This window comes from Spodoptera frugiperda, chromosome 27, assembly GCF_023101765.2.
Source record: "Spodoptera frugiperda isolate SF20-4 chromosome 27, AGI-APGP_CSIRO_Sfru_2.0, whole genome shotgun sequence".
In the NCBI taxonomy this organism is placed as follows: Eukaryota; Metazoa; Arthropoda; class Insecta; order Lepidoptera; family Noctuidae; genus Spodoptera; species Spodoptera frugiperda.
This window is the reverse complement of record NC_064238.1, coordinates 9070183-9142271: the sequence shown is the minus strand read 5'-3', so window position 1 is coordinate 9142271 and position 72089 is coordinate 9070183. Positions and strand designations below refer to the sequence as shown.

The 72089-nt window shown below is 33.6% G+C and overlaps 7 protein-coding genes across 7 annotated transcripts; all 7 read left to right on the top strand.

The window, feature by feature from the left end:
• Nucleotides 1–1482: 1482 nt before the first annotated feature.
• Nucleotides 1483–4290, top strand: LOC118263906 (lipopolysaccharide-induced tumor necrosis factor-alpha factor homolog). Its single transcript, XM_035576137.2, has 3 exons — nucleotides 1483–1650; nucleotides 2970–3198; nucleotides 3580–4290. Exons 1-3 carry the CDS (start codon nucleotides 1629–1631, stop codon nucleotides 3680–3682), a joined length of 354 nt encoding a protein of 117 aa, XP_035432030.1. The 5' UTR covers nucleotides 1483–1628; the 3' UTR covers nucleotides 3683–4290.
• A 2332-nt stretch (nucleotides 4291–6622) lies between these two features.
• On the top strand, nucleotides 6623–9461 carry LOC118263905 (lipopolysaccharide-induced tumor necrosis factor-alpha factor homolog). The gene is made up of 2 exons (XM_050705506.1): nucleotides 6623–7086; nucleotides 9097–9461. The coding sequence occupies exons 1-2, from the start codon at nucleotides 7062–7064 to the stop codon at nucleotides 9444–9446; spliced, it is 375 nt and encodes a 124-aa protein (XP_050561463.1). The 5' UTR covers nucleotides 6623–7061; the 3' UTR covers nucleotides 9447–9461.
• A 2293-nt stretch (nucleotides 9462–11754) lies between these two features.
• On the top strand, nucleotides 11755–15494 carry LOC118263904 (lipopolysaccharide-induced tumor necrosis factor-alpha factor homolog). Its single transcript, XM_035576134.2, has 3 exons — nucleotides 11755–11919; nucleotides 13505–13775; nucleotides 14316–15494. The coding sequence occupies exons 1-3, from the start codon at nucleotides 11889–11891 to the stop codon at nucleotides 14416–14418; spliced, it is 405 nt and encodes a 134-aa protein (XP_035432027.1). The 5' UTR covers nucleotides 11755–11888; the 3' UTR covers nucleotides 14419–15494.
• A 4382-nt stretch (nucleotides 15495–19876) lies between these two features.
• Nucleotides 19877–21531, top strand: LOC126912607 (lipopolysaccharide-induced tumor necrosis factor-alpha factor homolog). Its single transcript, XM_050705507.1, has 2 exons — nucleotides 19877–20104; nucleotides 20455–21531. The coding sequence occupies exons 1-2, from the start codon at nucleotides 19878–19880 to the stop codon at nucleotides 20552–20554; spliced, it is 327 nt and encodes a 108-aa protein (XP_050561464.1). The 5' UTR covers nucleotide 19877; the 3' UTR covers nucleotides 20555–21531.
• Nucleotides 21532–24478: 2947 nt separating this feature from the next.
• On the top strand, nucleotides 24479–28736 carry LOC118263907 (lipopolysaccharide-induced tumor necrosis factor-alpha factor homolog). The gene is made up of 3 exons (XM_035576138.2): nucleotides 24479–24648; nucleotides 25306–25558; nucleotides 27273–28736. The coding sequence occupies exons 2-3, from the start codon at nucleotides 25311–25313 to the stop codon at nucleotides 27373–27375; spliced, it is 351 nt and encodes a 116-aa protein (XP_035432031.1). The 5' UTR covers nucleotides 24479–24648; nucleotides 25306–25310; the 3' UTR covers nucleotides 27376–28736.
• Nucleotides 28737–30882: 2146 nt separating this feature from the next.
• LOC118263908 (lipopolysaccharide-induced tumor necrosis factor-alpha factor homolog) lies at nucleotides 30883–34912 on the top strand. Its single transcript, XM_035576141.2, has 3 exons — nucleotides 30883–31036; nucleotides 32974–33114; nucleotides 33796–34912. Exons 2-3 carry the CDS (start codon nucleotides 32981–32983, stop codon nucleotides 33902–33904), a joined length of 243 nt encoding a protein of 80 aa, XP_035432034.1. The 5' UTR covers nucleotides 30883–31036; nucleotides 32974–32980; the 3' UTR covers nucleotides 33905–34912.
• Nucleotides 34913–41552: 6640 nt separating this feature from the next.
• Nucleotides 41553–57354, top strand: LOC118263909 (lipopolysaccharide-induced tumor necrosis factor-alpha factor homolog). Its single transcript, XM_035576143.2, has 3 exons — nucleotides 41553–41718; nucleotides 49798–49940; nucleotides 56275–57354. The coding sequence occupies exons 2-3, from the start codon at nucleotides 49807–49809 to the stop codon at nucleotides 56375–56377; spliced, it is 237 nt and encodes a 78-aa protein (XP_035432036.1). The 5' UTR covers nucleotides 41553–41718; nucleotides 49798–49806; the 3' UTR covers nucleotides 56378–57354.
• The last annotated feature ends 14735 nt before the right edge of the window (nucleotides 57355–72089 follow it).

Below are 72089 nucleotides of genomic sequence, written 5' to 3'. Positions count from 1 at the left end.
GCACGTGTTTTTTCAACAAGTTTGTTATCTAACGCGTAATGTAAACTACATGAAGAGATATGAAGGATGGTCAGTCAATATTTACAGCGGTACTTTACCTTATGTAAATACTTGTATTTTACATATTTTATTAAGTTTTGGAAATACACTTGGCAGCAAATTCAGACCAAATATTATAACTGAGTATTAACTACGTATAAATGTTAACGTAACACCTTTGAAGTCTATGCGGACGAATTTTTTGATGCTTTGTAAATAGTAATTACAACAAAACGTCACGCCTTTTTATTCCCGAAGTGGTAGCATTACGGCACGTAATGCCGGTATACAATGTACACCCAGTTTTCACCATTTCTGTTATAAGTCCCATGTAATGGGAGTGAGCCTATTGCCATATACTGGGCACAATTCCAGATTCCGTGCTACTACTGAGAAATTTTCGAAAAACCGAAAAAAAGCTGTAATACTTTGCCCGACCCGGAAATCGAAACTGAGACCCCTTGTCCGACAGTCGCACTTGCACAGTAAATAAGTTTTAGATTTGTTGTTTTTTTTCTAAGTTTTCTATTTTTGTTGTAAAATATAATAATATTAAGTACTATAATATATTTAATGTTCAATAAAATAAATGACAATCGTAAAAAAAACCCGTATAAAACTTAATCTGTCCCGGCCATTGAACTTAATATATTTTCCTTAACTTCCGAATCACGTGTCTATACCTGTTGCAATTAAAATATCAATTACGAGTATTTATAAAAACTAGTGGTCGCCTAGTGGTCGAAATTCGACCATATACGATTTAATTTACAATACCACTTAACATACGTTCAAGGATAATTTGTATTTAACGAATTGCTATTAGTTTTGTAAAATTCAAATTAATATATTCCGGCGCATCATGAATAACCAAACCTCCTTCAATTAGAAACCTCTTTTCATATGAGACGTGAGAATATCATCGCAATGTCTGTCAATTTTGACGTTTTGTCAAATACGATACTATGTATGGTAGTGTGTGTAATGTTTTATTTATTAATTTAATGTATTTTATAAGCATTATTTTTGAAAAATATTAGCGTTCTAGACTTCTCCTACACATATACTATAAGTGTACCAAATTTTATGCTCCTACGTCCGCGCAATTTTCGTAAAAAGTGTTACAAAGTTTTTGCTTCACGTATTAATATATAGATATAATCATTCACAGATTAGTGCTTATCAATAAAATAAAACTGATAAATGGACCCACAAAGTGAGATTTGCAAAGAAGATATTTTTTGACCTTAATTATTTAAGTTTTCCTTTTACAAATTTTGTTTTTTGAAGGCTTTCCCCAAAACGGAAAATAATGATAAATTAGATAAGTAATAAACATTTTACGTGTCCTAGCTATGAATCATAATATCATATATGTATGTTGTACGTTCGTATCAAAACTATCCAGCTTAAAATTGATAAAACACCTTATCTGAACCCGGTATCAGAATTCGCTGTTTATTTTATCTATAAATCGACGCTTTGCCGATCGTAGTTCAGTACAAGCAAACCCCTTGGATACTAACCTAGTCTAAGGAGTTAATTTGTGTTTAAAAAAGTAAAATAATAATAATAAATAAAGTGCTATTATGAGCTCTGACGGAATCCCACGTAAGTGATTTATTTTATTTAACTACAACATTTTTTTGTATTTTGTGTCTATCTGAAAGTAAATCCCAGGTCACGTGGATTTTCTAATAACCGATTGACATTTGAACTTATAGAACGAACGAGTATAATATTTATGGTAATTCCAATAAGCTTGATTTGGATATTCCTATTTTCGTACTATAGACAGACGCGTTTGATGAAAAGGTATATTAAAAACAAATCCAGAATTGAGCCAATTAGAGTAATTCCTAATTAAAACCAATGTCTAATTAATATTGATTCGTTCACCAAGGTGTGTACCAGTAAACGCGCCCAATTTTTATGAGTTATGTCACTAGTTCTAATCTTGAAAGGGCGTGTCTATCGTTAAAACTTCTATTGATAATGGACAAATATTTTCTTTTATCTGAAACTAAATTGGTTTTTGAAAATACACTTTATTTTAAGGTATACGAATAAGATTTATTATTAGTCAATAATCGATGTCATCATAGTCCATAGTCAATCATTAACAAATTAATAGTCAATCAGAAAGTTAAATATTCTTTTCTTTTCTATACCTTTTAATAATCTTTTCATATTAATTATTATACCTATATGAAAAAGTAAATGAAACAAACAAAAGAGTGAAGTACCATTGAATATAGAAAACTTCCATATTTAATAAAGAGTTTGTCAATTTAGTAACAGTATGTTAGTACATATTTACAAGTACGAGAGATAACACTATCTTTAATATCTAGCCTTCAGTTAAGTGATTCACATGTCCTCATTCAGAAACTAACTTTTAAAGAGGTGCACTTAAAAATAACCTCATTTACAGGTATAATTAATTATGTAAAATTTGTGGATCCCGCGAATTATGTTTCGCCTTAAAAATATTTTTCTACGCGCCTTTGTTGATTTTTTCTCACATAAGAATCTTTTACTAACAAACGAACGCCAAAAAAAAGAATTAGCGAAATCGGTTCAGCTATTCTCGAAATTTGTGCTTAGCAACACATTCTCCGATTCATTTTTATATTAAAGATAGAGATAGTAAACGATTCACTACATATTGTTTAATACACTCCTTTATATCAATACATTATTTTCGAATTTATCAAAAATGGAATTAGATGGAAATCTGTCATCTAAAGTTTTAGCGAACATAGTAATATTTTACCACGTGGACAAAACGTATGCAACAAAAATTTGTTTCTAATCTGTACATCACTTTAAAGGTTTAACTGAGACAGAAAGCATTTGGCATTAATCCCATCAATGTGCAACTTAATTTAAAATAATTGAAGTTAAAATATCTCATTGTTTGCTCACAGAAAAAGGCCAGCCCCCACCATACGACAGCGGTGCTGAAGCGTCAAGCGGAGTCAGATACCAAAGCGGTCCAGCTCAACCACAAATGGTGGTCCCAGTAGTCATGGCCCACCCCATGGGGCCCAAACCTACCCCATTCACCTGCCCATCATGCAACCAACAGGTTGTCACCAGGGTAGAGCACAAGTCCACAACTAAGACACATTTGTTCGCACTCCTGCTTTGTCTAATGTAAGTATTATGGTTTTATTCACAGCTATGATTCTTGACAGTTCATTGCTGCATTATGGGTCTCCTTTAAATGGGACATCTTGCCACACATAGTTATCGGGTTGAAAATCAGACTTTTGTTTTACTCGTTATTAGATCAAACGACATCAAACTTAGCTTTAACTTTATTTTATTCTAGCTTTTGTTCGCGTTCCCGTGGGATAAAAATCCCATCACCCAAGTCAGCTCATACCCGTATACCAAATTTAATTAAAATGCGTTCAGTAGTTTCAAACTTAAGTGTGGACAAACATCCAAACAAACTTTCACATTTATAATATTAGTATGATTTGATATGAAACTTTTAGCAGCATTTTTGTAACATATATTTTGTATTTACAGATGTTGTCCCTGTGTCTGCGTGCCTTACTGTGTGGACAGTTGTCAGAATGCTGACCACTACTGTCCGAACTGCAGCGCATACATCGGCAGCTACAACCATTAATTCAAACGAAGAGTGCTATAGGTTTCTAACAAACAACTTAATGTCGAAGACAATGCGATAAGCGTTAACAATAACGTAATCTTATCTCGCTAGTTCTATTTTGCCAACATGACCTCATGTTCTAACAATTCATCGATTACTTTTCAATGGAAAACTACGATGAATTAATAATACTTTTCAGCAGTTTCCTTCCAAATTTCCTGTTTAAAGTTAACGATAAAATATTCTATAGATATGATAAAAAAATGATAACATTTTTTCCTGTCGAGTTGATATCATATCAACGCTATTTTCTCTATTACCGAGAAAATGGTTAAAGACTTTTCAAATACACATGACAATACTATTGTATGTGAACTAAAATGTATTATTTATTATGAAATTATGCATGACATAATTTATGCGGGTAAGTTAAGTATATACCCGCATAAATAAAGGTCCTCGGCTTCATGGGTGGAAGTCCCCATAGTAATTTTATAGGCCTACAAAAGTCTATATGCTTTAATTACCTGTGGATTAGTATATAATGTGTGTTTGTAATGTTAATATTTTGTGTTGTTATTGTAATAAAACTATCTACATTTTAATACAAATAAGATAACTGTAAAGTTTGTTTTATTTTGTTGACCCTTAATATAATGAAAGTGAATAGTAAAAAACGAAATTAAAAAACAAAGAGAACTTAGCCATTTCTATTTACAATTTAACTTACATATATTTATTTAATATCCTCTGAAATTACATTTTAAATACTACTTACAAAATACAAAATAAAATAATATTTAAAAATATAAAAATAGGAGCCGACTAGTAGCGGGAGCATGGTCCAAGCTACCGGTGTTTAGGTCTCCAGAGACAGAAATCTCCTCATAATACGTGCCGTTTCGAGGAGTACTGCCTTTTGCATCAGGCCCTTGATCCATCCGTCCAACCCCAGCCTCCTAAGGTGGTTGTCGAGACTGTTGGGTACAATTACAATTAATTCAGATAGAGATGATTCAGACCACCACAGACGGGCCCTAGTAGGGCTGACGCCTGATCCAGAGCTGCGGACTACCTAGCGGGTTTATCGGGGCTTCCCGGTACATATACGTAGTTTTATATTTTACCTTTATCAAAGAAGATGTAAAAAGTTAGAATTCAGACTAATGTAAATGATAAGATTAAGAAATACTAAGTAAGTTTATAATCGCAGATTATTTTAAGATAGTGTGTTAATTCTAATGGTAATATTATGTTTCTTTTATTGATTTAAATGTGTTGAATTATTTGTTACTTAATTTAACTAGTCAAACAACCATCAAATTAGAAAAATATATTTATTTTCTATCTGATCTTATAAATTAACTCTTGGTGGCATAAAATACGATGTCTGTATATAATTTAATCTGTAGCACAGGTAACTATTACGGTGCACTATACTGATGAAATATTACAAAACTTTTTAATAATATTTATGTTTAAACATCAAATATTACAAACATAGATAAGTTTAAGTACATTACAATTTAGTTTTAACATGTATTAAAATACATTGAACGGGCTGGTAGCACACGTTAGACGTCAGGTAGATCGGGGGGCAGTTTGGGATCATAGTCAAGGAAAACGCAAATAGTAGTCAAGCCCACCTATGCGAAGCGTTTAAAGGACAAACTAAAATAAAATTACATTGTAATTATAACAACTGAGTCATGCGTTCTGTGAGGTCAAAGTATCAAGGAATTAAATTAACTGTACAGTGCTAGCTCGTACATACACACTGACTTACTATCTATTTATACCTACATATAATCTATTTGATGACAGTCAAAATCTCCTCACTTTTTTCATAACTTAATGATAAATAGATACTGAGAAATGCGCTGTTTTGTTCTTGTGTAATTTAGATCATATACTGATGTTTGTTTATTAATTTTGTTGTACAAGTATGGAGCTAAAAATGCAAAGAATCTATGTGTAAACAAATACTTTGATTCAGAGCTAGAAGTACAAACAATATCTTTCCGTCTTTTGATGTTAGTTATGTTGGCGTTATATCTAAGTGCGTATGCCGTTAATAGGTTAATGAGCATAACATTAAATTGATGACGTTTTAGGATTTTTAATTTTCATTATCTACGGATGATGACAGGGTATAAAATTAAAAAAACCATTTAGTCCGTCAGATAGGTATAAATGAAAAAATATTAGACACGAATCAAAGTTTAGGAGTGGGGTGAAATACTTCATTTCTACATAGAAAATGTACCTAGAAGCGACGTCACGCGATATTTCGTAAAGTATTTGTTTCAGTAAGAAAATATAAAATACGTATCTAATCTTTTAAAATAATCTATAAGACGGACATTAACATAAAATTTTTAATTTTTTTTTTGTTTAAATTTTCTTTCGACTTTTAAGAGGGGTCGTTGAGCTCGTTAAACGTACCTTTATAGTTATTTTTCTATATATCAAAATCTCGAACTTCTCTGAAATATATGTTTCGTAAACTGTTGAACCGAATCTGCCAAATTGCTCATCGGTGAATGATCAATTCGGTCAATTCTTGGGAGCGGCAAAGTGTTATTGAGTAGTTTCTGGTTTCATAGAAATGTGCTATTTATATAGGTAAATCATGTACAGCTCATGTCTTATTTCATGGGACTTATAACATAATTGGTGAAAAGTGGACGGTGGAGTGAAGTCTTTATCCACCACCTCTGTCTACCCCTTCTGTAGTTAAAATGTTTAATTACGTCATATAGTTAAATAAAATAGTGAGAAGAATGTAAAGAAATGTCCTGAAATCTAAAATTCGATTGCTTATCTCAGACATCAGCTAACACATATAAGCCTCGCAGTATTTACTTTTTACGCGTACACATGTACCGGAGCGAGGTCAATTTGCATAATGATAAATTTATAATTATTTTAGAAAATGGTTGGCAACATTGAAGAGCATAATGGCATTAGTCAGCGCACGCCACTCGCTACGAGCTGTAGTTTTTAATGTTAATAATAGTAAACGACACTAGCGTAATAAAAATCATTTAAAAATACAACTACACACTTGGCTATAAAGTTGAAAATGCAATACAATAAAATATATAAATAAGTAATAAAAAATTAAGTGTTAATAAAATCGTTATATTATCGCAAGTTATTTTATTAAATAAATAATAAATGCAAAAAAGCAATAGTTATTAGTGTTGTGCTTGACGTCGAGAACATCTGAACAACTTCAGATAGATCTAGGTATTTAGTATCGTTATCTGTTTTCGGCGCTATTTTTAACGTGAATCAACTCATCGTATGAGAGACTCAGTTGAGTTACGTACTTCGTTCGGAGAACAGTGAAATAGTGTTGTAAGAATATAATATCAAAACAAGTGCAATAAAAATGAACACCGGACAATATAATGACCGTAAGTATTTGTTTATTTATTTTTCTAAGCATAATAATTATGTTTTAGTATTGACACGCCTGAGTCCCGACCATACTTACCTTTGTAGTATACGGAAAATGTATTTTCTATAGTATTATTCGCCAAATATTTCAAAGACAGTCATTATAATGATACCAATACATATATTTTACGAAATACAAGTTGCCTTATAAAACCAATACTAGAATTTATTCGCGGAAGCAACGCCAATGTCAATGCCATACATTTTGATGAGCGGTGACGAAATAAAAAGCCGCGTCTAGACCTTCCAGGCGTAACGATTGTGAACAAAAAATCAGTCTACCGGCGTCCATAGACGCTTAATAATTATGTTGTGTTGTATTTTTTTTTGAGGGGGTTTATCATCCAATGACTTCTCCCGCCTTGGGTTAGGCGGGAGGGAGTGTCGGACTCTTACTGTTGACGTTGTCCGCAACTCCCGATCGGGCATCAGCCCTACTGGGCCCCATCTGTGGTGGTCTGGCTCTTTGAGGCGCGCGCGGAATGCGACATGTTTTGTTGTATATTGATATGTTTTTCCTTGTATACTTAGATAGAAGCTATATTATATCTGTATAGATAGGTATATAACAAATGTTGATTAGATAAATTTCAATCTTCGAACACGTGATGTGTCTGTCTCTGTAATCTGATTGTTTTTTTTTTAAGATTCTTGCATTGGATCACGTTTCTTGTATTATCATTGATGAACAGAAAAAATGTACGACACGTATTGTTTTTTAGTTTACTTTATTAGTTCCACTATTAATTGTGCTGCATCGTTTGTGTTATTTATTTTATTATGGTCGAATTTTTTTTTAAGTAAACCGGCGTTTAGCCATTATCTTGCCTATATTGGAGCACGCCTGCTCAATAGTAATTCACTAGGGCCTGTAAGACATCGATATACCCATACCCTTCGAGAATCACAAATAACAGAGCAGGTGATCTCGGGTTCGATTCCCGGCAAATTATCTGGAGTGTAATATATTTTGTGCCTAGTATCAACTCCAACTAGATAGGATTGACACCATAAATGAATAAATTTGCGTATTAAAAGACGTGTTCTATAGGTTAGACACTTATTATACCTAATTTATTTTACCTATTGGTTCCATATCCAATTATGTAACTATTGTTTAATTTGTTCAAATGGCAAGTTCGCTTCATTGTTATACGAGTGACGTAGACAAATAAATTAATGAGGCGCGTCCATTATACTGGCCAAATTCCAGACATTACCAGACATCTAAAATACTATGGTGATTCCTATGGTATTATAAGTATACGTAAGTATGCCGGACCTGTAGGTAGTTGTTACTCTTTTACCCAACAACTACTTACCTACAGATCCGGCATGAATGAAATTTTTGCCTATAGAGATTGTTTATAATCTGGACAAACTCATAACGTGGATGTTTTTTACTCTAGGAATGCCGACGAAACCGTAAACAGAGGCCAGTTTAGTCTTAGTCATAGTGAATTTAGGATTTTTTTGTACAAAACAAGTCATTAGCATTCTACTCTTGTGTACATTGTTAAAACTCTGTTAGTTGAAGTAGCGAAAATGGTATCGAGTTATCTATATAGCAAACTGTATATTATAAAAAGGTTTATATGAATTAACCACCTCTTCTTTTACATAATTGACCACATCCAGAACTTAACTGAAAAAATCATTTTAAACACTCAATTTGTGCAATCATTCATAAGCTAGTCGGCGCGTCGCGTTCCGTGCCTCAAAGAACCATCATAGATGGAGTACCCAGTAGGGCAGATGCCTGATCCGGAACTGCGGACTACCTACCGGGCTTACCGGGGCTCCAGCTCGAAAAGCAGGAGTAAGAACGGGGTGGTTTTTAGTCAGTTAGAGTCTGACACTCCCTCTCGCCTCGCCCAAGGCGGGCGAAGTCATTGGATGATTTACCTCCTTAAAAAGCCATATTTAAGTCTCATTTTTATTAACTTTCATTTTTTTTTAATTTCCAGCCAAGGGGCAGGGCATGCCACCGCCGTACACAGACTTACCGCAGGCTCCCCCCACCGCTCCTCTGTACCCCCCTCTGCAACCTGGAGGTATAGAACTACAGCAACAGCAACACCAGCAACAGCCCACAGTGATCCCAGTTCTAGTGGGGACACGGCCAATGGGTCCCAAACCAAGTACATTGACCTGTCCATCGTGCAATGCTGAGATCACCACAAGAGTGCAGTACATGAGTTCTACCAAAACCCACCTGTTTGCTCTTGGGCTTTGTTTATTGTGCGTATTTATTTCTGTTATCTTTTTTTACATCATTATAATTAAATTTTCTTTATTTTCTTTATGTAAGATGTAACTAACACATCAAGGTGAGATGAATTACAAAAGGCTGTGGTATTCAGCAAACTTGGTAATAAAGGTTTATGTTTATTCCTTCTCCATGATGAAAGAGGCCTTTTTCTAGTCGTAGGACATTTTAGGCTGGATGGCTATTACAATTGTTTTCTTAAATATTGAAGTGGAGGAAGTGGAGGTCTTCTCAAGACTCAATAATCATGGCAAGATTCAAAAAGCGAATTAATTAATTCGTATTTTTTCTGCATCTAGATGTGATCCCATAGTAGACCCATCGGATATAAAATAACTCACTTTTTCTTCGCTCTTTGCTTCTAATTTTCTGCAATTAATAATAATGTTTAACCTTTTATAATAAAATATCTTGACTTGGCTCACGAGGTTGTCGACATGTGGAATGTGGATTCGGCTATCGTTGTGCCGATAGTCGTGGCGGCCAACGGATTAATACCCAACAGCCTCGACAACCACCTTAGGAGGCTGGGGTTGGGCGGATGGATCAAGGGCCTGATGCAGAAGGCAGTACTTCTCGAAACAGCACGTATTGTGAGGAGGTTTCTGTCTCTGGAGCCCTAAATACACCGGTATTTAGGGCGCATGGGAGCATGGTCCAAGCTACCGGGCTTGGACCATGCTCCCGCTACTAGTCGTCTCCTATGTTTATATTTTTAAATATTATTTTATTTTGTCGTTTTGTATATATTATATTATAATTATAATAGGTATATTATATAAGCTCGAATAATAATGATAGCACGTGTTTGTATATCCTCAATAAATATTTTAATTAATTGGTTTGAATTATTGACCTTTTTGTCAAACAAGATATATAAAAATTACTGAGCATTAGAAACTTTACTTATGATAATATTCCAACGAAATACAAAGTATTATTATATGTTTTTTTTTTAAATAATAAATGTTGTTAAATGTCTATTGTACAAAATTATTATTATAAAATTATATTTATAGAACTGTAATAAAATGAATTGTCGAAAATATGTTTTTTTATTTCTGCATTGTTCCTTATTGTAGTAGTTTGAGGATAGTCGTGTGTTCTTCAGAACCCTCTAAATAACTACTGGGTCGGAAAGACTAGGGGCAAAGTTTTCAATACTCATTCTACAGAATTCTACACTATAATGTCCACCTGCATTTTTTGTTTATTATCATCAATAGCATAAAAGTGGCCACTGCTGACCAAAGGCCTATTCACGCACGGAGAAGGTTTGAGCATTAATCACTGCGCTTGCTCAATGCGGCTTGGCGATTTAGGATTTATAATTATAACTTCTACCAGGTTACCTAAACTACCAGGTTTCATCACGAGGTTTTTCTTGTCCGTGTGTGGTGTGTGGTGGCTAAATAAATCTGAGAATCTTTAGTTTATAATCATAGGAGAGAGAATGTAAATGTTAATTAATATTAATTTGAATTTTTCTTTTATTTTCGTGATGCTCTTGGCGTCGTGGTCACGTTTATGTGGCAGTATTGTTATTGGAGACGAATACTGGTTTCCTCACAATCTTTTTTTTTTTATGTAATCGAGCAGACGTATTACCTGAAGGTAAGCAATCGCCGCCGCCCATGGACACTTGAAACACCAGAGGCTTTACAAGTGCGTTACCGGCTTTTTGGGAGTTAGGAATTTAAGGGTTGTGGTTCGGGAATGGGGATGGGGAAGATTGGGAAGGGAGGAATTAGGCCTCCGGTAACCTCACTCACACAACGAAACACAACGCAAGCGTTGTTTCACGTCGGTTTTCTGTGAGGCCGTGGTATCACTCCGGTCGAGCCGGCCCATTCGTGCCGAAGCATGGCTCTCCCACACTTAAAAACCATTCTCAAGCCATCTTCCTATATTTGTGGACTATCTGACGCAATATGAGACAGAGTTTCCTCTTGCAGATTTCATTTGATCAATCCAGCACAGCACAGAGGTGATCTACCTCATGATTTTTTTAAATTACTTTTTAGTATAAAACATAAGATAACATCTTACGAGAATCATACAAGTTGCATAATTCTAGTTATGACATGTAGTCTAGAAGAGTCTACAATTAGAAGTAAGTATTACTCACCGCCAATGCATTTATATTAAAGAGATACGGCATTATATACTACGTAATGTAACGTAACATAACAATCCCTTGGGAAATGCCAAAAGTTAAGGTTATAATATACAAAATTAATAAATGTTTATGGGTAAATACATATATAATATGTTTATGGGTAAATAAATAATTTATTAACGTGTGAGTCATTGCAATCGTTATATAGCACAGATAAGGCTGCCTACCAACTTATCAAGACTTCTTATCAATATTTCGACGATATTTTTTATCTATAAATCGACATTTCGTTATAGAATATTCAGTTTGCTTATATCCCTCGAAAGAGTGCCAGTAAAAAAGTGTAATTAGAAAAAAAAAACTATTAAAAAATGAATACCAACAGCGGAGAATTCAATGACCGTAAGTGACCTATATTTTTATTATTACATTTAATTATAAAAATAACTTTATTATTATTAATTACATAATTTGTTGAAATCTCGAACCTACCATTAATATCTTAAGTTCGATTCCAACGTCAAACAAAGAAGTTTTGTATTTACAGGTCAAACTGTAATATTAGTATTGTAAATTGTAATAGGCTAGCCGCACACACTCAATAATATTGTCAATGCAAGATTGTCAATATCTTCATCAATAAAATGATCCCCGCACACTACACAATATTATTGTCAATTTTTCATGGTACAATTTGACTCAGTCGATCCGCAGCTAGATTCATGTGCGCACGTTGAACATAATGGAAAGAAAGAAAAAAGTCGTTGCATTGAGTATTGCATTAATTTTACTAACTAAAAAAAGGCAATCAAACAACATCAAACAGCAATTCATAATACGTCCAGGCAGACGGGACGTAAACCTCATCGGTACCCTTTCCCGATGATTTCGATTTGTGAATCTTCTTTAATTCTTTCCGAAAATTTGTTCGTAGGGAATTAATTTTTTTCTTTACGTCTTCTCTTGTACTATTTGGTTTGAATTTTTTTTATAAATCTCAAGCAACTTATCAAGCGTATCAATTATTTTTCAACTGTATCACGATATGCTTTGCAGGATGTATTCCATAATTCTGGATAAGTTTCCCATGTTTTAATAAACACTGACAAATAGTGTTTTTCCGTAAGGGTACTATTATCAACAGTATCAACACTATTTTCGCTTTGGATACTGTTTTCGTCTTCCATTTTGAACAAATTACACGAACGTCCGCCTGCCTTGAAATCTTTTCCTCAACTAAAATATTGCCGCGCGCCCGCACACGTCAATATTATTGACAATACCCCTGCCTCCCCCCGATATTGACGTGACAAAATCAGAATTTCTGGATAATCTACAATATTATTGAACAATACCGCAATACAGGTCGCACACACACAATATTATTGACAATACGTACTTTATTGACAATATTATTGAGTGTGTGCGGCTAGCCATAGTACATGTGATTCATAGTCCCAGAGACGTCACAACAACGTCTCAATTAATGTCATATTGTGACGTGTAACGACCTTATTGACAAAGATGCTATTAAAATGTAATAAAAGAAAAACAAATGCGTGTCACACACGTCATTCGAAATACCTGCACTACTATTGAGCAAGTATGACTCATGATTAGTGTTGATTGTTTTTTTATACCGTACATAGTCATGATTTTTCTATACCTACTTTTCTTTTTGTTATGAAAGTAAAAGTACATTAGTACTTTCGATTCTTAACTTGGGCTGATAATAATAAAAACTGAATAAGGAGCAGGATACTATGAATACCATACTATTGATGGGAGTCTAAAATTAGTTTGTAAAACTCTAGAATAAAGGATCAGGGCATCAGGCAAGATAAAGCTTACGGGTAGGCGTGTTCCAACGTAGGCCGTTTCATAGCTTACCACTAGTCAAGATGGTGACCAAACGGCTGGAAACACGATCAAGCGTTTCCAAATAAAAAAGAGACATTTTATTCATCTAATGTATTTATTTTTACAGCCAAAGGCCAGGGTATGCCCCCACCATACACAGACACGCCAGCTGGGCCCCCACCCACTGTGGTACACCCATACCCCCCTGTGCAACCCGTAGGAGTTGCGTACCAACAGACTACGGGGCCCAATGTCGTCCCAGTCATCGTCGGCAACCGGGCTATGGGCCCCAAGCCCAGCACGATCACCTGTCCATCTTGCAGAGTGGACATAGTCACAAGGGTAGAACACATCACCTCTACTAAAACCCACTTGTTTGCTCTCGGACTTTGTATTGTGTAAGTATCATTATTAGAATAGTTTTTTTTTGTACTTTACAAGTTTTGTGTGTTGAATTCCTATGCTAATGACATTATTGAGCGTTCTTCTAAAGAGTGGCTATTAGTAATCAAGTTTATACTTTTTTATGGTATAACTCGATAAACGAGCAGATAGATCACCTGATGGTAAACAATCGCCGTCGCTACACCAGGGGCGTTACAAGTGAGTTGCTGGCCTTTTGAGGGTTAGGAATTTAAGGGTTGTTGTTCCCCAACAACCACACTGTGGTTCTAACGAAACACAACACATATTATTTCACGGCGGTTTTCTGCAAGGCCGTGGTATCACTCCAGTCTAGCCGGCCGATTCGTGCCGAAGCGTGGCTCTCCTACACTTAAAAGTCTCAGCTATAAAATTGATTAAAGTCTCCAAATATTTTGAGGCGACGATCACCTAATCAGACGAATGCACCTACCTTTTGTTCTTTAATCACATATTATTATCAAAAAGTGTCACGAACATTCTATCTGATAAACAATTGCTTTGTTTTTTTCCAGTTTCTGGCCTTTAGTATGCCTGCCGTATATACTAAGCAGTTGCCAGAATGCTGACCACTACTGTCCAAACTGCAATGCCTATATTGGAAGCTACAAGAACTAAGACCTGGATTGACATATATAGGACTAAATAATACGTTGATAGTGTTATCACCTATTGCGTACTTGGATTACAATATTTTGACAAAGGTGATGAAACGTTATACCAATGTTGCGCAAATGTTTCACCGAATGAAGAAAGTTGATTCTTTGTGAGAATCTGTGTGTTCTTTGCCTTATATTTGTTGAAAGAAGTGCATAGAATAGAGTTGATGATTGGGTGTGAAAATTAAAAATCTATTTAGTCCATCAGTAAGGTTATGAAAAAATATTAGACACGTATTTTTTATTTTGTCATATAAGATAATAATACTTAGATAGAATAAATCAAAGTTTAGGAGTGGGAGTAAATACGTCATGTCACGCGATATTTCTTGGTACAGAAATGTGGAGATGGTGGTCAAACGTCATAATTTTAAGTACATATATATAACTTAATAATAAAATTGAAATCGTTATATCTTCAAAAGTATTTAATTTCCAAAATAAAATAAAAAATACGTGTCTAATATTTTAAAATAATCTACAAGATGGACATTAAAATAAAAAAATAGTCATCTATCCTATTATGATGACGCCTATGATACGAATAGTTTAGAAGAAATAATTGTTTATTAAGTTAGATACGAGTAGAATGAGGTTGATGTGTGATAGTAATACTTAAAGACTAAATGTGATTGCTTTATGTGTTTGTAAAGAAACTATTTCCTAATTATTTTTGTATAAAATCGAAAAATTTCTCTGTTTTCCATTTATTTTTCTGAAATCTGCTAATGCTTCTCAAACTATGCATTTATGTATAGTTTCAGATTAGTATAAGTAGATACTTCACGACGCATGACTGCCAATTGTCTTTCACAATCTTAGAGAATCTCTGTGAAATGACAGTTTGATAGATGCGTCAAAAGGGTAATGACCCCAAACTATACTTCTGTTGTTTTCTGTCCATAAAGGCTCTTGCGACGCAATGCTAGGTATGTTTGCATGTGTGTGTTGACTTTTAATAAGTCTATATTAGTTGTATAAAAATAAGATGGTAATCTATACTACTGAGCTTTAATAAATAAAATGTAAGACAAAGTCATGTTTTTTTTTTATTTCCTACCTGATTGTAACGTATAATATAAACTGCCTCATCAGTGATGATGTTGTGAAAGCAATATTACCAATAGCGAAGGTTCAATCCCTTTGATAAGCTTACGTTGAGAGGTTGATGTTGAAACTACAAGCAGTGAGGTGTGGAGACTCCTTGCTAGGAGATACAAAAGGACTGATGTGGTGACATTGCCACCTATTATAAAAATCTATAAGGATTCCGTTTTTTGCCATTTTTTTTGAGGGGACTGATAATGCATAAAATATGTCTACGTTTTACAAAAAGTAAGTATGTGCTTATATCACTTTCGGATGAGTGTCGTGCAGGAAATAATGTGCTATTCATGATTAAAATAGATTTTGATGAAATTTGGTATATAGACAGGGGATGAGCTACTTGGGTGGTAGGATACTTTTTATTTCCACGGAAACGTGGGCGAAGCCGCTTGCAGAAGCTGGTATAAAATATATTTTTTTAAGTACCTCTTTCGGGTAAAGGACATCAGTGCATGTATGTTTGTTTAAGGAAAACGATACAAAAATCACGTATTTATTGATGTTATTAATACAATTACTAAGTAATTTAATTTAATTAATCTGTTTATTTAAATATCAGCCAGTCTAGTCTAGTCAAATGACATACACCTAGCTGTGATTTTAGAATCAATTTATTGATTACTAAGTATCATTTTTAGACCATTTGGGTTTTTATTTTTCGAACTTTATTATTAAAATGTCATTATAATAATATGTTGTTATTTAACTTAATCAATAATAATATATTTGTAGTACCTAACTAAGTTATTTTCGTTACTTTTATTTAAAAAAAAATGTGGACAATTAGTAGTGTGGTCATTGATGGCTTACATTCAGTAGTACCTTACGACGTCGTTGCCGTGGTGGTTGGGCAACCGGCTGTCTTACAACGTGTAGCGGGTTCGCAAATTCCCGCATAGACCAACATGGACTTACAAATTGTTTTTGTAGGTCTGAGTGTCATGTAAAATAGTATGTTTGTAAGTGAGTTTACAAACGACACAGGAGAAAATTAACATGTGTGGGACAAAGTTTCTTTATTTTTTGTAAATAAACTGCCTAATGGATGATGTGATGTTGAATATGAACTCTGAACATTTCGGTGACTATAGAGCAAAATATTAAGAGTAAAATGTTGTACTATGACGCACGATTTCCATTAAACAAAGGTACGCTAATGTGTTTATTATCTCGATGTGCAAAAAACTTAATACGCAGGTAAAGAGTAAATATTTTTATAGAATCGACAGTAGGTACATTCCTTCTAACCTATTCCAAATCTTTCCAATTTGAAGTTGAAGAAGTCACCAGCTTTCCACCATTTGTGTTAAATGTTACCATTGTTAAAGAAGCAAAAACATAGATTACTATTCTGGGAATAAAACCTGTAATTGTGTTCCACACACACTTTTTTTTTGAGGGGGGAAAATCATTCTATGACTTAATAAGTCGAAAAGGAGTGTCAGACTCTTATTGACTAAAACCACCCCGTTCCTACTCCTAGTTTCCGCAGCTCCATTTCCCACACACTTGCCGTTAGATATTACAAAATGACCAAAGATTCTTCAGAGTTGGACCCAATTAAAGATTGTTATTGTAGATTATCAACCCAAAGATAGGATATAGGGATTACGCACAGAAGTTTCTCGAATCTTCTAGAACTACTGTTGTCATGTCTCTACAAGATTTATGTAATCTTTGGCAGATTTATCGATTCATATTGATAACAATATATTACAGCAGCGAGTTTGGCAACAGCTGATAATACCACGTTATCATACTTTTTTTTATTAATCTAACTCATGTGCCTGTACCATGTACCATCCTTTAGGTAGCAAAATACGGAAATCTTTCTTTTATATTTCATTCATTCTGTTAGACCTCTCACCAATATGAAGTAAGACAATTAAAACAAGTAAATAAACAACCAAACATATAGCTATCCATAGGCACATCTATTGCTTCTCATATAAAATGTATCTACTGCGAACGACCTAGCGTGTTACCGGGGCTTCAGCTAGAAATAGGAGTAGGAACGGGATGGTTTTTATTCCGTAAGAGTCGGACATTCCCTCTCGTCTCATCTAAAGCAGGAGAAGTCATTGAATGAATATCCCCCCTCAAATAAGAGACCTACTTGGTTCGAGTTTAATTCCTCAGTCTATGGATAAATTCAACTTTCTATGTATCACAAGATACCTTACCTAGTCAGTATTTCCAAGAATATAGCTTATCAGGAAATCGGAATCATGTTATCGCAAGAAGTCTGCGATTAGGCTTGTTGTATGGTGTATGTCCCGTATTACCTACTTTAAATATATTTAACTTACTATCATAATTTTAGATTTTATGTTATTATAGAGAGATAGGAAGTATGTTATGTATTATCAAAATTGATAAACAGGGGAAATACAGCACGCAGTAAATAAAAGGAAATAAATTATCTGAACAACAGGCGATTATATATAAATTGGTTAATATATATTTTTAGCTTTATTTACAGCTAAAGCCTGTTATGAATTTGAAAGATTATAGTATTACTGTTATCAGTATTTACACATAATAAAATAAAACATGAAAAGTATATTTTAATCGATGACATAACTACGCATGGTTCTTGTTACACCGATTAGCTTTAATGTAACAATTGTCTTTTTTTATGAAGACAAAACAATTCTATTCATTAAGATTTATATATTTTTAAATAATCTCTTCATTTTAGTAATTTGACAGAGCTAGTGATTGGCTGGATGATTCCCGCTCGCAACAACTCCTGGTGTGATTTAAAAATTTTTGTTCTGAGATTGGTTAGTATTGAGTGTGAAAACTTGTTGTTTTTAATCATAAAAGAAGATTAAAACTATCCATAACAAATTTTTGCAGTAATACTTTGCCCGACCTGGGAATCCAACCCGAGACACCTTGCGCAGCCGATGCACTAGCGACCACGCGACCAACGATGCAGGCATTACATTACATTGCAAAATATAATAGGTATTAAGTAAGTTCATTGAACCGATGTCTTTAGTACCTAATAGTTTTTCCTTTGTCTTATCAAACTTATCATGAATTGGAGGCTGTGAATCACCGAAGCCATTTTTGTTTTTTTTAAGTAACTACTCAATGAAGGACACCTCATCTAGATGATTCATGGAATCGGAAGTTTCATTTGATACACCTACGTAGTGAGACTTTTGATAATGTAATGATAATGCCCTTTCATAGAAAATCAATGTTCATTGCATATGCATAATCCTGCACGTACCAATACTTTAGGACAAACACTCGGTTGTGACATTTAATAATTATTGACATTTTATTGAATTGAAATTGCATTGACATTAAGATTGGCTTCAAGAGTAAGCTCCCTAATCGAGAGAGGTGCACTCATACAAATAAGTAAATTAGTTAATACCTATTCGTAGTAGATGCTGTTACTGAGAAAAGCCCTACAATATAATAAATGTTTAACCATCCACATACTGGTTATCTTCAAAAATAGTAGGTAGGTAAACGAAAATATCGACACGTGCCTATGTGACGTCGGTTTAAAAACCTATCTTATACGTAAGTGTAATCGTTTTACTAAGGATTAAGTACCTAAAAAATATAATTTCTGATTATATAATAAGACGTGGTGAACATCTGAAACGTTGTAGATATTATGAAAAGACTTTTTTTATGGAACAGGGCGGTAAACGAGCATACGTATCACCTGGGGCCTGAGTCTGCTATTACAATTGTGGCAGAATGATCGATCATTGGTTTCAAAATTGTCGATTTTGACAAGTTTGGTAGTCTACTAATATAATGGCGTCATTATGACTTTCCAATGGTCAACCACTGACACTCCATTGAAAGAAGATCATCGCCGCCCATGGACACTTAAAACACAAGAGGCGTTAGAAGTGTGTTGACGGCCTTTTAGGGGTTAGGAATTGAAGTGTTGTTGGGAAATTGGGAATTGGGAAGGGGGAATCGGGTCTCCGATAACCTCACTCACATAACGAAACACAACCCAAGCGTTGTTTCACGTCGGTTTTCGGTGAGGCCGTGGTATCACTCCGGTCGAGCCGGCCAATTCGTGCCGAATCATGGTGCTCCCACACTTATATTGATGCTTAGGTAAATTAAATGTATCCGTAAATCCATTGACATAAAATGTGAGTAGGTACTTAATTTGTGTTTTATGCATTGATTGAAGGCGTTATTTGTATATTTGGAATGCGAATTTTAGAAGAAAAAGTAATTAACACCATTTTTACGTCCGTGAGGAGGATATTTGTAAAAATATGTGTTGGAATTTATTCAAGAGTTTTTTTTTCAGAAACTATGGAAGCAAATCCTCCACCCTCATACCCAGGCCAGGCTCAACCAGTCCATGTGAACGTCATCAACGTGCAGCCCGTGGCAGGTCACACTGTGTTGATTGGCCAGCCAGTAGGGACTGTGCCAGCATTGGTCGTCTGCCAATACTGTCGGCACCAGGTCATCACGACGATCGAAAAACAAGCAACTTGCCGAGCACACTTATGGGCCATCTTTTTATTTCTTGCTGGGTAAGTTTATAATATAAATGTATTATAATATATATTTTTGTTAAACCATTTTTCTTCTCTTAAGGTAGTTCAAATTGACGGCATTTAATGAACTTGTCCCCATTTAAGCACTATCTTACCACCTTGTGTGTGGTGTTACCTTCTATTTTCAATTAAATGCTTCTTCTTTATTATTTTTAAATTATTTAATAACTACGAAACCTTTTGTCGTACTTGATACTAGTCAACTATGGTTTATAGATATAATTTCATAAACCACAAACACGTCATTCCATAAGCCAACATCACGTCTTTAATGAAGTCTAAAGCCATGTACTAATAATACCGATATTAATTTCTGTATTTTCCAGATGCTGGCCTTGTATGTGCATACCCTACTGTACTAAAAGGTGCACGAACTTCGACCACTACTGTCCAAACTGCAGAGCTTATATCGGCAGGGGGGACTAAAGACAGACATTTGACCTTGGGATGCAACATGCACTTAAACTGTTTTTGTTTTGGGATCTAGAGTTCTTGGCGAGTCAAAGTTTTGTGTTTTTGTACTGATGGCTGTGTCTCTCTACCATGTAATTTGTAGTTTAATCTTTATTCCATTTCATCCTTTAATTGCTTTTGTATAATAGTTCATAATGGTAAATTCTCATATATACTCGATTGGCAGCTTTATTTTAGTAAATGGAAAGAACAGCCCTAAGTTTAGCCTTGGAATTAAGATTTAAACCATTCACTGCCGAAAGAAAACTTATGAAGGTAAAACCTCCACTAAGCGTCTGTCACAAAGTCTGTCTGTCGTCAGAAATCAACGTGGCCGTTATCGTGTTAAGGTAAACTATACTTGTGATTCCCATTTAGAATAAGAATCACAAGTATAGAGGAAAGTTGACATAAGAGTCAAGATTAAAATAAAAATAGTACCTATTCAAACGTTGGTAGAGATTGGATTTGTATGATATGAAGTTTATAGTTTTGTTATTGTATCTAGTGGTGGTGTAATAATATGGTGAGCAGTGTTAGTAGAATCTAACGAAAAATAGAAGTGTTACTTGTTATACATATTAATTCTGTTTTTATGATTGTCGATGATTATCGATATATTCGAATGCTCAAACTAAATGTGGAAAATAATGTGGAAATTAGATTATTTTATTCATAGTCTGTAATTTTTTTACTATCGTATTATTAATCTGAGATAATAATCTCAAATTAATAATGATATCGATAATAATTAATGCCTTAAAAGTACCTTTTTAATTGTGATAAGGTAGAAATGTACATCAGGTGTTGTCTGTGTCGATAAAAAGAAACAGAAGTGGTTTTTTGTGTACTTACTAACTTATGTAAAAATTATTGATACCAACTAAAAATCACAGTTTACTCACGCATATTAATGTAGAAAAGCTTTACTACTTTCGAGTCACAGAGGACTCTTATGATGATAAGCAGCGTGCGCAGACGCGACGACGACGCGCAGCCAACTGATTTATAGTTACGTGATTTTTTAGTTTTCTCTCAATAATTATTAGAAACATATTATTAAAATCATTAAAATGAATAAATTCATCGAAACGGAGTTTCGTTAAAAAATCTTTTATGTGACGAATTTAAGAAATAATGTACAATGTGCTATACCATTTTATAATCCTTATTAGATGCGCCAACTTTGGTAAAATTTGCCACTACTATTTTTTATTCAGAGTATTTGGTTTCTCTAAAACTGACAATGTTTTCCAATCTAAAGCAGTTGGCTAAAAATTTATGATTCCATATTACTGGAGCACTATTCAGGATAATTTAAGGAAGACGACATACGAAAAAAATTTCTTTTTCACGATTTCACGGACACCCTGTATATATTTAACTTATTATCATAACTTAGTGTGCGCTATATGGCAATAGGTTCACCCCTAATCACATGGGACTTATAAAACGAAAGGGTGTACATTGTACAGTGGCATTATGTACCGTAAGGTGCACCTCTGTCTACGTCGCTTATAATCATAATTTTAGATTTTATGTTATTATAGAAAGATAGGAAGTATATAATGTATAATTAAAATTGATAAACAGGGGAAATACAGCACGTAATAAATAAAACAAAACCAATTATCTGAACAACAGGCGATTATGTATTAATTGGTTAATACAACATATTATATACTTAAACGTTTTTTTATAACATCACGCCTTTAATCCCCGAAGGGGTAGGCAGTGGTGCACATTACGGCACATAATGCCAATGCACACCCACATTGTACAATTATTTATGTTGTAAGTCCCATGTAATAGGTGTTGAGCCTATTGCCATATACCGGACACATTTCCAGATTTCGTGCTACCACTGAGCAATTTTCGAAAAACCGAAAAAAGCCCAGTAATACTTTGCCCGACCCGGGAATCAAACCCGAGACCCCTTGCCCGCAGTATATACTATATTTTTAGATTTATTTACAGCTAAAACTTGTTATGAATTTGAAAGATTAATAGTACATATTACTGTTATCAATATTTACACATAATAAAATAAAACATGAAAAGTATATTTTAATCGATGACATAACTACGCATGGTTCTTGTTACACCGATTAGCTTTAATGTAACAATTGTCTTTTTTTATGAAGACAAAACAATTGTATTTATTGAGATTTATATATTTTTAAATAATCCTCTCAACACGCTTGATTTCAGTAATTTGACAGAGCTAGTGATTGGCTGGATGATTCCCGCTCGCAACAACTCCTGGTGTGATTTAAAAATTTTTGTTCTGAGATTGGTTAGTATTGTGTGTTTAGATTAAAAATATCCATGACAATTTGTTGCAGTAATACTTTGCCCGACCTAGGAATTTAAGCCGAGAGCCCTTGCGCAGCAGACGCACTAGCGACCACTCGACCAACGACGCAGGAGTAACATTTCATTGGAAATACAATAGATGCATGTCTTTAGTAACAAGTACTTACTCTTTGTCTTTGTTTTATCAATTTGCTTTACTCTTTGCCTTATCAATCTTATCATGGATTGGAAGCTGTGAATCACCAAAGCTATTTGTTACAAAATTTTAAGTAACTACTCAATGAAGGACACCTCATCTAGATGATTCATGGAATCGTAAGTTTCATTTGATATACCTACGTAGTGAGTTGAATGCATTAAGTACTCTTGATAATGTAATGATAATACCCTTTCATAGAAAGTCAATGTTCATTGCATATGCATAATCCTGCACGTACCAATACTTTAGGACATGTACCATGTAGGCATAATTTTGGAAAAGCGAGAGAAACATTGTTGTACACTCATCCTGGGGCTTACTCTTGAATCCAATTCCGATCGATCGACATTGATATTGTGAAATTTCGTACTCTTGAGTTGCAACACTAGCGCCCATTGCATCCGTATTGCGTGGATATTGAATGAACTATACTATTGAATTTGTCTTAATATTCTGTAGAGTTTGTATAGTTGGTATAGGGGTTTTATAGTTTTGACATTGAATAATTATTGAGATTTCATTTGATTGAAATTGCATTGATTGACATTGAGATTGGCTTCAAGAGTAAGCTCCCTAATCGAGAGAGGTGCACTCATACAAATAAGTAAATTATGTAATACCTATTCGTAGTAGATGCTGTTACTGAGAAAAGCCCTACAATATTTACCTAACCATCCACATATTGGTTATCTTAAAAAACTGTATGTAAACGAAAATATCGACACGTGCCTATGTGACGTCGTTTTAAAAACGTAGGTATCATTAAGTACCGTAATAAATATTATTTTCTGATTATTTAATAAGACGTGGTGAACATCTGAAACGTTGTAGATATTATGAAAAGAGTTTTCGGCATATCGATGCTTAGGTAAATTAAATGTATCCGTAAATCTATTAACGCATAAGGTTGACATTCCTATGTATACCTAATGGATATTTCACGATTGTTCTTCACAATTTCATTAGAAATCCGTTTACGTACGTTGCTTACAAATTGTTGATTCATAACATTGTTTTTTGTCAGGTCAAATGATTTGCTTTTCGGCCGTCACAGGCAGTTAACAAGGTATATTATCACATTTACAATACGGTTTTTTAGGACATGAATATGGGCCTCTAGCATGACTTGAAACTTGTCGAGCACTCTCGAACAGTTACGTGTGTAAACCGCAGCTTGTAACTGATTTAGTATTTCTCATGATAAATATTATATTATTCTTCCTATTAAATCAGACATGAATTTGTAAATACATACTTTTACAGACTTATGTGTTGTATGTCGATTGAAAAATAATTAGCATATTATCTAGATAGAGCTAATGTAGCAATGGTATCTGTAGCGTTATCAACAAATCCCTTCATATGTACTCGATAAATGTCACTCTTATCAATAGATAGTGTCCACACGATTTTTGTTTCATCGTCGCCAAATATTTGTGTGTTTAATCTTTAAGTGAGCAGTGTTGAATAACGAAAAGGATTTTTTTATAGTGTTTGAATTTTTAACAGAGTTCTGATTTTGAGATTATTGTTGTTCAAAGTTAAATAAAATGTGAGTATTTAATTTGTTGTTTTTAATGCATTGATTGAAGGCGTTATTTGCATATTTAAAATGCGATTTTTAAATGCGAGAAACACAATTACGTCCCTGAGAAGGATATTTGTAAAAATTGTGTGTTGGAATTTATTTAAGTGTTGGTCAAAAAAATCGTTTTTTTTTTGCTATACAATTATTATTTTTTATAATCAGAAAATATTTCATCAGGATACAATGTTCTTAATGATAAGCTTAATTGTTGTAACGTATGACGTGTGACTAATCATAATGCATTATCATACAGTTCTAACCTTTTGTATATTTTAGTATCTATAGAATAATAATTTTGTGTTTGATCTGTTACGCTGCATTGTATGTGATTGGAATGCAAAACTTTGAAATTAAAAGACTTCGTTTGGCAATGTACACCAGTCCATAATATAAATTCAATTCTTAAGCCAGCGTTTCCCAAACAATGGGTTGCGAGTCGCGACCCATTGGCCTTGTCTGTAGAAAGATACACTAACCAACCATTCTATATTTAATTTTTCATATTGATGACGGTTTAATTCCCTGAGAGTGGGTCCTGAGTTTAAGAAGATGATTTAGATAACCACTGTGACTTAAGCAAAATCACCAGGAATATACATTACAACATTTTTTTTTTTTCAGAAACAATGGAAACAAATCCTCCACCCCCATACCCAGGCCAGACTCAACCAGTCCATGTGAACGTCATCAACGTGCAGCCCGTGGCAGGTCACTATGTGACTGGCACCGGGAGCACGGTGTTGATTGGCCAGCCAGTAGGAACTGAGCCAGCATTGGTCGTCTGCCAATCCTGTCGGCACCAGGTCATCACGACGATTGAGATGCGACCAACTGCCCGAACGCATTTATGGGCCTTCTGTTTGTTTATTGTTGGGTAAGTTTTTGATATATTCCAATATTGTTACACTAGTTCTACTTGGATATAATGTCAGTATTACTTTAAGAGCGTTGTCGTTTAAAGTTTTTAAGGACCTAGTCAAAATTTTAGCCTCAATTATTTTTCTTACCACATGGTGTATCAAAGTTGATTATCATTTTATTACTTCATTCTTTTTTACTAATTTTGTCTTATTCATCTTTATTACTAACTAGCTTTTGCCCGCGACTTCGTTCGCGTGGAATAGTGACTTCCGGCAAATTTTTGGTTTTAACCACATAGTTCCCGATCTCGCGGGATCTCTTCAAAAATGAGATGTGGAAGATATTCCAGGGAACTCTTCAAAAATCAACATAATGAGCTCTGCGTTTGAATTTAATAGATGTATACTCACTTAGGGCATTGAAAAAATAGTTTAAAAACGGACTTAAACTAACTTAAAACTAAAGAAAGCTACGAATTACGAATTTATAACAATTAAAAAAGAAACTATATTACAACCTATCCTCTATGCTATAATAACCAAGCTTAAACTAAATAATTTAAAAGAAACGACTTAAATCTGCTAATTAATTTATAAATTAGACTTACAATTTTATTAAAAAAACTAACTACAGTAACTACTAATCGATCGATATCAAACTAAACCTACGTTAAATAGTTTAACCAAAAAACCAGGAAAACCCAACAAATAAACTTATTAATTGACAAATACAACGAAACCAATTTAGAATATACGAAACAGCAGGACCACTACAGACAAATAATCATACGACTGATAATACACTTTTCTACGATAGTACCGAAGCGCTCGGCCGATACCCAACCAAATGAATGTAACGAAACCATAGCGCGATCTATTTCGATCCCAACGCCATCTATCGAGGATAAAGACAACTTGGATTATTTATTTATACTCCGTTCGGGCATTTTCTTTGTACTAAAAGTTTAATTATATTGATATTATTTTTTTCATACCTTTTTACTATTTATTTACTTTTTTTGATGAATTAAAACAATAACATGAACCGAAGTCGTGTAACGATCGACATAGAATTATTTATAAATAATTTATTTCTTATTTTTTGATTTTTGAAATAAAAATATATCTATGTCCTTTCTAAGGTTCTAAACTATATCTGTACCAAATTTCAACCAAATCCGTCAAATAGTTGCGGAGATTAATGGTATAAGCATAGAATGTTCGACGTGATTCTTTAATTTGACATAACTTTTTTATTTATGAACCGATTGACATGAAACAAACACTAAATGTAAATTTAAGCATCCCACAATATATTCGTGAAAACCGCATCCAACTCGGATCAGCCGTTTCTGAGATTAGCGCGCACAGACGAACAGACAAACAGACAAACAGACAAACAGACAAAAAAAAAGTTAATTACATTTTTGGGTTCGACATCGACATAACAATAACCCCTGCTATTTTTTTTATTTTTATTTTCAATGTACAGACAGCACTTTTCTACGATTTTATTATATGTATAGATTAAATGCTTCTTCTTTATTATTTTTTAATTATTTGGTTACTATGAGACCTTTTTGTCACACTTGATACCATTCTAAAGTTTGCTGGTAGTATTATAGAAAAAATATTCATCATATACAACAAATACACCGTAAGCTGACATGGCATGGCTTGGTTTTAAACTTGATAAAAGCTCTAATATTTTCTTTCTCTGTCTTTCAGATGCTGGCCTTGCATGTGCATACCCTACTGTACTCCAAGCTGCATGAACATCGACCACTACTGTCCAAACTGCAGAGGCTATATCGGCAAGTACGAGTACTGAAGAGCTATTTGACCAATGGATGCAACATACACTGTTTTCGGATCTGGAGTTTCTGGCGGGCGTTTTGTGCTGATGGTTCTCTCTACCAAGTAACTTGTAGTTTATAATCAACTTTAATGGTCTAAATAGGAATCATAAATAGAGGAAAGTTCATTGACATTGGAAATCAACTTTGATAGACTTCGATCTGGTGTTTTCATGGTGGAAGTCCTGTTTCATCGTATTGTTTTAGTTCTTAGTAGACTATCTCCCGTAATAGCCTATCATTTTTGACATAAGAGACAAAAATTTAAATGCAAATAAAAATAGTACCTATTCAAAGGTTGGTAGAGATTGGATTTGTATGACAAGAAGTTTATAATTTTGTTATTGTATCTAGCTAATATGGTGAGCAGTGTTAGTAGAATCTAACGAAAAATAGAAGTTTAAAGGTGTACTGGTCATAAATATTAATTATGTTTTTCTTTATAATAATAACTAGTCCACGATTAGCCATATATTTGAATGCTCAAACTAAATATTCCTTTGTGGAAAATAATGTGGACATTGGATTCTTTTATCCATAGTCTGAAATTTTTTTACAATCTTTAATTAATCTGAGATAATAAATAAGTGATAATTATGATATCGATAATAATTAATGCCTTAAAAGTACCTTTTTAATTGTGATAAGGTAGAAATGTACATCAGGTGTTGTCTGTGTCGATAAATTGAACAGAAGTGGTTTTTTGTGTACTTACTTACTAACTTATGTAAAAATTATTAATATTAACTAAAAATCACGGTTTAGTCACATATATTAATGTAGAAAAGCTTTACAAGTTTCGAGTCACAGAGGGCTCTTCATCATGAGCAGCGTGCGCAAACGCAGCGACGTCATGCAGCCAACTGATTTTTATAGTTACGTGATTTTTAGTTTATTTAGTATGTCTCTCGATAGTCATTATAAAAATATTATTAATATCATTTAAATGTTGGAATTACAAGTAAAATTTAACTTAATGTTCAATGTTTTTTTTTAAAGAATTTTATCCATATCCGGTTGTATCAATAATGTAAGTTGATTACTTATCTATCAGTACTTAATATTATCATTTTCATATGATTAATTTTAATGTCCAAAAAATTTTTCAATCTTTTATTGCAACGCAGTTTCATCAAATATTTCCAGCTCATTTTAGCTCAGTCATCATGAACACCAAAAACATGCAAATGAAATTAGTTTTTAATACTCTTAAAATAGAGTATGATTTGTACAAAACTGATGAGAACCAGATTTTATTTATTGTTAAACAAATAATGATCTATAATGCATTTTGTTAATATAAGTTGTAAATATGAAATAAAATATTTTTATTTTATATTCTTGTTTGATTGATGACTCATTTTAATTTTAATGTCCATCTGGTAGATTATAATATTACTTTAAAACATTGGACACGTTTTTTAATTGTCTTTCTGAAACAAATACTTTCGTCGATAGAAATATCGCGTGACGTTACTTTTAAGTTTCCACTCCTAAACTTTGGTTAGTCTTATTCACGTGTATTGTTTGCATAATTATATAAAAATACGTGTCTAATATTTTTTAATTACCTAACTGACAGAAAGTACACAATCCACATAATATAACTATGCAATGTAATTGTACTTTAAGCCTCGTCCCCACTAGGAACATTTGTCGAGCGATATTCGCCACGGAGACATTGCCCGATGTCGCCCGACATTGTCCGATGTCGCCCGACATTGTCCGATGTCGCCCGACATTGCCCGATGTCGGACGACGTCAAATTTTCGTAGTGGGGACAAGGCTTTGTTCAACAACAGAAATTTAAAATTCGTACTCAATTAGCAAAGACGGGGAATTCCGCAAAATTAAAAACGAGTATTAATTCTAATTGTCATGTTCGGTACTGAGATTTTATAACCAGATAAAGTTATTACCTACTTTATACTACATATATGAGTATATACCTTGTTGGTTACTTACAAGGAGCCCTTGTTTGGCATAAGTGCTTCATGGTAAAAATATTATGAAATGTTTATTATGTCTAAGCCATAACAAAGATTAGACATTCTTACGGCGTCATACACAAACGTCACTTTTGCTACGCTTATGATAAAGTGACCGAATAAAACTGCTCCAAAACTACTGAACAGATTTTGATGAAATTTTGTATGCAGACAGGGTATGAGCTGACTTGGGTGATAGAATACTTTTTATCCCATGAGAACGCGGGCAAAGACACTGGCAGAAGTTAGTACTAAAAAATATTTTTGCAGTTTCTTGTTTTATTACAATTTTAATGTACAGTAATGATGTATACTGACAGATGACCATTAAATGTTGAAAATGGCTGCTTAAAAGCTATTAAAGATGCAAGCTTGAGACCAAACATTTGTTCTACGATACGTTTCAGAGTACGCCACAAATACCATAGTTCGCAGTAATCAAACTAAGCATAAGTGGGTCCCTGTGTGTCAACGCGACGGTTCAAATGACATTCCATAGCCAACAATCAAATAACTTATACTTAAGCATAGTCAAAGAATTTAACTTAAGTGGGCATGTTATAAGGAACACATCTGTCAATCATACCACACGTACTTTAAAGACCCTTAGATACAAAAAAAAGTAATAAATTAGGCTAGAAACTGTTAAGCTCTTATATCGTAGGGCGTAAAGGTTATTTTTGTAGTATTCTTACATCGTGCAAGGGTCCTTAAATCACTGAAGAATTTCTATTTAACTTGAGTTGTTCTAAAAGGTCTTTTGAAGACGGTTGTCGAATCTAGAGCTTTATTTAAGTCGATTATTAAGTAGTTCATTAGATTAAGTGATTACTCGAGATTTGGAAGAAATATAAGGTGTCTTCAGTGGCGATTGGATTTGTGTGGTAAGTGTATTTATTAATATTATGATATATTAACTCCCATCTGCAATTTCGTAAGCTCAAAACCATTTTCCCCCGTTTTTTATGGTATTCGCCGTAAACGAGCAGACGGATTATCTAATGGTAAGCAATCGCCGCGGCCCATGTATACCCGAAACACCAGGGGCATTACTGGTGCGTTGCCAGCCTTTTGGGCGTTAGGATTTCGAGAGTTATTGGGCAATCAGGGATTGGAAAGATTGGGAAAGGGCCTCCGGTAACCTCCGGTTTTTTACATCGGGTTTCTGTGACGCCGTGTGATCACTCCGGTCGAGCAGGTCGTTCGTGCCGAAGCATGCCACTAGTACCATTCCTGTAGGATTTTCGGTAAACTCTTGGATAAAAATCGGGTTTCCTATATCCGTCTTCAGGTTCTAAGCTACTTACCCACTAATTTTCATCCAAATAGATATAAGATATATAATGGTGGTTCAAGTGACTCCAAGCAATTTTAGTTTAGATTAACCTAAATTAATTACATTGAATTGAATTAAAACCTATAACCTTGTGCTGAATAGTTGTATATCACCCACTAGAGAATCGAGACAAAAGTGCAACCACTTCGATTGCATAAGTACCTACTTGCTACATATATTATAATAATGTAAGATGGAGAAGTTTCTTGTGTAGTATTGACTATTAGCCCTCTCAGTTGCTTATTAGCATACCAGAAGAGTTGACCACCATTAAAATTGTTACTTTTATTTTCAAAACTATTGTCATTTTAGGTAAGTGTTTTTTAAGTTGTCATTTTAAAATCTGAAAACTAAGGTATTGTGATATTTCGTTTTTTTTGTTTTTTTTTTTTATGGAATAGGAGGCAAACGAGCAAACGATTCACCTGATGGTAAGCAATCAGTGCCGCCCATGAACACCCGCAACACCAATTTTTTGTCAAACTATTTTTTTTTCATATAGGTGAGTATATTACTTTTTACCAAAAATATATTTTATTAGATTCGCCTTTATGTGTCACGTGATTGTCACTTACCGATTTTAAGCTACTTAAAAGTGTTATTGAAATGAAAAATAATGTACATAATTATGACCTCCCTTCATTTTATTTTTGTTTAGTTGAACTAAAGTAAAATCTAAGCAATTATTCTAATCTTACTAATATTATAAATGCAAAAGTTTGAAAGTTCATGCATGTGTTACTTTTAATCCCACGTGAATGTGGCCAGAAGTAAAACTGTCAAAATATTAATTAGCTAGAAGAACACAGTATCTGATAGTGCAGCGAAATACTGGTTTCAAATCCTAGATCCACGTGGATTAGAAAAATAATTAACCAGAATTCTCACATTATTTTATTTGTGCTTAAATAAAATGTATCGTTTTTGACTGTCAAAAACATAGTACAGAAGAAACAATTAGGTATATTTAAAAAAAGGACACAATGTTTTTCTATCCTTGTCGTTTCTGGCATGACGTCACTGACAATGTCCATTGTTTTTTTTGTATTGAAATTAATTGTAGATAAATATTGAGTTTTAATTATTATGATATTTACTTGACGTTCAAAAGTTCCTATCTGGTTAATTTGGAATAAATAATTTTGACTTTGACTTTGACTTTGATTATTCTATTTATAATATATAAATAAAATAAATGCTTTCACTATTGTTCGAAGGTTTTTATATAGGAAAAAAAACGATGTGTAGATTTTGCAAAGCCAAACAAAGTTCGCGGGGTTCACTAGTTTCTTAATAAAAACCTCAATGAAATCGAGCAATATGTTCGACCAAAAAAACTCCTTAACGAGATAGGGCCAAACGTCGACCCATCAAATGTAAAAAAAAAAACGAACGATTTGACTACCTATCAAATTTGCCTATTGTACCCACCCCCAAAAACAATAAGCTTGATGTTATTTAAAATTTATCATTTTTCAAAATAATAATTATAAACAATCATTTTCATTACAAGGACAAGCATCATTCATAATGATACTTATGTAAAAGTCAGCTTATCAAAATATACTAAAATCTCAAAACAGTTTATTACATTTGCAACTTTATAACAACAGTATAAGGTCGAAAATCTCTTCACAGAGTCGGGGTAGCTTCATGTGCTTGCTCGTGTAATCTTAAGTTTTAAACTATGTACTTGAAAGATAATTTTGAAGCATCGACATAAACAATGTTATCTAATACTCTTAATATTGAATAGCTCTTTATTCTGCAGTTGGTAAATAATGTTAAATTTAACATAACATAACGTAATGGGCGAAAAGTGGATGACACATATATCGTTATGAGCAGTTTTCGCTACTGAAGAGGTTCCGATACATAATGATAACTGTTCGTAAATATACATAATATTATGTTATATGTTATCCAATTATTTATTTTATTTATTTATTTATAACTATTATGTCAAAAGAATAAACACCAACATTAATAAAAAACTAAAAACTAAAATAAATTATGTTACGAATACCTTGTAATGCCCTATGTAATATCTTGCCTCCATGGTCAAGTGGTTGCAAGTGCGATTGTTGGACAAGAGGTCTCGGATTCTATAGAACAAATGGTCAAAAGTGGGTGTACAAATTGTATAGCGGCATTACGTGCCGTAATGTGCATCTCTGCCTACCCTATCAGGGATAAAAAGCGTGACATTGCATTGCATAACTATTTAATTATACATTATATAATTTCAGATACAAAATGAACCCCGTACCTGTTGGTCCGAAGCCGTGTCCAGTGGTGTGTCCATCTTGCAAAGCGACTATAATCACTAATGTGGAAAAGAAAGCTACTGTAAAGACACACTTGATGGCGTTTTTAATATGTTCTTTTATGTAAGTAGCGCTTTCTATTTATAAAAAAAAAAAACTAGCGACCCGTCTCAGCTTCGCATGGGTGCAATGGTGATATATCACTCTATCTATTAAAAAAACTACATCAACAAAATCCGTTGCGTACTTTTAAAGATTTAAGCATACAAAGGGACCTAGGGACAGAAAGTGACTTTGTTTTATGCTATGTAGTGAACTGATATCGGTTCTTTTATAAACGCAAAAATTATAACTAACTAGGATAATACTAACTAACTAATTAGGATAACACACCCGCCTCGAGACAATGATTTGTGGATCACACAAAGAATTACGCGGAAATCAAACACGCGACAAATAGTGTAGCTGTAAATATTCGATTCTAGACTTTTCCGTTAACAATAGCTCTGACAGTCCACTGCACTGCTGACCTGTGGGACTCGTCATTCTTCATAATAATTACGCTTGGTATGTGGTTGCCAAACCGCAACCGTTTAGTACGTTCACATTTATCATTTATGTCCTTTATTAGATAGATCATAGTGAACAATACTGGCATAATACTTTTTAGTTTACAAAGAGGATTTCACCTAACAAGGGAATATATACCCACTTACGATATAAATAAAGAATTAAATTGTCTGCAGTCTATTTTAAAACTATTAAAGAAATAAATTGCATTACATCACAATTATTTGTTTACAGGTGCGGTATATTGGGTTGTTCCTGCCTGCCATACTGCATGGATTCCTGCCGAAACGCTGATCACTACTGTCCCAATTGTCAGGCTTATTTGGGCACCTATAAACGATAAATTCTATTCTACCAAAACATTCTTCATTGTTCTTAAATACCTAACTGCCGCACTTAGAAATATTTAACGATTTCTTAAACTATTCCTTAGTAACGATTTTGCATTGAAGACAATTGCTGAGGACTGGGTTAAGTAACCATTAAATTACTCTGAGTACGACGGTAAGTAAAATGGTCTTATAATTACTGTTAAATGATTGAAGTTGTAGGTATGGCTCATCTATGTTCCTATTCGACGAGGTTACTCGATTTGTTTCAAGCCAAACCCTGGGTCTATAATCGAGAGTAACTGGAACGACTATCGCTGCTCATCTTGTAACCTTATCGAATATTAATTATGTTTGTAAACTGTAATTAATTAAGTATCGTATAAAATGTAACTTAATTCTAAGCGTTTCTTCAAGCCAATAATATAGTTAAGCTTAGTGTTTCAGTACTTTATGTAGAGATACCACATTCATCATAAATTCGAACATGTTAAAATGTCTTTCATAGAATCAATAATTTGCTTTACATATAATTACAAACGTTGTTCAATCCTTCTTATGACAAAATTCCTCATTTTCTTATTTTTAAGTCGAAATTACGTTTGACCAATTCTTCAAACTTGCAGTAATTATTCAGTGTTTATTTTATTTATTTGTGTTGTAAAATAATAGTTATACCGAAGGCATAAGACAGATTTTCTATTGCTTAAAAATGATAACATTCACTACCTTGGTTAAAGTAATATATGAATGGCTAAATGTGTTGCTGAGCGCAAGTCTTGAGCCCACCTGATATATATTGGATCAGATTTTTTATGGTTTGAAGAAAATTTTAACAAAGTTTTACAGAGTTTTTTTGCCAAGACGAATCAAAGTTTGCAGGGTCCGCTCATTTTAAATAAATTAAAGAGATACCTTCTATCAGAATAACATTGTAAACGTTTTATAATATTATACAATACATTGCATGTTACATACTTATTGTTATTCTTTCTTTTAATAAATCAAGTGGTTTAAGTTAATATATTTTTCCTAATCTGCCTTTTTGGTCGGTTTATTTTACGAGTGGTTTCAAGTTCAATTTATTAGGAATATTGCATTGTAATAAAAGCGTGAAATCTGGAAGTGTACAACACATACTCTTTAATATTAATCGAAAGTAGGCATTACAGTTCCCGTGCATAATGAGGACCCCTCGAAGAGTCATCAGACCACCAAAAATAAGATCCAGTTTGGCTGTTGTCTGAACTACCGCTGCGAAGTACCTTTGCAGGTTACCGGGGCTCCGACTCGAAGAGCAGGAGTAGGATCGGGGTAGTTTTTAGTCAGTAAGGGTCTCAAACCCCCTTTCGCCTCAATCTAGGCGGGAGAATACATTGGATAATATTCCAGCATTAAAAAAAATTGTATCTATCAATCCTACCGAATCTTTCGGAGAAAAACTGACGTCATACCATAACCACAATACAATACAATATATGAATACAGGCCCAATCCTACCTAGTCACACAAAGGTACTTGACTGAACCAAATCCCCGATGATTAATCGAGTGATTATATCGCCTGACGTATTGAATATAGCAATATTTTCCAGTAAAACCACAGTCACGTGATAAATAATGAAAACAAGGTTAATGAACTTTGTCAAAATGTAAACCAGTTTTAAAGAAAAACCAATATTCGTGAGTCTGTTTTGTTTGTTCTAAAAACGGAAAAGTAACTGAAGAAAATGATGCAAGATTTATTGTAGAGTCAGTTAAATGATTATGGTCTTTAAATGCAATAGAAACAATGATATCCGAATCGATAGTTGCGTGTTAAATATTTATGATAGATGCGTATTTAATAGACATCCTATTAAGACAGCTAAACTTCGAACTCGTTCTTCGTTCCAATTACCACTAACTATGATCAACAATCACACAGATTTCTTCCTAGAAACTGACCAAGAAAAAACACATAACACTCTTTTTTGGACAGTCGCGTAAAAACTAAATAATGGACGAAGCATTTCCTTGTTTTTAACCTTGACCTCGGATTTGGACGCAGGCGCGGAAGACTGAACAGTGACGTCATAATAGGTGCGTAGTTCCCTACCCTTAGCTGCGCTGTTTATCTTGTGTCATGCCATGCGTCATTCCTGCTCGCTTGATGTATTGGATTAGGTACCTAACGATTTGTTTTTGTACGACAAATAAGTGTGATGGGACCTTAGTTACACAGTTCATTTTCTTTTTTATTTAATTTGTATCTAGCATTATACCTTTTTGGTTCAAGAAGAGATGGAGGTGCTTTTTTAAGGAGGGAAAATCATCCAGATTTTCCAAGCCTTGGGCGAGGAGAGAGGGAGTGTCAGACTCTTACTGACTAAAAACCACCTCATTCCGACTTCTGCCCTTCGAGCCGGATTCCCGGTAAACTCGCTAGGTAGTCCGCAGCTCCGGATCAGGCGTCAGCCCTACTGGGCCCCAACTGTGAGATGGAGGTCTTTGTACATATTGAATGTTAGCCACTATTATTGACCACTTATGTTAAAAGTTCCTTGTATAGTAGGTTTACCCTTAACCCGGGAACGATTTGGTTCTTAAATATTTCTGAGAATTTTAATAAATCGAATATTCTTAAGAATTATTTGTAAGTTTCGCTTGAAATTACTCAATAATCTGATTAGTTTATACCGATCAGACAATGATAAGGAATCTTAGTCACACAACACATTTGGCTTTATTGTTCTAGATCTAATTTGTAATCTTTATTTATGTGTTGTTTACTTAGCAAGTCCGGTCTAGGGATTCCCATTTATAGCCATTCTACAGGGTGACTTTGAATTCGACGTATTCCTCTCGGGGTGTGATAATACAACAAATTTCCTACAAAAATAGCCCTGAGGTCCTTGGGCGGAAAGTGGCTAGTTTCTGAGATATTCAACATTTTTGGTTTTGGTAAAAATATCCCGAATTGAATACAAAAACATCAATAAATAAAAAAATACTGGTTGGATTTTAGTTATTTTAGTTTTAATCAGTTGCCAATACATCAGTTGTCATTTATAAATACTAATAATGGCAGAAATATCATTCGTTTAAAAATAGCAAGTAATTTCCTATGAAATTTTGTTTTGTTTCACTAATTTGGTCAATAGATAACTGGATTTATTTCGAAAAAAATATATGACACTAAGCGTACAAACTATTAGAAAAACTTCCTTGGTTTATTAGCTACCCAGAAACGTAAAATTATTTACAATATTCCCAAAAACAAATGAATTAATTGATGATAAGTAGAGTGTAAAGAGAAAAGCGCAATTTCAATATATAAAACGAATGATATTTCTGCCATTATTAGTATTTATAAATGATAACTGATACATTGGCAACTGATTAAAACTAAAACAACTAAAATCCAACCAGTATTTTTTTATTTATTGATGTTTTTGTAATCAAATCGGGATTTTTTTACCAAAACCAAAAATGTTGAATATCTCAGAAACTAGCCACTTTCCGCCCAAGGACCTCAGGGCTAATTTTGTAGGAAATTAGTTGTATTATCACCTCCCGAGAGGAATACGTCGAATTCAAAGTCACCCTGTATATTAAACACTTTATCAGAGATAATTTTTCTAGTTGAATTATTGTTCACTAACTTCTGCCAGCGGCTTCATCAGCGTTTCCTATCTTCATATCACCCAAGTCAGTTCATACGCTGTTTTTATAACAAATTTCATCAAAATCCGTTCAGTAGTTTCAGCGTGATTGACGGGCAAACATGCAAACATCCAAACCAACAAAATTTTACATTTTTAATATGATTATAGTGTTGAGTGTTAACTATTATTACTCACTAGCTTTTGCCCGCGACTTCGTTCGCGTGGAATAGTGACTTCCGGCAAATTTTTGGTTTTAACCACATAGTTCCCGATCTCGCGGGATCTCTTCAAAAATGAGATGTGGAAGATATTTCAGGGAACTCTTCAAAAATCAAGCTCTGCGTTTGAATTTAATAGATGTATACTCACTTAGGGCATTGAAAAAATAGTTTAAAAACGGACTTAAACTAACTTAAAATTAAAGAAAGCTACGAATTACGAATTTATAACAATTAAAAAGAAACTATATTACAACCTATCCTCTATGCTATAATAACCAAGCTTAAACTAAATAATTTAAAAGAAACGACTTAAATCTAATCTAATTAATTTATAAATTAGACTTACAATTTTATTAAACAAACTAACTACAGTAACTACTAATAATCGATATCAAACTAAACCTACGTTAAATAGTTTAACCAAAAAACCAGGAAAACCCAACAAATAAACTTATTAATTGACAAATACAACGAAACCAATTTAGAATATACGAAACAGCAGGACCACTACAGACAAATAATCATACGACTGATAATACACTTTTTCTACGATAGTACCGAAGCGCTCGGCCGATACCCAACCAAATGAATGTAACGAAACCATAGCGCGATCTATTTCGATCCCAACGCCATCTATCGAGGATAAAGACAACTTGGATTATTTATTTATACTCCGTTCGGGCATTTTCTTTGTACTAAAAGTTTAATTATATTGATATTATTTTTTTCATACCTTTTTACTATTTATTTACTTTTTTTCGATGAATTAAAACAATAACATGAACCGAAGTCGTGTAACGATCGACATAGAATTATCTATACTCCGTTAGAGCATTTTCTTTGTACTAAATGTTTTATTATATTGATATTATTTTTTTCATACCTTTTTACTATTTATTTACTTTTTTTCGATAAATTAAAACAATAACATGAACCGAAGTCGTGTAACGATCGACATAGAATTATTTATAAATAATTTATTTCTTATTTTTATTTTTTGATTTTTGAAATAAAAATATATCTATGTCCTTTCTAAGGTTCTAAACTATATCTGTACCAAATTTCAACCAAATCCGTCAAATAGTTGCGGAGATTAATGGTATAAGCATAGAATGTTCGACGTGATTCTTTAATTTGACATAACTTTTTTATTTATGAACCGATTGACATGAAACAAACACTAAATGTAAATTTAAGCATCCCACAATATATTCGTGAAAACCGCATCCAACTCGGATCAGCCGTTTCTGAGATTAGCGCGCACAGACGAACAGACAAACAGACAAACAGACAAACAGACAAACAGATAAACAGACAAACAGACAAAAAAAAAGTTAATTACATTTTTGGGTTCGACATCGACATAACAATAACCCCTGCTATTTTTTTTATTTTTATTTTCAATGTACAGACAGCACTTTTCTACGATTTTATTATATGTATAGATAGATGAAATAGATATTATGTTATTTTACTGTAGGTACTAGATGACATTGATTTTGTTTATTGAATTGATTAATCATATCTGAAATAATATGATTTCACATATGTAATTAATATACTTTGTTTAGGGTTAGACATTATGATTTCTATAGATCTGGTTCCCAGATACAATTGTTTGAAAAAGACTTGTTGATCTACCCAGGTCCGTTTGTTTCTAGTACCTATAAAATATTACTAAACAATTTAACAATAGTAATGATCGTTATGAAAAAAGTAGTTCTAGTCAACCGAGAAAAAACAAATGAAGGTTAGAAATCAATTCTCATAATATTACGTGGAAATCGTTAAAGAATTTCGAATCGATAGGTATCAACCCAGCTATGATCTATGAGCTACAAATAGCTTTAGTTTGTGAGCATCAAAGTAAATTAGGAAACTAGGAATTACGTCATCTATAGTCTATAGGTAGGACTGAGGACTGTCTGGTCGCACCGAATGGCCGCGACGTACGACGAACCACACACACGTTCTTCTTTCAAATTTATTTGACTTTTTTTAATCTATGAAAACACATTAAATGTGACAAGGCCGCTACACACTACACGTGTTAACGTGTCACATAATTGCTGTATAATTATTTTCATAAAAAATGAACAATTTTAAAGCAGGTCACACGATATGAATTTTTAGAAATTAAATTTTAACCTAATAAAACTCTTTTGGTACAATTAGTTACTAAAACTCTTTTGGTACAATCTATCTAAATATATAAAACTCAAAGGTGACTGACTGACTGACATAGTGATCTATCAACGCACAGCTGAAACCACTGGACGGATCGGGCTGAAATTTGGCATGTAGGTAGATGTTATGACGTAGGCATCCGCTAAGAAAGGATTTTGACCAATTCTACCCCCAAGGGGATAAAATAGGGGATGAAAGTTTGTATGAAACTTTGTCAATTTTAAACCAATCGGACTGAGACTTTGCATGCATAAAGCTACTATGGCGTAGCGCCTAATGACAGATTAGTAAATAATATTGTGTACAAAGAAGTTTTGTAGGCCCTAATTTTTTACACACGCTAAACAAAAGTAAAGCCGCAAAAACCATACCTAATTAATAATAATATTTCTTAACGCGAGCGAAGCCGCGGGCAAAAGCTAGTTAATTAATAAAACTCTTTCGGTACAATTAATTAAAATGTAAATTAATTTTCTAATGAAACTGGTTATTGGTAAGATTTAATCAAGTTCTACAAATAACAGCAGTGTACTTTGTACCAACGAAATAATGGAAATAAGGCTAATAACGTGTATTATTAATTGAATAAGAATTCCAGTAAGTTTAATTTCAACGAGGTTAGTATTCTGATTTATATCGAGACCTGTCGTTTTGATAACAAAGGAAAGAATTATTGGCAAAAGAATGAGTCTTTGCCACGCAGACTCTAAACAGTACATGAATTAAATGAGGACGGAATAATTCTTATATTTTAAAAACATTAATAATTTAAATAATAAATCAATGGTTTGAAAACGGAGCCAATATTTATGTAAAACTGTGCAGTGAATTGAGAATATTATTATTGTGTATATAAAACTATGTAGTTTACTTTCACGCGGTTTATGTTTATTTACATTTGTTCTCCACCCACTCTTGGTCCGTGCCCTTGTCATACTATTACAATTTGTTTTTCTTTTTTTACAATAAATCTTATCAATATGGTATCTACCTTACACTACAATTAACCACAACTATTAAATTATAACTACAAAAATACTTACGATTAACATATTTGTTTTTTTTTTTTTAAAAAATTAAATTTACCGGCGGCTCTGCCAAGTCACACGGTTTCACCCGCTCTGCTTGCTACTATTGGCCGTAGTATGAAGTTTTATAGCATATGGCCTTGATCGATAAATGAACTATCCAACACAAAAAAAAAACTATTTAAATCAAACCAGTAGTTCCGGACATAAGCGCGTTCGAACAAACTCTTTAACTTTATTTATTAAAAAAATATAGATGTAAGTAATAGTAAGTATGTGTATCTAAACCTACGGGAATCACAAAAAGAAAAGCTACTAATAGCCTAAATAACACTATATTATACCATATATACCTAATAACAGTAAGTTGAAGCAAAATCACGATGTAGTACAAAATACAAAGCAACAAGTAAGTTGTTTTTATTTACCAATCGTATTATAGGTACACTGTACACACTACACGAGTTACGCAAGTTATTTTGGCAATGGAAACCACTTTTTAACTAATTCATAAAGACTTCCAATTTGATAAAAATTCGAGCGTGGGCGATAATTTCGCCTAGTGTGTGCCGATTGTAACCGATGACTCACTTTGGTTGTAAGTACTAATGAAATGAATCGTGCTCAGCCGACTATAGTGAGCTGAGCTGGTGAACACTCAGTTGCGTGTTGATATTGCCACAGGCTACCCGCACCTTTTTGTTATTAAACAAGTGTAATATTCTGTTGTGTTCTTGGTTTTAAAGGTAAGTTGTTATGTTTGTTTTATCTACGTTTACATACCAACTGTTGAAATTCGATTTTTTTTCTTCTGTTTCTACTATTTTTTCTACAAAAATAACTTTTACCGAGTGTTATTTACGGAAATGTTCGAGGCTATTGCATCTTGCGTTCGTCTGTTAAGTAATTTTTTGTAGACGGTGTTGTAAATGCGGTTACCAGTGAATGTTCTATTAGATTTATTGAGTTCTTTTAAAGATTGCAGAGTATTTAATTTTATGTAATGTATTAGTGAGTCAGGAGTGCCGCTAAGTGATTAAAATATATGTAATTAACCTACCGGCATGTTACTAGCTCGACGTGTAGCATCTCAAGGTCACGGACGCCGTCACATCACAACTCTGATACAAAAATGTTCTTTTGTTGGACAATTAGGAAACTATAGCTGTATATAACTAGATGCGCTATCAGTTGTGTATTCTAAAATGTACCTAATGGGTTTGGTACACGTGCCATAGCTACAGGTTCGTACGTAATATAGGTACGCCAGACATCGTTGGATGCCGATTAAAATACCCAGCAAAAACTAGACTCTTTAACCTTCTAGTGTAATCGTGACGTAGATGCTTTATAATATCTGTGTAGGTACCTACAGTACCAAAACATCATTATCTAAATTCTTCTGTTGGAGTGATATTTATTATCATTATTATTTGACGGTAAATGTGTGATATTCGGAGCAACATATTGGAACGTGTTATACATTTGGTAGGAATATCAGGAATGTGGTAGTTTATTTTATTTGTTAATTCTTATCGCTGATATTATTATACTTAGCACCTGTTTCACAATTTATATAAATACCCGATAAACTTATGTGACAGATAGTTCACACACATTACGTTCTTAATTCAAATTTATCTGGAACCTCTATGTTCCAGATAAATTTGAATTAAGAACATTAGATCTATTCAGACATTGTGAAAGAGGCCCTTAGCAGTTGTTTTTATTCTGATAACAACTAATAAATTATTTGCCTTAATACATACAATTTTGACATGATAACTACCCGATAAATGTTTTGTGTGCAAAAAATGGGTACTAGAACAGTAGCCACGATTCTAAATAAAAATTACTTCTTTACGGGGTTATATTCTTACACATACGTGCATATATGGAAAGTTTTAGGTTTAATATGTTTTTACCTATTTGCTCATAGATACCTACGCATTTCTTTAAAACATCGTTACTAATGGATTTTTAACCATCACCTTGTGTTGTTAAGTATGTACAGAAACTAACAGGTCTTCCTACTTCTTTCTGTCAAATTGCTTTATTAGATTTTCAACTTTACCGTTTTGATATTAGGTCGAAAATCCAATGAAAAAAGTTACTGAATGATGTTTGTACATATTGTTGGTACACCTGTACTTAGAAATGATATAGGTACTTATAAACATTCCATTTCTTGGAATTTTTAGAGAACCGGTTGTTGAGAGATTAGTTATGGATAGTATTTCCTTCTAATATAACACTATCATACAATATTATAAATGTGAAAGTTTGTTTGGACAGATGTTTGGATGGTTGTCTGCCAATAACGCTAAAATTACTGAACGGATTTTGATAAAAATTGTACAAGTACAAGATGGCTAGACGGAAAATAGAGAGAGGCGTGGTTTGTAATTCTGCGCTTCCCGGAGTTATGTTAAAGGGAAATCCAGTTATGACATCTTCTCTTAGTATTTGCTTTATGGATCTGTATATCTCTACCATCGTACCTAGGATAACTGTATAATCATTTCCAGACTCCCTTGAAATATATTTATATCTAGTCTTGGGCTATTGTTAGTTAATTGTAATAATGTTCTTCTTTTATCGTTATGAATGGATCCCGGATGGGAAATGGAATTTTAATGGAACAGTTCCATTAGGCTCATAATTTAGTTGAAGAAAAATATATTAGTTATTTTTAGGTTAACAGTAATGTTGGATAGAGGTTAAGGTTACATTTTTGTTAATGAAATACACAATTCATTAACAAGTGAATTCATTAACAATTCTTTAATAGCACTCTATAACTACACAATCATTATCATACTTGATATATGAAAAAATAGAAATGGGCTTTCGATCAATGAAGCATATTTGTGATTATTTAATTTACTTAAATTTCTTTTATATTGTTTTTAAGTGTCAGATAAGTTATAATCTTATCATTTGTCAAAGTTCAGAGTTCAAACTATCAGTTGAACTTTAAAATTGAATTACCAGGTGGTGCATTTTAATACTAAAATAAAATACGAATGCAGCTTTAAAATGTCACAATGTGATAAATGACAAATTATTAATACGAGTTTTATTATTAAAATTGTGTATCTATTAATACATTTTATAATTACCAATGACATGTATATCAAAACAAGTTCTTTTTTTAATAGTTCCAGCAATTAAAATACTATTAATGTTACATTTTATAACCTAAATATAGATAAACAACAGTGACTAGTCCCAATTAATTGAATCAGATGGCATTACGTCATGTTACAGTTTCCTCCCTAAAGTGACGTCATCGTTGTATGTACTTAACTACGACCAAGCCTTAAAAGTATCATAGAAAAGAGCTCTCTACACACAGGGTGATTTCTTAGGGGTGTGAATGATTTTCTTTTTTTTCCGCTTAAAAATATATTACATATTGTAGAAAGGGTTAATAGATTTCACAGCTTTTAAAATTGAAAGAAAGAAAGATAAAATAATTTATTCAGCACTGGGCACGATACACCAAAAATACACACAAAATTCTAAGCAACTATTATGGTATGTGCAGGGTGACTTGTATTCGACGTATTCCTCTCGGGAGGTGACAATACAACTAATTTCCTACAAAATTAGCCCTGGTTTGGTGGCTGATTTCTGAGATGTTCAATATTTTTAAATAATAATCAAATAATCCCGAACTATCTACAAAAACATGAATGAAACAAAAAACTACTGATTTACTTTAAGTTGTTTTAGTTTTTATCAGTTATCAATACATTAATAAACATTTACTAATACTGACAGAAATATCATTCATGTTAAAATAGCAAGCAAATTCAAATTATGTTTTGGGTCACTAATATGGTCAATAGAAAACTTGTTGTGTCAAAATCTCATATTGTTGCTCGATCTTAATTTTGACCTTGACCGATGCTAGCGGTGGATTTACAACAGATTTTTGTTTGAGTCAAATGTCCGAATACTCAAAACTCAAACTAGTAAATTTTAAGAAGTTCTCAAAACTAGTTCTGTCTTTATCAATTCTTTATAAAATGACAGAGATAGCACGATATTTAAGTACAACTTAGAATTGAGTAGCTTTTCAGTATTCAGGCGAAAGTCTTGTCAAGTCATGTAGTCCCTAGATTGACTCTTAAGGCATTCACAGAAGACTAGTGTCACAATACGAGTAAATTCTGGAACCATGTTTATTTCACTATTATGTTCAAGGTCAAAAACTGTTTGTTGAGTCGCGCCATTATAGTTTTTCAGTGCATTGAAAATTGAAGCGGATATGAATGTTTCATTCAGTTACGTCAAGCATACAATTTTAAGTTCTTTATTGTAGTGGAATTACCTAAGTTACCTGTTAAGCTAGTTCATGATTATGGACATAATATGGTTTTATGAAGATTTATGGATAACATTGAAAAGGTTGCCTCATTTATCGAGTGGTTGCAAGTGCGACTGCCGGGCAAAGTAATAATGGGTAACCTTTTTCAGTTTTTCGAAAATTTCTCAGTAGTAACACGGAGTCTGGAATTGTGCCCAGTATATTGCAATAGGCTCACCTCCTATTACGTGAAAATTATAATACAAATGGTGACAAGTGGAGGTACAGTAGCATTTCGTGCCGTAATATGCACTACTGCTTACCCCTTTAGGGATAAAAGGCGTGACGAAACGATACGAATTGAAAGGTATACAAGGGAAATCCTATAAAGGAATACTAAGCACCTATTATGGAATAGAAAAACTTAGGTACCTATGATACGTACATAGATACATCGGAAAAATAACTATTAATTAATATACTGGAAAAACCTGGCTTGAGATAAAACTGTTTGTGGGATTATGTATTAATTAGTTTCATTAATATCATCCTTCCGGGTCATTACTTAACGATAAATAATTTAAGAATTTTCCTTTTATTTGCAGCATAGCCCATAAATATAACTTGCATAGCCTAGTATTTGGTCACAAGTTTAACTTGTGTAGTATTGCAGGTATTCGATTCTTCATTGAGGATAAGAGTCTAATACCTATGAATATGTCTCTTATTAGAACGAGATTTAAAATAATATTTCATATTTCTCGTGTACAATACCACTTTACAATACCTTCACTAGAAATCGCGAAAATTTCTTTTATAACTTTATAATATTGACATATTTAGGTAACTACGAGTGTATTGTTTTTGTGGAAACACACATACCTACCTACAAAGAGAGATGCATATAATGCACATAATGCAAGTATGACTAATTACATTATCAATCTGAGGTTTACTCACGATTTGATTGTTCACCAGATGGATAGAATATCATACGCGCTGGTGATTAGACTCAGGGTTTTTCCTGACTGATATGATTATAAACACAATTATTAATTTATTATACACTAGTTACTAGTACTTCCGCGCGGTTTCACTCACTCTGTCTGTTTAGTCGCGCTAATACACAGCATACAGCATTTTGCTAGGCTCTTATTGGTCATAGCTTGATATTTAATAGCTTATAACCTTGCTCAACACACGCACTATTTATCAAAAAAGAGGAAAAGGTTTGAGTATTAACCACCACGCTTGCTCAATGTGACAACGCTCCTGTCACTCATCTGGTGTTATGCGTGTCCTTGGGCGGCTCTGATCGCATACCATCAGGTGATCCGACTGCTCATTTGCCTTCTATTCCAAAAAGAGAAGCGGGTGGGCAATGTCTAATCTATTATTAGAAATTACAAGTCCAGATTTCCTCACGATGTTTTCCTTCGCCGTTTATTAGCGGTGTCTAAATAATCTTAGAAAGTACATATAACTTGGGCCACCACGCACTGATCATCATTATAATACATAATATTACATGACGTAATCTCCGCTGTTTTCGTAATATTATACGATAAGTAAATGTAAGTATTATCTAAAATTTCCGTTTTGACTCATATCCGAATTATTAAAGTTGATAAATATGTATTGAATTCGCAAACTCTTGATATGATCTACTAATGTATTAGTAATGACTCAAAATAGTATAACTGGTTCGGAATTTAATATTATTCAATTAGTAATGCGGTATGCATTATTATTCACGTATGCAATTTTTATTTGTTGTTACAAGGAAAATGTGACATAATTCTTCCTCACCTATTTACCTATGACTAGATGGGGGTCGTGCATTTTCCTTATAATAATTAACTCAGTACCTAGATTGTTTTATAGTGATCATGTGGCGACACATGACAACAAGAATGTCATGTTAGATTATTTCGTCGCCAACACCGCAAAGGGGCGAACCTCAAATAAGAAATTGTATGAGGTTCGCCCTTTTGCGGTGTTGATGACGATTTAATGACAGATGACAAAAATCCCACATAGATTGATCGACAAGCAAACATATGACGGCATAAAATCCTACATCGTTCATATGAAGTGTCTACGCGAATTAACATGGATAGAAAACCTGTTGGGCAGAAAACCCGCCAGATACGATCACCCCGCCTGGTCGGAGGATCCCCCTTTTCTTAGGGAATTTTACTCTCTGTTCCATTAGGGAACAGATTGATCTAGCTTACATGAAGCGAGTACTTTGTATTAGTTCAGGAAATATAGTTGCTGAAAGTGTATAAAACGAAGTTAAAATTTGTATAAATAAGAAGAGATCTTTGACACAATAGTTGTACATAAAAGATCATACTAATATTTTTGTCAAACTCATATTGAGTAGAAATTGCCTCTAAAGGAGTTTTAGCTTAATTACTACAATGCAAGCGATTATTAGTTTACATACGAATGAAACAATTAGTAAATGTCACCTTCGTATATCCAGACAGTTAGTATTGTAGACAGACTTAACGTTTAATAGTTTTACCGCCGTACTCAGTCTTTTATTGAATACCTACTTAACTTAGTCCTTAGAAATTGTAGCTAAAATGTGCAATGATCTATTATGCTGTATTGTATCGGTCAAGTAAATAGAAGACAATAGTTTGTAGCAAAGCCTCCTAACAGGATATACATTTGAAATAGACCAAACAGCAGAGGTCTCTAAAATTTGTTCAATTGCTGTCTCCAACCTACCTTCCAAGCGAGGAGATTGTTTCAAACCTTATGTAGAGGAGTCCCATAGCAGTAGACTCAATATCTGCTGGCAATGTTGGGTATTTTTCCTCCCGTACCGCTGCAACTCCTGTAAGCCCGCATCTACAGTATGTAATGTACTTGTAAGTATGGTATGTGAACAATACAATATGCGGACGATATCAGCATATAATTATAACAATGTGACTTTGAATTCACCGAGTTTCATGTAACAGTATATCTTGCGTATATTATTGTGTAAACATGCATTGTGATAAAAGCGTACATTATGTGCAACTGATTAACAAAAATGTGGATGAATTACGCCCCAAAACTTTATTAAAACAGAAGAGATTAAGTTATCATTAAAATTTGATGTAATATCTACTACCTGGTGATTATAGTGTGATTATAACGTATGTCAATTTCCACCCCATCAACTATCGGCACTTAAAGAATTAATCAATTTGTCTGTCGCTGTGAATGACGGACAAACACTTGCGCTTTTTTGTAAAATTACATACAATACATACAGACCCCTTGCCCGGCAGTCGCACTTGCAACCACTTGGCCAACGAGGCAGTTTTTGTAATATTAATATAGATTAATTAGGTAATTAAAATTAGTTATTATCCGTGTAGCATATTACCTATACATAGGAAATAACTGTTTGTATTTAATTTAACATTAGAGTGTATTTATGAGAATTTTGTCCTATCGACCGGTATTATTTGATCACATGTGTAAATGTGATGCTGAACAAAGAAGGATTGTAAAGTGGTACTGTAGTTTCTGTCAATTCTTCCTTCCTTGTTCAGTTAATTAAGTACAGATTCATATTATAATGCTAATCTAGTTACTACCGTGAGGTTTCACCTGCGTTGCTCGGCTTCTTAGCCTTATACACAAAGTGTAGATTAGGTATATATTTTGTTTTTTTGTGCTCGAATTTTCCTATAATTATTATTAAACAATTAGAGCAGCAGATAAAACTATGTGGGAATAGCTAGTATAAGATATAATTATTATAGAATATAAAATGAAATTATTTAACTTATATAACACAAATTGTGAAAAGTGGGTGTATATTACAATATACACCCACTTAACGGCACATTACGGCACGTAATGCGACTGTGTACAGTGACATTACGTGCCATAATATGCACCTCTGCCTACATCTTCGGGGATAAAAGGCGTGACGATGACGACACGAAATGCAATGAAATTAACCTTGTACCCAAAATTACTAGTGAACCAATTATCTAATCATTAAATAACACTCGTGCTTCTAATAAAGATGACGTTTTACTACTGATATGGAGTTAAATGCTAAATTGGATTATATTAGATTAGTCTTGAGCCGAATTAAAGTTTTACAAAACGTTTACATAATAAAATCGGACATTCCCCTATCGGATAATCGAAGTATTTACGAGTATGATATCTATATATTATTATTAAAGTGCATAACTTGTGATAAATTTGAAAACCATTTCTTGACGTGACTGTGAGTGTGAGAGCAATGCAAAGTTTCGTATAAAGTCGACATTTGAATGACCATTAAGTAAATAGCATATGTGGCAAAAGTGACCAGTTGTAGCGGAGGAATTGCTTTCAATTGATTTTTGTTGGCAGTAAACGTTTTACATAACAATAAATATTATTGAAAAGTTCTATGTCTGGTAGGAGGAAAAATAATTATGATGACGATAATTTAGGCACATAAATGATAACAGTCACATAATTTCCTTATTATTTGTTACAGAAAATCAAAATGAACATCGTACAAGTCGGACCCGAGCCCTCCCAGATCACATGCCCATCGTGCCGAGCCACGATCGTCACGAGGGTCGAGAGGAAGTCCACGACGAAGACACACGTCATAGCCCTCCTTCTGTGTCTGTTCCTGTAAGTATACAGTTTTTGGAAATTCAACTCTATCTGCCGCACTCAGAGACATTTAATACATTGACTGCCAACAAAAATCTGTTGACGGCATTTCCTCCGTTAGCACCGGTAATTTTTGCCCCCCATGGCGTTGAATGTGTTAATGATTACTTAAACTATTCCTTAGTAACGAATTTGTATTGAAAACAATTGCTAAGGACTGGGTTAAGTAATCATTAAATGTCTCTGAGTGTGGCAGTATGTGTAAGAATTTAAAGTTATTTTAATTGATATACTGACTTATAGACTCGATAGCTTTACCTATACACGCTACAGACTTTACGAGTTAACTGTGTAGTTTAAACTATACAGTTTTATCGATTCTTGATTCGATCCAGTTAAAACAGTTCAACTTTTTGCTTTTGCAGTTTTAACTGTACAGTTAAATCGCAAAGTGTATAGCTATTCGTTGTTCTGCTAAAGATTTGCTTTAAATAGTAGCTATCTTGTTTGTCGTGTGATAACAAATTCGAGTTTCGGTCTTACAAGTTCTTAGGTTAATTGTAATAAAAATTAGTACCATTTAATCGAGATTTGTCCCTAGTATTTAGGAATTTGCATGCTTATTACTATGACCGCCATAACTAAAAGTCATTTAATGGTTACTTAACCCTGTCGTTAGCAATAGTTGAAAATACAAAATTGTTACTAAGGAATAGTTTACGTAATCTGAATGTCTCTGAGTGCGACAGTGCCTAAGTAACCTTATAAAGTAACCAGTGAAATATAGGTGCATTGTAAAGTGTCCAACTGCATACAATTTCAAAGAACTACGTACGTAATATATAATAATTTTCCGTAAAATTATTATACAATGACTGCAGCTACATACCATATTGTCATCACCACCTAAAGCTTCCCATATCTCTATAATTATGTACTTAAATCGTTATCTCAATGTGTGATAACAGTATTTACTGCGACGCTTATTTTATACAGATTCTGATACTAAACAAACGAACACCAAACTTGTTTTGAATTAGATTCTGAGAATATTTTCCGTAAAATGAACTATTAGTATTATTCTTAACAAGATGATGATTAACATACATTTTCCTTAAGTTACCTTGCTTGACGATATTAAAGATAGGTAAGTATAAGTATCAAATCATACTAATAATATTTTGTTCTTTACAGTACCAATGTCCCTACAGTGCTGCTGCATATTCTAATCCTAAAATATTTTTTAAGAATAAAATGTAATTAGAATATTTTATAAATAATACCTTATAATAACTATGATAAATATAAATAAAAACTCATTCACACCGGGTCAACCACGAGAAAGAGAGACCTTAAAACTAAAATATTGACAACCCAAAATTTAAAAATAACGGTTTACTTACGTATATTAGTAGAGAATAGCTCTGCTAGTTTCGAGTCACAGAGAGACTCTTCATCATGAGCAGCGTGCGCAAACGCGGCGACGTAATCTCGCGCAGCACACTACTGAATGTACTATTACATAGATATTACATCAGAATTAGTTAAAAGGAAAGTGAAAGTCCGAATATGACGGAAATATCTCAAAGCAATATGACCTGTATGACAAACCATCGACCACTGAAATATGACTCCTCTCTTACACATAGTTAGGTACATTTTCTTGTGGACAGGAAGAAACGCGTTTATATCAGCTGTTAATTGTGGTTTAAAAACTTTTCACTATAATTGTGGAATTCTTGCGTCTACTAAAGATGAATGAAACCTTTTTTTTTAATCTGGAAAATACTATGCTGAAAACAGCATCAAACTCGATTTAGCCAAACGCCAGATAATCGCGCACATACATACATACATAATTTTATTGGTTAAAATAAACGGATCATCTTAATATAATAAACACTGTCCACATTTTATTACCATAATTATAATCCTATTTATAATTCTGTATGACAACTACTGGTTTAGTTAGCAACTGAAAATATCAGCACTGCACAGCGTATTGTAAAATATACTTTAACTGCAAACATTTAGGTATTATCAGTATCATACAAGTTACACATACATTTGGTGATTACGCTAAAGTCTGGCTTTTAATCTATATATGTATGTGAATTACTATTTTAAACGGTTACATCATTGGCTGTTGGACAATTAGAACATTCCATGTTCAGTCTTTTGTCTGCGTTACAAAATGTTCGATAATTTTGTCACATGTTTGGGGTGCTTTTCCACCAGAGATGTGCTATGTAGCTATGCTATAAAAATGTAATAGCTAAACTGTGAATCTATGTTACCATTTCTACTTATATTAAGCTACGTAGTTGTGTGAGGAAGATGCACAGCACGAGTATGCGATGTTTCGATAGTAGGGAGCCATACATAGCACGCATTTTACCATATAAAAAAAACATGGCCTAACTGAGTCTGTTTCCACTAGTGCTATGCTATGTGAGCCAATGCACAGCTTAATATTCATTGGAATATGATTGGTAGACGCCAAATGCATGCATATCAACGTAGCATAGCATATCTCTGCTGGACACCTTCAGCGTTGTGTTTACGGATGACAAGCTGAAGTAGCATTCAAACAAGAAAAACAATCTCCTTTCTGACTAAAATTTTGAAAGATACATGATCAAATCATTAGTTCAAACTAATTTATCAATCACCCGATCATCATAACAATCAAAAACACCTTAATTAAGGCAAATAACTTCGGCGAAAGATAATTTTGCGGACGACCAAACGGCTCACTAGCGCCACCTGAGCCAACTAGTGAGGCATAAAGATCTGTCAGTCAGTCACGTAACTAACGAGACATTAGCAACAGTCTATTCAACTGGACCTGACCTACAGACGTACATTGTTTTACATCTTTTGTGATGCTAATACTGCCATTGTACCTATTACTTTATTTTATTTGAACAGATAACTACATTGCTCTTCTTAGTATTTCTCTTAATCTCTATCGAATAAATGTAGCACATTACGAATTTTTCGAGTAACTCACGATAGTGAAATTAACTAAAATTAATATCAGATCCTAATTCTCCTAATCTGAATAGATTGAACTAACTTTAAAATTGGGTACATTTAGCAGATACGTGGAATGATCTTATGCAACAGAGCCTTTAAATCCTCCTATGAATTTGTCAATTTAAAACTTACATCTTGTGTGCAATATCGATTAAACTAGGAGTATTTAGATTCACAGTTAGACTGTACATGAACCTTAGTTCCATATAATGATAAACTTCAATATAATATAAATCGGGCTAAGGTCTGTTTTGCCTGCGACTTCGCCTCGTTGATTAAGTGGTGACTTAGACAGTTTTTTTTTAAGTAAAGATGTAGCTGATAGTGATCGCATTTTGTAAATCGATCTAGTACTTTTTGTGTGAGGATATCACAACCATACATACATACAAAAACAAAAAAGTATAAATATAGATCGAACACAAACCAGTTTTAACATTCGTGCCCATAATAGCAGACTATTGACGCGCCGCCGATGTCTACCGGTTTGACCTTGGTCTAACACTGACAACATAACACATAAGTACATATATTATGTATATAACCATATCAGATCGTTGACACGACAACTATATAGTAAAACAATACATAGTTATTTTTATACATACATTACGATAAATTGAAGGTCAGGCGTTAAAAGTAAACTACAATTATAATTATTATGTTTTTCGGACCTAACTCATATTGAAAGTAGACAGGGAAGGAGTGGTTTTATCTACTCTATGTTAGATGTTTTATTTATCTTCTGTAGGATCTAATGTGTTAATAACATTGGAAGAGATGGGTATTTGTAAAAACCCTGAATTAATCTCTTGGGGAAAATACAATTACACATTACTATGTTGTGCTATGGCATATGTCTACGTATGTCTATCTATGAATACGTGCATAGGTTATGGACACTTTCGCTTGTTGCGGTGTTGGGGTTATCTAATAGTATACAATGTACTGGACATAAATTCAATTGTATTTCAGTATGGGTAATAAATAATATCTTCTAGGTAAAAGTAGTGATGCAAACTCATGAACTACGTATTTCTTAAAATTACTCGTAGATCAAAGTGATAGCTACTTTACATTACATTATAAAACGTCTTAGTTTTTTATTGATATTAACAATTGGTTAAAACTATCATAAAAAGTATTTTATTGCACAGGTACCAATAAGAGATGAACTCAAATATCTAGATGGGTTGTCACTTCACTATTACATATTTATGATATTAGACAAAAATCTGATACGACTTAGCTTTTTGCTAACCTTATGTGATGGCCTAGTATTTATGTATATGCTTGTTATGTCGGTGTAAACTAATAATGTGAGTAGCATGTTGTCACGCGTAATACGGCCATTAATAGCTCAACTCTATAGCGTGGTGAAAATATTAGCTAATGTTCAAGGTTGGTACCGGGAACGACACTTTCTAATGCGCTGCACGTGCTGTTATGTATAACATTTGTGGTATATGTGTTACTATATTAATGAGATTATGATGGCACTGCTATCTTAAAAGATAATTCTTGAATAGTGTTTTATCTTTATATACCGAAAATTTCTCAGTTTCTTCTTTCATTCAAATTTCTCGGGCACAATTCTAGACTCCGTGCTACCACACGGAAGTGCCCAATATATGGCAATAGGCGCACCCCTTATTACATAAATTGGAAAAGTGGCTGTACATTGTATAGCGGCATTACGTGTTTATTTATTTATTTATTTAATTCAAAAGTTACAACGGTAGACAACCAATTAAAGCAACTTACATACATAACTAAAACATAATTAAACAGGAATTAACAGCATTCATAAGTTATGTGCACCTCTGCCTACCCTTTCAGGGATAAAAGGGGTGACGTTTTCGCTTAGGAACACATCGTGGATGTCCACTGCTGGAATGTGGGGGTTTCCTACAATTTCGATAGCTGGCATGGGTTCGATCCCAGTCCTAAAAGTGCAATGGTTAATCAGTTTCTAGTTACATACCTATCTCATGTAATACAGGGCGAGCCGATTATCATAATCATTATAATACAGTTGTTAGTTTTGTTTAAAATACATTTCCTAAATCCAACGGAAACACCAATAGGACGCTGTGAGTCCGGTCGTGACCAAGGTCAGTCGATAATTGTGTTATCATTGGGCCTTGGTTTGTACCTATCTGACACTGACTGTGTTTTTCCTGGATGAGACAGAATAAATATAATTATTATGTTACATTTTGATTATTTCAAGTGTACTGTAATGTAGTATAGTATTTATTACCGACTTCAAAAATGGAGGAGGTATTATGTTTGGATGTTTGTTTATGTTTTTTGTTTGTAACCGTTTTCTTTTTAAGCGATTACTCCGCCAATTTAATTACGTAGTGTTAAATTTAATTTGCTATAATACTATTATTCGGAATAATATTATTGAGTTTCTATATTGTGTTTAGTACGAACAAGGAACACAGTTTTATAGCCTACATAAATATTTGATCGATATTAAATGCTCAGGTGTAGATAACAATTGATAAATGTTATCACTAAACATATGGTTGTATTTACAGATATTCATATAAAGGTTAGCTAGGTACATATATCGTATATGTACAAATTAAAAACCTTGCCTCGAAATTAACATATTTTTAACAGCCCCTTGGTTAAGGTGCATAGATGTGTATTGATGTATTGATAGGCATTAGTAACAAGAATGTTAGCAACAACAACGTAACATTTAATGTATGTACTTCACCAACGCCGTATTTACTTAGATATAAGCAATTCTGTGCATCTTATTATAAGTGAACTTATATACTGCTCTTATGAGAATAAAAATTCTTTAAACCTAAGTTGGTATATTTTAAGCGACTGTTGCATTTCGTCAATGATGTGCTTGTAATTCTTATTTTAATAGACAACGTTACCTGATTTTAGTCTTCGTGCCATAACAGATTTTTTTAATGACTGATTCAATAAACATTGACCAAAAATGTAATCCGGTCTCATTCGCGGAAACTGTAGGTGCTTGTGACCACTTGTATTACACACCCATAGAACAAACAATAATACTAGCTGTATATTCTCTTTACGCGTGTAAGTGTGGGTGTGTGTATGTAATTGATTTTACATGGAAAAGTTTCTAACCAGTCACCGTTTCACCATTTCAGAGAAACCCTATAGTAACTGATTTGTATGTGTACCTAATATGTATTCATATAGTTTCGGACGAGTACTTCGACGCCTAACGCCTTTATTTTAGTTTTAAGTTAGTTTTTATTCATTTTTTTTGGTATTCATATAGTTTTAATAAATATTTGTTTGTTTGTTACAGTTGCTGGCCTTGTGTGTGCGTCCCCTACTGTGTGGACTCCTGTCAGAACGCTGACCACTACTGCCCCAACTGCAATTCCTACCTCGGTACCTACCAACGATAGTCACCCAGAATCTACCTTCATACATTTTCTTACTATTAAGTACCGTTTAAGCGAATATTTACCGTATTTTGTACTTATGAAAGTTCCATTTTGACCGTTAACACCCCTTCACTATGCGAATATAGATCTTGGGAGAATAAAATGGGGTAATATGAATTAAACAGAACGGTCAATGCATGTATTCGTGTATTTTGTCTTTTATGTGTATATGTATAAATATAGTGCCTGCATATGTTCAAATGTCGTGTGACGCACATTTTTCTATAAAAAGTTTTATTATCGATGATTTAAAAGATGTTTGAGTTAAAGTTATATAAAAAAACTCGTTTTTTTTAGTATGAAAAGCGTTCGTCTTCTAAATTGTCGATTTAAGCTACGAATAGAAGAGCGTCCGTGTTTCTACGCCTACCACATAATGTTGATACTTCAGTGTATACGTAAATCGTTTGTTGGCACCGAGTATTCTATAAATACTTAACACCCTGAATTATATCAATAAGAGCGATAAAAATATCAAGAAAACGTTATTCAAGTGCTCGTTAACCAAATTGAATATAAACGATATCGTAACTGATTAAAGTCAATATATTTAATTTTATATTATTGATAAACATAATGTCCAAGGTATTTTAAGAATACTTGTTTTTTAAAACAGATTTTTTTTTTTTTCTAAAAGTGGTATACCTTTTTTATTGTCTGTATAGGCATTCTGAGATTAATTTTTTTTATACTGTGTTCAGCACATTACTATAAATATCTGCTTTGAAACTGTTAGTCTAGCACAACTTTTTAAGTATTATGAACTTTATTTCAAAGAAATAATGTCGTTAATGCTTTGATATTATTTGTTATTAGCACAAGATTGCAATGCAAGTAAATTATATGTATGCTAGTTCGCTAGAGGGAGTGGTACAAGCAGATTGAATTATTTTATTGAACATTGTTATACATATTTTTAATAAACATTTTACTATCTATTTTTGGATTTTATTTGAAAGACGTAGTCGTGGTGGCACGGAGGTTGAAGACGCTACTTCTCATGCATGATGGTGCGAGTTTGAAACCTGCAAAAGGCTAAGTACCAATGTGACCTTTTCCAAGTTTTATGGACATTTTTAGATTATTTAAACACCATTAACTAACAGTGAAGGAAAAGATCGTGAGGAAACCTGGGCTTATAATTTGTATTTATAAGTCTGAAATCGCCAACGCGTATTGAGCAAGCGTGGTGATTAATGGTCAAACCTACCATTAAGCAAAACTGTTCAATTTTTAGCCTTAAACTCTTGTGATAAAGTTGAAAATCTGATCTGATCTTTAAGAGTTAATTTTGGCTAACTTCATGAGATAAAATCAGGCCAAATCAAGTATCATCCATCATACCACAATTATTTTACTACCAAACCACAATAAGTACCGTACAAAAAAAAGAAACCAAAGTCGTTTGTACGTAAGTAAATGTCAAAGTTTTTCCTATGAATACGAGACGTCACGAAGACGGCAGCACAGTGGGGTAGTTCCGCAATAAACTAAGCCAAGTGCTTCCGCACATAAAAATATCTGTCACAAGCCTCCCCGTCCGGCCGCTTGGCGGCGCTAGTGGCGCGGTGGTGCTGCGAGGTTTATGTAAACGATCTAGTTAGGTAGGGTTATCAGTAAGTAAGTTTGTTAATTATTGATAAATTTTTTTTTTGGTTAAATTTCGCATTTTGTCGTGCTTTTTTTCGTTACAGCTGCGGAAAGCTTACCGGGGCTCCAGTTTGAAGAGCAAGAATACGACCTAATTTTGTATTTTACTGAGAATAATAATTATACATTGCCGGACCTAGAAATGAAACTCATGACGCTATTAAAAACACTAATCATTGTAATATTTTATTGTAACTTTCGTGAGACATACTAAATTAATTATTATGTGACCATTGTTTTGACGAGGAACTCGACTAGTTTCAAGCCATGCTAGAGGCTCATATTCATGAGCAGCATTCCGCGACAACTAGTCGAGTTCCTCGTCAAAACAGTACGTGTAAGGTAATAATAATTAATGATTGTAATGTTGTGATAATCTTTGCAACGACTGAATTTTAAAGGAGGAAAATGTTCAAACAAATGTAAAAAGAATGAGTTTAACTACTTTATGTTGTACTTTGCCTGTTGCTTAGAGGAAATAAAAACGTAACTAAGTAATATGTATATTTTGAATCACTAATGTACTACAAAATTCCCACCATTCAACTGGCAAGGTAATTACCGAGATTATTATCATTTATTATTAGTACAACATTTTTCAAGCCTAACTTTACATTTATTTCGTTTATTGTGAATACTATGTTATAGGGTTGTCCGTAAAAGTGTTAAAAAAAAAATCGTAATGCGACTGGGTACGTCCAAACCAGAGGTTCGAGTTTTATCAAGTCAATGGTAAAATTTAAAAACACTTTATTTTTTATACTGAATAGAATTTATACAGTACCTATTTAATTTTTGCGACAACCCTACCATTTAATATTTTCTACTCTAAATATAGGGCTGTATCATGTGGTACCGAACTATTAGCAATTACAATACAAGATCAAGAAGCTTGCATTATTTTTCAATATTAATTGAGTTTTTATTTGTCTATATTCTTGTAGTTTTTGGTGGCTCTAGTTTTCCTACATTTGATTACCGAATTGTCCCATCTTTGTTAAAACGATAAAATATAGGTGCTTTTTGCACCTCAAAGAGCCATCATCTGTGGTCATCCCCACCTACAGGCGTCAGGCCTACTAGGCCTGACGCCGACCCGGAGCTGCGAAATGCCTAACGGGGTTCCGGCTCGAAAAGCGACTCCGCTTTTCTGAACGCAGCGGTTTTTGTCAGTAAGAGTCTGATATCTCCTCTCGTCTTGCCCAAGGTAGGAGAAGTCATTAGATGATTTAACAACACCAAATAATATCTTATGTACTACATTAATAAAAAATTGAACTCAAATCTATTCCCCTAAATCTAAACAACGGCGAAGTTCCAAAGACCAGTTATTGCCTAACTAACATCATTGTAAGGCTAAGATAGTCAGAGAGATGCTGAACTTGGTTCCCATAGTCAGCATATCAGCGGACTGCCTTTGAAGCAATAATTAAATTGCATCGTCTCCTTACAACCATGTTGCGGCTTCAGTTCAATGGACAAACTTTATCGCTAACCGACTTAAGATCTCTGTGAGATGGTTAGATGCAAGTCTTCTCACAATGTATTGCTACAGTTTTGGAGTTGGGTTATGGTCAGCAATAACTTAGTAATCTAAATAGGTCGTATTGATACGTTATTAAAAGTGCCTATTTCTTTTGACCACGTCTCAATTTGATAGCGATTGTAAAAAATATAATTGAGCAAATTCTTCTTTTTTATACTTTTGGAGAAAAGTATAATGTATTTGGAGAAAAGTATAGTGGTTAAGTTCCAGTGGTATAGGGGCTTCTCTTGAATCCTATTCCGATTGATTGAAATAGCTATTGTGAAAATTCGTACACTTGAGTTGCAACACTAGTCCATAACATCTGTATTGCGTGTATATTGAACTAAATGCTATTCAGTTTGGCTTTATATTCCGTACTCTGAATCTTATTTTATCAGCTAATAATTTTTGAGATTTTATTGGATTGAAATTGCATTGACATTAAAATTGGTTTCAAGAATAAGTGCCCAGATGGCTGATTGGAAGGATACTTGCACGCTATAATCAGCTCTTAGATACAAATATTACATACCACGGATGGTAAAACACAGCTTATTCATAAAAACAGGAAACGGTATTTATGTGCACCATAGTACACAGGATAAGTATGTGTTAATTTTATAATGCACGGATGTAGGTAAATAGAGCAATAAATTAATTAATGTGATATATTCTGTAATGAGGACAACGTCATAGTATTTGTGGGAAATACAAAACAAAATTAATACAGTTTGTTATCGTCACATTAGGTAACTCACGTATTTTAGTCCACAATTAGCTAGTCAGGCGCTCTTTGCACCAAGTGCGGTAAATAGAATTCGAGGCATGAATAGATAGATATTCACGCCTCGAATCGAATACTTTCGAATATTTTACGTAATTATATTTAGGTACGGTTACGTAATAACATTTCTATTTACCCCGTACAGAAAATGAATGAATAAATGCTGGGAAAATGTTTTAACATCTATTCACCAATAATTCAGTCTTTTCTGTATCTATTCACCCTGTTTTACGGTATGCTATGAATCATATAATTGAGTTATGAGGCACTGAGTCAATTAATATTGTATGACAAAGAACTAAGGTGTAATTTTTCTACCTGTATGTTAGCAAAAGAGTGAAGAAAGAGACTAAACTAATAAATAATCTTATGTCCTATTCTCATTATTTATGCGTTTAGTTCTGGTATAAAAAAACTTTATATTAATTTGTCCGACTGTATGCTAAAGAGGAAGTAAGTTATAACTCTCTGTGGGAAAACGGATAGCAAAAGTAGGTACAAGTTCCATATAATTAAAATAATAACAATTGTTGTGTATAATTTAATATTGCATTGTATAGAAATCAAGTTGCCCAGTGAACACTTCATTGTTTTATTTTAGAATTAATAATATCGTCATGTGCATATTTCCTGTGCGATAAATGAGCTTAGTAAACTCACACAATAGTTATATATTTTTTTTATTTCATTATGCGGAAAGCGAATCATTTTAATTTATACATATTGCAAATGTATGTAGGTGCAGAAAAAGTATTTACGAGTGAAGTTAGAATAGTTTCAAAAATTACCCTATTTTCGCTTAAATCTTTGACTACCAATAGAAAACTGTTGAAGGCAAATCCTCCAGTAACGTCGGTCTAAAATGATTACTGAATAAAAAATTGAGTAATTGAATACCTTTCCAGTGTTATTTGATGAAGACTGTATCTAGTTTTCGTCACTATATATTATTATTTATTAGAAGATAGTGATTGTCTTTTTATCTTACCAGAATTACAATGCAAAAACATAATTAGATAACATTTGATTAATTTTTGATTGCTCAATATTTGAACATAATTGCGTAATGAATTAGCATAATAATACAATTATTGAACATTTATCTGATTAGTTTTGTTTGCAAAATCACATCACATCACACACTATTATAATTGAGTGGATGGAAAAATAAATATTTTGACTTCATAGTGACAGTAAGCAAAGTACGTATAAAGTTATGACAATTTCATACATTACTTTTCTATTCAATCGATCATCAATTTGTTAGGCACATAGAAACCATTTGCCTAGCGAAGGTTGGCTTCATAAATTATGTTTATTTTTATTTCTTTAAAATTGTATGCCTAGTTTGAAGCCGTTTTGCGTATTTAGAAGTTTATACATCGTTAGCTCACTACAGTAACCTTAGTATGACTTTGCTGTACGTTAAACAAAAACGAAACAAAAGCGCGATTGGCGCTCTGATTGGCCGGCTCGGATAAACCAACCAATCATACTCAGTCAAAGGTTAGTCAACTAAGGGTACAAAATGGACAGTAGACAGTCTATGTCATGTGTAAAGGTAATAATCACATCACAGAGGTAATGTAACGTTTTGAATGAGACAATATTCCTTTATCAGTTCAGTTGTAATAGGTACTACAAATTGTCATGAGGTTGACTGTCAAAGGACACTATTTGCATAGCCGCCGGTCGTGGTCTTCGATGTTTTGGACTGCCTAAAAGCATGCTACCGTTTGAGTATAAGGATTTTTGAAACAAATAGAGAATGGTTTCTTGTTTACCGTGAATAAGTAGTAGAGATTAGGATAGTAGCGGATCTGTTTTAATTAACATATTGTAACAATATAGTTGAATGCTAATACTGTGATTGGTAGGTGTAGTAAAATATACCGAGTGGTCGCAAGTCAGACTATCGGGCAAGAGGTCTCGGGTTGGGCAAACTATTACTGTGATGTTTTCGGTTTCACGAAAATTTCTCAGTACTAGCACGGATTCATGAATTGTGCCCAGTCCACATACTAGGGCTATACTGCTATTACATGGGACTTACAACATAAATGGTGAAAAGTGGGTATACATTTAACACATTACCAAAGAGTGTACATTTGACACATTACCGACAGACAGACGTTATTAATATTACTATATATGCTTTGACGATCAAAAGTGTCTTCCTGGTCTATTTTAAGTAAATAATTTTGACTTTGAAAGAGCACGCAATTTACCAAAGAGATTATTACTAAAAGAAATCAGTAAACATTGTCAGTTATGTGCATTTTGAGAACAAAAGCTAAACAATAATGGTAGAAATACAAACACACTAGTAACACGTGAATGATGCAAACTATTCGTGCATTACAGTAGCGACAGTTCCCAGCGGTATTTTTGAGGCATTTTGCAAATTGAATACTGCGCTCGACTCTGCATTTTGTACTCGCGTTACACTGCAAATATTTTAATATTGAATTCATATCTCATTGATTTTGTTGTTGTTACAATCATCCTATTCAGTTACTTGACTTATTGTGTTTTTTTATGGAATAAGCCGGTAAACGAGCCTACGGATCACCTGATGGTAAGCAATCGCCGCCGCCCATGGACACTTGAAACACCAGAGGCGTTACAAGTGCGTTGTTGGCCGTTTGGGGGTTAGGAATTTAAGGATTGTTGGGGAATCGGGGATTAGTATTATGGGTAATTGGGCCTCCGGTAACCTGACTCACTTAACGCAAGCGTTGTTTCACGTCGGTATTAGTCGTAAGACCGGGATCTTAAAATGACGGGAACATACATAAAATTGATAATTTCACACTGTGTTATCGTTCACATCGTAATGATGTGTCCACATCTTGCTCCACGCGAATGGTTCCCAAGCTACTTGTGAACAACAAAACATTCCCACATATCTTATAAATAGTTACACTTCTTTGAAACAAATATTAATAGAATAATGTAAACATTCTTTAGGAAGTACCCGCGGCCTATTGTTTTAAATTATCTGTGGCAAAGAAACCACCTGTATTGCATAAAAGCCGGCAGCTCAACCTATACCACTTCATGACGTTTTTTCAATTAATTTTCAACTGTATTACTTAGCATTAAAGTTGAATATCGAATGAAAAATTATGAACATTTAGGGTAATTTGATGTGCTGTGTGTAGAAGTACATAATAACCTTAAAACTGAAACAAACACATAACATCTGGTTTCTGAAGAACAACATGTTTATAACAAGGTAATCTACTAGAGTGGTCAGAAAGTAGGTATGAATGAATACTTATAAATTCAGACTTTTTCTAGGTTACTGGGTCACAAGTGTCTAGGTAATGTAGAACATTAATTGGCTGTTATCACATCGCCTTTAAGACTGTTATGTTATCGAAATCAAAGATATTTTGCCTTACCTATCTGTAGATCGAATTCGACAGTATTAGGTATTATATACCTTACTGTCAAAGCACTAAGTATCACTGTTGTCTATATGATATATATGAGATCTTTTATTAAAGTTAAAAAACTAATTAAAATTGCAAAGTTTAGAAAAAAATACTTACATATTTGCAAAAACCGAAGATCGATCATACTTGACACGTAAAATGTACGTTAAGCACAGCGTTTTATGGTTCTTAAACATGTTAAACACACATCAATTTACAAAAAATAATACTATTACGGCCTAACACTAAAGGTAGGAAAGTAAAAAATAAATATAAAATGCTTTTGAAATCGATAATTCGAAAGTATACCAAACAATCCTATTACATAGACATGCCAAACTATTTCGTAATTATATCTCGATAGTTTATAATAGCGAAAAAAATTGCACGCATCGCTTATGTTCACTAGTTGTTTTATTTGGATTGAAGCCAAAACGATGGTTAAAATTGGCGGCTAACCTTCAACTATCTTTTCGAAAAAAACTATGCGAAAACCGCTCTCGACGAAATTGTAACAGGAAAAAAAAATGGCGGAATTCGATTAATAAATCACCATTTGAGATTGATTTGGTTTCCAATTTACTATTAGCAAGTTTACCGGCACCACAGACAGGAATAGGAACGGGTTTGGTTTTTAGTCAGTAAGAGTCTGACACTCCGTCTCGCCTCGCCCTGGCGAGAGAAGTCATTGGATGATTTTCTCCCCACAAAAAAAGGGTTTCCAATCTGCATTTCTTGTCTTGGATAGTTATGGAATGAATAAGAATAGTGTATGCTACTTTTTCCTCCAATTATATCAGAGTAGCCAACTTAAAGAGGTAAAGTAAGTGCCAACTACGTGCTTTAAAACGTGAATATAACACATTTTGGCAAAGAAACAAAGTTGTAGTTGCCTAGTGGATAAGTAGGTCAATAATTATGTAAATTTTCTCAAAGATCTGACACATACATATTTGTTTCATACCTACAATGTTTTTATTTCGGAATTCTCAGTTACATTATAATTAATAATTTTGAAATGAAACTCAATCATTTTTATTTTATACGCAAAAAAATCCATAATCGTTTATGAAATTTTTTGCGTTACTCCTCAGTACTTCAGGAACCTGCCAAAAAAACCGTCAAAATTGGTCCAGCCATATCAGAGATTGGCAGATACAGAACAAACAAATAAACAGACAAAAATTATAAAAAAATATATTTTGGTGTATGTATCGTATGTCCAATTTTATTTATCAGTCTAGATAGATGTATAAGTTATTTAAAACATTAATCTGAATGGATTTACCGAACTATCTGCAGGTAATCTTTCAGAGAATTACAGGCATATGACAATATTATGATGATACACCAATACTTAATATTATAAAGCTGAAGAGTTTGTTTGTTTGATTGTTTGTTTGTTTGAACGCGCTAATCTCCAGAATTACTGGTCCGATTTGATTTTTTTGTGTGTTGAATAGTACATTTATCAAAGAAGGCTATAGGCTATAAAACATCATGCTATGACCAATAGGAGCCAAATAGAGCGGGCATAACCGCGCGGAAGTAGCTAGTAATAAATATTCTTTAAAAGATTGTATTAATTTTATCGAATATTATTTCTCAATGAATCATTATTTCAAAGTATTCTGTTGTTTCGGTAAGTAGCGACTATTATTATCTTTATTTTACAATACAATACGTCAAACACTCTATTGAAGTGTTGGTTTACTCATTCATTGCAATTAGGTACTCAGCTGATAATGTTTCTAGTTTTCTCTGAAGTATTATACAAATAGATAGTAATTCTAGAACATTGCAAATAACAGTTTTTCCTGATTTGATAACTTTTATTTTAATATCCTCATAAGGTAGAAGACATTTGAGAAATAATGTGGGAAATGTTTATCCTGATGACTGTCAGACGGTCGTAATTGCGACCACTCAACCTCATTGGTCGCAAGTGCGACTGGCGGCAAGGGGTCTTAGGTTAGATTCCCTGTCGGGTTTTTTGTTTCGAAAATTCCTCGGTAGTAGCGCGTAGTCTGGAATTGTGGTCAGTATAATATGACAATAGGCTCACCTCCTATTACATGGGACTTATAACATTAATGGTGAAAAGTGATGTGTACATTGTACAGTGACATTACGTGCCGTAATGTACGCAGCTCTGCTTACCTCTGCTCTGCGTTTTCCCGTGTCGTTGCATATATATACATAACCTCACGCCTGTCTCCCATGATACGATACGAATCTTACCTCTTTCGTTTTATAATGACATATTACAACACATAACCAAAGTTTTCAATGGAATAATATAATGATAGTAGCCCGAATGTCAATGAGTAAATCGATTATATAAAATAAGAACAATAGTACTTCACAATGTGTTAATTTTAGCTCACTATCATTTTGAGTCAGATTTTGTTATCACTGCTGTAGTGAGTCACTGTTTAACGACAAAATAATGTATGAACAAGAAAACGGTGATAAGGATTTATATACAGTCAGTTACAAAACTAAAAGGAAACATATTTCTAGTTATTCTTAAAAAATATATACAGAAAGGTTTGCTCAGAAAAGATTTGCTCTTAATCACATAGATGGACCTCATTTAATTGGAAGTGAGTACATTTTTTTTTATGGAATCGAAGGAAAATGAGTGGAGGGGTCACCTGATGATGACCCCTCCACTCAGCGAGCGACTACTCCCTCCAGAAAGCGATCAGCGCCGCACATGGACACCCGCATCACCAGAGAAGTTACAAGTGTTTTACCGACCTTATATAAAGGAATACGCAATATTCTTGAAGGTTTGAAGGTCGATAATATATTTGTTTAATAACGATTTTTGGATTTGAGAAGTTCATCAAGACTTCTTTAGGCAATTGCATTACTTTTTATGTTGTAAGAGTCCGACACGTCCCCCGTCGTTCTCATGACAAGTAAGTCCATAAGGATTTCCATCGCGTTAAAAAAATACCTTGTATTTGATATTTTTAGGATTTTTAAATTTGATATCACCTTCGATTTTATTAAATAACATTACACTGACACTGAGCAATAATCTATCCAAATCTTATAATCTTCATATAAAATGATAATAATACCTAACGACTTAGGTATTAATAAATGGAAAAATCATTTCACAAGTTCCTTTATTTTATATATCTATTTCAATTGAGGAAATTGAATTCTTCGAATTCTAATCTTATCGAATAATAAACACATTTTCTTGTTTATGACAATACCTATTGATAATTATGATTATTACATTATCAGAATAGCAGTTCATAACAACAGTAACACCCCTTTAGACAGAGATAAACGTAAATTAGTGCTGAGTTTGACTCCTGGTTTAGGCGCATTATTTTACACGTAGCAACGATTACAGATCGCAGAGATATGCAGACACAATAGATGCAGATGCAATAAGCCGCGGATGACCTAATCGTTTCGAAGAGCAGGAGTAGGAACGATGTGGTTTTTAGTCAGTAAGAGTCTGACACTCGCTCTTTTCTCACGCCAGAGAAGTCACTGAATTATTTTATAGTTAAGTATAAGTGCTGAAAACTGTACCAGAACTATACCAAAACATTATTTATTTCACTTCGCTACTGATCTTGGTATGTAATACCTACCATTCAGTAGTTAAATTGTATAAGTCTATGTATTTAATTACTATTACTTACCTAAAACCACCTTTCCAGTCAAAAAACCATGGCTAAAATTTTTAACTCTTCATATACGAGGTTGATAAAACACCATGTAACCCCGTTGTTCATTAATACATTGGTAAGACAAGCATGAAAATCGCAAGGGCGCTTCCAGTAATCAAATACACTGTGTAAATAGGCGCCTGAGTCGTACAAACGGTTACATATCAAGCTTTACATATCCAGTTTATATTGGTCTCCCTTTGTATGGCCTTTTGGCACATTTGACGGTCAGTTTATACTGGTTTTTCGTAGCTAGTGTTCAAACAGACGAACACACGAACAGTTTGCTTCGCATCTACGATATTAATACATTACTTTGATTTAACTGTTGAGTTTCTCTGATTAGTTTGTATGACGGATCAGGACACGTTTTGTGTGAATATTTGTTCGAGGAATTATTTAGTTTTAGGTGTTATTATGTTTATGGGGCTCTGGAGACTCTTATTCGGTTAATGGAAAGTGATTCCATAGAAGACATGGAACAAAATTGGCCACGGATAGTGTAATATAAAGAGTAGGCACCTACTTACATTTCTTCGACAGATTTGCCCAACAAATCATGCATTTTACGTAATTTCTCCTAACATATTTCTACATAAAATCGTTTTTACTTCTTTACCTATAGACATTTCAAAATTAAAATACTTGGGACTTATTTCCCAATGTCTGGATAGCCGCAATATATCAGATAACTTTAAATTAAAAACGCAATTTGTATGAACTATCTGTCACATAAGTTTATGGAACACTTATGTGAAGGTGGTGAAACAGGCGCTAAATTATTTTAATCATTAATCGAACTTAAAACTTCTAATTCAGTTGTGCTTCCGTAAGCATTACACAAACTGAAACACTATCAAGTAAAATGCACTGTAACATAAATATATAGTTACATACATGTATATACCAAACTATAAATACATACGATTAAACTTTTCAATTAACCTCAATCCTAATCAATCACCACAAATTGCACTTAGATCCTCCATTGAAGCGTGAAGGACATCTGCATAACTATAAGTGGTCGTCACTCGATAACTATAGGCACAATGACATAGGACCATGGCTTTCAGCTCAAATCATTAGTGTAAGGCTCTATTCACTTGATTATTCGCCATTTGACGTGAGTACGTAACGGACAAAGCAAACGCATTAGTGCATCGATCTACTATTAATATGATGTAGATTGGAGACTCGGAGAGGTTTATTGAATTCCATTTTGCTTATAGATTGGGGTAGATCGTTTTATTAGAAGCTGTTCAAGTTATCTTATAAGGTAACTTCGAGGTAAGAGGTCTTGATGTCATCTGAAAAGTCCTATTGTCACTTTTACGTATTAATGACTTTGAGTCTGTTAATGTTTGTTAGGATAGGATACTTTGAAATTAAGTGCAGCAGCAGCAGTGCACAATACTTTCAGCGTAAATTAAATTTCACCTTAGTACAAATTGGTCGCTCTAATTGGTTGGTTTATTCAAAACGGCCAATCAGAGAGCTGTACGCTTTCGTTTCGATTACTTTAAACGTAAAGTAAACTCGTACTAAAGGTACTGTTCTTTTATGTCATAATTATATTAGATTGAATTAAGCTAAGTTCAGATGCCAAGCGCTAAGCATGCGCATGCAAAAACACACCAACAATCAAGCAAACAGAAAAACAACACAAAGATCAAAATGACAAATCGCTCATCACATCACACAAAAGGACAAATCACCCATCACATCACACAAAAGAAATTACCCGGTAATTAGAAACCGTCGCCATTGTTCCAGAAACATATCAATTAGTAATCAGCACAGCACCGTATTGACTTTACAATATGTACTAGTATACACGTATAATGAGGGAATGTTCAACATTAATTGGTTTGCAAATCCAATTAGGTTAGCTCCGATACGCATTAAGCACGTACGGATCATTATAGATCACTAATGACCGACGTCGTGGGTACAACTACTATTCTAATTTTATATTTATTGTTTGATTTAATTAATTATGCTTTGTTTGTTAATGCTTTTGTTTGATGTTAAAGAAAATTTTAATGAAATGAATAACTATGTTAATAATATGAATGGGGCTATCGGTAGATCTAGACGAACATTTAGAGACCAGATTGGCGATATATTAAAGAAAGGCCAAAATAAAAGTACCCTTAACCGATGAGCATGCATGAAAATACTTAGGACTGTTGATTAAGCAAAAGAGGTGTTAAGATTCGTAGCAATTGGCGGTTCATTGTCTCTTGGGAAAGAGGCGTGAAGTTATGTATGTATGTTATATGATATGAAATTAATTGAATTGAATTGAAATAAAGAGTAGTGAATTGAAGTAAAAAGAAATATAATTTATTTATTTATTTGCAAATAGGCTACAAATAAGCACGTATACACGTCAAAATTATTAGAAAAAAAAATCTAGATTAAAGGTAAGCGTCCACAGGCCCGCATCGTACGCATCGCACTGCGAGACACAAACATACTTATATATCTGTTATTGCATATCTTTCGTCCCCTTAACTAATGCCACTTGAAGGGCAGACTAGCATATAAAGATACTTATCTATAACTGTTTTATGTATCCTAATTCCGGCCGCAGCGAATATTGCTCGTAAAATATACCTACACGATATTGAGGGGGAATAAAGAAGTATTGTAATTTAATTCAAATTGGTTAATCTGTATACGCTATAAAATATTATCTACGATTAAAATCATAAAGGAAGGTTTTTTCTTTTAATTTATTTAAGTTAATTTGGGTTTAAACCATTGTTATGTACCAGTAAGTGTACTTCATGATGGGGTTGACCTATCCATTGGGATGATAACCCCAAATTAATTTAATAAAAGATTTAAAAAAATCATGAAGGAACAAATCATTTATATTTGAATGATATTTAAGTATTATTAAATTTTCTTGATAGCATAGAATCTGGTGTCTGGTTTTCTATAAGGTAGGTTGTAACGTGCACTCACATACGATATGAATTACTTTTTTTTAGACAAGCCCACCACAATCTCCCATGTCACTGCAACTCCTGTAAGCCAGAATCTGCAGTAGATACCACCATGATAACACCGCAACACTGAAGTATCTCCGGAGCATGAATAACTGTCTTGGATCCCGCAACGAAATAAATCAGAAGATATTATTAGAGGAGAAGAAAAAGAAAACGATAGTTTCCACTTCCCTCGGTGAATTTAATGCAGGATACAGAATGACTATATGAATTACTTACTTAAATACCTCAAATGAAACTACAACATAATTCTACGCCGTAGCAATCTCGTAGCGCGTAGCTTACCGTAGCCAAAACAAGCACCCACGTAGCGCTACGTCAGAATAACTTGCAGCCATCAACAAATATTGTTGTTAGCAAACCAAACAACTCACTTCTACTCCAAAACCATGTAACTTATGATTGGAAAATTAATTAAAACTCCATTCTTATTAACCATCCTGTTTATATGAGAGAATGTTTCATTAATTTTAAATTAATTTCGTATGAAGTTTTTGTAGGAAATTTTCATGTTATAAAATTTCCGCTTCACTTATCTTTGTCGCGTATTGATTAGGGTTTTATTAATTTTGTATGAGTTTGTTCTTGATTTCCAATTAATTACTGTTTACCTGTTAATTGTGCGTCGGTGGGTTCTGAGGTAGGTATGATTGGTATTATTAATTCATGTTCTGTGTGCAAGGCTGTGGAGTTGATTGTAGTTACAACTAGACATTGAATAGTGTGTACTACGAGTATTGTGTGATATGAGCATTGTTCCCTGTTTATGTAATGTGCTATGCAATTCATGAACGTTTAGGAATTGCTGTTTATGTTGTGTTGAAAACGCTTTGTTGTCGATTTGGAATTGTATGTTTTCAAGGATGTTGTTGGTAGGTAAAATTCTGGCGTCTCAGCTGCTAGTGACGGAATGACTGACATATCAAACCTTTTAGTAAAGGAAAACTGAGGTAGGTTAAAGAGAATTTCTCTAAGTTCTTATGAGAATAGTCAAACGTAGAAATGCACAGTGCACACCTATAAAGCTGTGAAAACAATCCATTAGCATCATTGCAATCCGCTTTTAAACATTACAGAGTGTACCCACATTTCACCATTTGTGTTATACTATAAGTCCCATGTAATAGGGGGTGAGCCTATTGCTATATACTGGGCACACGTGTGTATGTGAACTTGTATGTTTGTAAACGAACAGGAGAAAATCCTTGTATCGAGCAACGTTAAAAAAAACAACAGATTACGTGGTACCATTAAGAAATTTTTGAAAAACCGAAAAAACCCAGCAATACTTTGCTCGACCCAGGAATCGAACCCGAGACTCCTTTTCCGGCAGTCGCACTTGCAAACACTCGACATATTAAATTGTTAAAAGTAACCAAAACACAATAACATACAAACCGATATCATCTAACATAAAGAAAATTATCATGAAAGGTCAGACAAATAAACAGTCATCAAAGAAAACCAATGTGCCACAGTCTCATAAAACAGAAGCTAAACTTCAGTACAAGTTGTCAATAAAACTGGCTATCACTGTCGCCATGTTGGAATTA

Excerpts from the sequence above, each read along its gene's own strand:
- LOC118263909 (XM_035576143.2), top strand. The coding sequence starts at position 49,807 with ATGAACATCGTACAAGTCGGACCCGAGCCCTCCCAGATCACATGCCCA. Across the intron at positions 49,941-56,274 it reads CTCCTTCTGTGTCTGTTCCT|TTGCTGGCCTTGTGTGTGCG; the intron begins GTAAGTATACAG and ends TGTTTGTTACAG.
- LOC126912607 (XM_050705507.1), top strand. The coding sequence starts at position 19,878 with ATGGAAGCAAATCCTCCACCCTCATACCCAGGCCAGGCTCAACCAGTC. Across the intron at positions 20,105-20,454 it reads ATCTTTTTATTTCTTGCTGG|ATGCTGGCCTTGTATGTGCA; the intron begins GTAAGTTTATAA and ends TGTATTTTCCAG.
- LOC118263904 (XM_035576134.2), top strand. The coding sequence starts at position 11,889 with ATGAATACCAACAGCGGAGAATTCAATGACC. Across the intron at positions 11,920-13,504 it reads CAGCGGAGAATTCAATGACC|CCAAAGGCCAGGGTATGCCC; the intron begins GTAAGTGACCTA and ends TTATTTTTACAG. Across the intron at positions 13,776-14,315 it reads GCTCTCGGACTTTGTATTGT|TTTCTGGCCTTTAGTATGCC; the intron begins GTAAGTATCATT and ends GTTTTTTTCCAG.
- LOC118263907 (XM_035576138.2), top strand. The coding sequence starts at position 25,311 with ATGGAAACAAATCCTCCACCCCCATACCCAGGCCAGACTCAACCAGTC. Across the intron at positions 25,559-27,272 it reads TTCTGTTTGTTTATTGTTGG|ATGCTGGCCTTGCATGTGCA; the intron begins GTAAGTTTTTGA and ends TCTGTCTTTCAG.
- LOC118263905 (XM_050705506.1), top strand. The coding sequence starts at position 7,062 with ATGAACACCGGACAATATAATGACC. Across the intron at positions 7,087-9,096 it reads CACCGGACAATATAATGACC|CCAAGGGGCAGGGCATGCCA; the intron begins GTAAGTATTTGT and ends TTTAATTTCCAG.
- LOC118263906 (XM_035576137.2), top strand. The coding sequence starts at position 1,629 with ATGAGCTCTGACGGAATCCCAC. Across the intron at positions 1,651-2,969 it reads GAGCTCTGACGGAATCCCAC|AAAAAGGCCAGCCCCCACCA; the intron begins GTAAGTGATTTA and ends GTTTGCTCACAG. Across the intron at positions 3,199-3,579 it reads GCACTCCTGCTTTGTCTAAT|ATGTTGTCCCTGTGTCTGCG; the intron begins GTAAGTATTATG and ends TTGTATTTACAG.
- LOC118263908 (XM_035576141.2), top strand. The coding sequence starts at position 32,981 with ATGAACCCCGTACCTGTTGGTCCGAAGCCGTGTCCAGTGGTGTGTCCA. Across the intron at positions 33,115-33,795 it reads TTTTTAATATGTTCTTTTAT|GTGCGGTATATTGGGTTGTT; the intron begins GTAAGTAGCGCT and ends ATTTGTTTACAG.